At 39.9% G+C, this 72,089-nt stretch overlaps 4 protein-coding genes across 6 annotated transcripts; 1 reads left to right on the plus strand and 3 right to left on the minus strand.

Annotated features, from left to right (window-relative positions):
- Positions 1-10,463: 10,463 nt before the first annotated feature.
- vstm4b (V-set and transmembrane domain containing 4b) lies at positions 10,464-27,900 on the minus strand. The gene is made up of 8 exons (XM_071463015.1): positions 27,767-27,900; positions 25,049-25,456; positions 13,958-14,011; positions 13,595-13,702; positions 13,467-13,500; positions 13,194-13,318; positions 11,835-11,899; positions 10,464-11,133 (listed from the first exon to the last, which is right to left on the minus strand). Exons 1-8 carry the CDS (start codon positions 27,816-27,818, stop codon positions 11,008-11,010), a joined length of 972 nt encoding a protein of 323 aa, XP_071319116.1. The 5' UTR covers positions 27,819-27,900; the 3' UTR covers positions 10,464-11,007.
- A 3,159-nt stretch (positions 27,901-31,059) lies between these two features.
- On the minus strand, positions 31,060-37,249 carry LOC139609274 (transmembrane protein 273-like). Of its 2 annotated transcripts, XM_071463614.1 has the most exons (6): positions 36,133-37,249; positions 34,920-34,984; positions 33,076-33,129; positions 31,805-31,912; positions 31,546-31,571; positions 31,060-31,352 (listed from the first exon to the last, which is right to left on the minus strand). In XM_071463614.1, exons 1-6 carry the CDS (start codon positions 36,264-36,266, stop codon positions 31,275-31,277), a joined length of 465 nt encoding a protein of 154 aa, XP_071319715.1. In that variant the 5' UTR covers positions 36,267-37,249; the 3' UTR covers positions 31,060-31,274. The 2 variants fall into 2 exon arrangements, with proteins under 2 accessions (XP_071319715.1, XP_071319717.1); XM_071463616.1 differs by lacking the exon at positions 34,920-34,984 and having other exon boundaries at positions 36,133-36,233.
- Positions 37,250-40,957: 3,708 nt separating this feature from the next.
- LOC139608927 (myosin-2 heavy chain) lies at positions 40,958-50,540 on the plus strand. Of its 2 annotated transcripts, none has more exons than XM_071463072.1 (3): positions 40,958-41,114; positions 41,220-41,316; positions 42,763-50,540. In XM_071463072.1, the coding sequence occupies exon 3, from the start codon at positions 42,897-42,899 to the stop codon at positions 49,263-49,265; it is 6,369 nt and encodes a 2,122-aa protein (XP_071319173.1). In that variant the 5' UTR covers positions 40,958-41,114; positions 41,220-41,316; positions 42,763-42,896; the 3' UTR covers positions 49,266-50,540. The 2 variants fall into 2 exon arrangements, with proteins under 2 accessions (XP_071319173.1, XP_071319174.1); XM_071463073.1 differs by having other exon boundaries at positions 40,986-41,114; positions 41,223-41,316.
- Positions 50,541-52,079: 1,539 nt separating this feature from the next.
- Positions 52,080-54,578, minus strand: LOC139608897 (bone morphogenetic protein 2-like). Its single transcript, XM_071463027.1, has 5 exons — positions 54,138-54,578; positions 53,705-53,844; positions 53,271-53,387; positions 52,985-53,174; positions 52,080-52,628 (listed from the first exon to the last, which is right to left on the minus strand). Exons 1-5 carry the CDS (start codon positions 54,448-54,450, stop codon positions 52,213-52,215), a joined length of 1,176 nt encoding a protein of 391 aa, XP_071319128.1. The 5' UTR covers positions 54,451-54,578; the 3' UTR covers positions 52,080-52,212.
- Between the last annotated feature and the right edge of the window lie 17,511 nt (positions 54,579-72,089).

Consider the following 72,089-nt stretch of genomic DNA (forward strand, 5'->3'; position numbering starts at 1 on the left):
CAGTATGAAACCAAGATATCTTGTCCGGTTGACTTCATTTCATTTGTTAATATACATCCATTCCTGCATTTCAGGTCTGCAACACATTCCAAAAAGTTGGGACAAGGGCAATTCATGATTTGGTATAAAAGCAGTATCCACAAAAGGCTGAGTCTTTTAGGAGCAAAGATGGGCAGAGCATCTCCAGTTTGTCAACAAATGCAAGACAAAATTATTGAAATGTTTAAAAACAATGTTCCCCAAAGAAAGATTGCATATTTCTCTCTCTACAGTCAATATTTTATGAAACGATTTAAGGACTCTGCATGAATTTAATTGCGTAAAGGGCAAGGTTTCAAGCCTAAGCCGAACACCTGTGATCTCCGATCCCTCACATGGCACTGCATCAAGAACTGTCATTCATCAATAGCTAATATAACCACATGGGCAAGGGGTTGGCAAACCTTTGTCAAGCACTACAATATGGAGTTACATTCACAAATGCCACTTAAAACTTTACTGTGCAAAAAAGAGGCCTTATGTTAACCATGTCCAGAAGCAGCTCAACTTCTCTGGGCTCAGAGGCCTCTGGGATGGACCATTACACAGTGGAAACGTGTATTGTGGTCAGACGAATCAGTATTCCAGATCTTTTTTGGAAGAAATGGACGCCGTGTACTCTGGACCAAAGACGAAAAGGACCATCCAGACTGTTATCAGCAACAAGTCCAAAAGCCAGGGTCTGTCCTGGTATAGGGTTGTGTTAGTGGCCTTGGCAAAGGCAATTTACACTTCTGTGGTGGCAGCATTACTGATTTTAGAGCAACATATTCTGCCTTCAAGATGACATCTTTTCCAGGGACGTCTATGCATTTTTCAACGTGACAATGCAAAACCATGCTGCACACATTACACAGAAGAAAAGGGTATATGTACTGGACTGGCCTGCATGCAGTCCTGACCTGTCCCCAATACAGAATGGAGAAAAATGTGAGGACGACCCCATACTGTTGCATACCTTAAGACGTGTTTGCAGGAAAAATGGGACAAAATAACACCCGAAACACTTCATCACTTGGTATCCTCAGTGCCAAAACGTCTTATAAGTGTTGTGAGAAGGAATGGCAACACTACTAATGGTAAATGCTTTACCGTCCCAACTTTTTTTGTAATGTGTTGCAGGCCTGAAACGCAGGAATGGATGTATATTAACAAATGAAATGAAGTTCACCAGAGAAAACATGAAATATCTTGGGTTCATACTGTCTGCAATGAAAGAATAGTCAAAGTTTAAGAAATACTGCATTTTTTTTTTTATTTGCATTTTCCATACCTTCCCAACTTTTTCTGATTTTGGGTTGTATTAAGAAGGTGACAAAAAGTGTGTTAAAGAGAAAAAAGAAAAAAAAAAGTAAGTATTTCATTCATAAGATGTATGTTAGCACCAATGTTGTAACTATTTCTTATGTCCACAATATCAGAAATAGACAGTGAGAGACAGAAAATGAGAGACAGAATGATTCCATTAACCCATCAGCTAGTTTGGTGTGGTTTAGTTGTAAGATTTCCCTGCCACCAAACATGGTTTCTTGCCAGGACAAGAGCCCTGGGAGCAACGTGTACATCTTTATGGCAGATTGGAAGCTGAAGTGAGTCACTATTGGAAAGTGCCAAGATGGGCTGGGGCTAGCTGGTTAGCATGCTAACTTCGGCAGAAGAAAACATGTGGTGGGGACAAGTGTTAACATTGGCATTGGTTTCCACTGCTGGGGACAGCCCTTGGTGAGTAAAGGAATGAAGTTTGAACATTTCTCTCAGACTGGTCAGTGAACAGCTGTTAATGCTAATGCTGGCTATGTATCAATAGCAAAATGTACAAATGGCTCCTTTAAAGGCCTTTTTTAGGCCTTTTTTTTAGGCCTTTAAAGTCCATTTAAAAAACAGCCCACTTTGTGTGTTTTTGTCATTGTTTAAACTTTAACCACAGAATTGCATTACTAGTGTTTATGCCAAGTTGGTTAGAAAACTCTGCACGACACTACTTAAATGCCTGATTCTTAAAGTGAACGCCGAATAGTACTCGCCGTATTGGGAATAACAAGAGCTTCTCATAATCAGAGGGTGACAAATTATTCAAACTCAGGTCGTTTATGGAATCACATGAAATATTGTGTGCACGCAAACACTTTAACTTGAAACTTGAATCACTGCACTGAAAATAATCATGCTACAGAAAGGAGAAAATCTGCTTGGGTTAGGAGTTAGATTCCACAGTGGCTGTCAGAGCAAAAGCAGCCGTGGTAATGCAGAGTGTGGAAAAAGTGGCCACAGATGGCAAATTTTTTGTAATGTTAAACTACAGACAAACCCAAACCCCTCTCACTTCCTCTCTTATTGCCCAAGTCCTCCTGCCCTTTCTTGGTCATTTATTTCTCCTGAAACAGCAGGCGACAGTATAATATGGTCTGTTAGCCTGAGTCATTTCCCTCAGCAGTGTGATATACACGTCGGGAGAAATGCAGGTCACTCTGGAGGAAATGGTGCTGACCTAATTGAGTGAGGTACTGCATACAGCAGTTCAGATTACGTCTAATGATAAGAAATGTGAGCAGTGGGAGTGTGTGTGTGTGTGTGTGTGTGTGTGCCTGTGTTTATATGCATGGACAATCATTTGTGAGCTTGACAAAGACTGGGAGGGATAGAGAAGCAAAGAAAGAAAGAAAATAGGGAGAAAATGAGATTTATCTTGAAATGTATGTGAAAAAATGCTATTTCTTTAGCTCTGTTATTTTCTCTGCTTTCAACCACAGGTGTACTAGTAAACCAGATAGAAACTAGGGTTAGCAAGGATAAATTACAGTAGTTAAAAAGCTAGCTAAACAACAAATACAAGGTGAGCTAGGGTTTCCTACTGTAGCTATCGAGCTACACCATAAATAGTTCATACACTCACCACTCCCAATAAAATACACACTCAATAGTTCACTCAGTAAGTTAAGTAAGTTAAGTTTTTTTATATAGCACTTTTCACAGACACTAGTCACAAAGTGCTTCACAATTCAAGAAATAAAATCAAATGAATGAATTGAAATCAAAATACATCGAATAAAAGCAAAAATAAAAATGATATAGGCATGAGGAAAACAGATTGAAGACACCGAGCATAAAGAGCATAAAATACCACGTGCTACCTAAGAGCCTGTCTGAACGGAGGAGTTTCCCAATCACCAGGTCAGCAGTGAGCAGGAAATAGATATTTCGGACACTTACGGAGCCAGTTTGCGTTTGTCACTTGAAGGTAGTGAGCATGCTATTGCTGACTGCTTTTTTTGTTCCATTTTGAAGTTTTTCAGGGTGGAAACATTGACACACTAGGAATTCAGACCTTCAAGTGAAATAAACAAAATAGTGAATTATATAGAACAGTGGCTCCCAACTGATGGGCCAGGGCCCACTGGTGGGCCGTGACGCTTTTGCAAGTGGGCCATGAAACCATTTGCAAAACAGTTCAATGTTGGTGAAAAGAAAAGAAGAAGATATAAATAATGCTTTAAAATGTTTTAAGAGGAAATTATCTTTAAAAACACTGAAAACTCGTTTCATTGTTTTTTTGTTGTTTTTGTTTTTGTAGTATCAAGGCCGATCACTGTATTAGCATATTTGCACATGTGGGTTGCCAGTGTTTTTGAGATTTTCAGGCGAGCCACAAGTTGGAAAAGGCTGGGAACCACTGATATAGCATATAGAATGTGTTTTCAAACACAGCCTGATTAACAAGAGGTAGCTACTGTTGCTAACCAGCTAAAAAAAGAACTGCACCTATATAGGGGGTGGCATAGGACCCCTATCATGGCTGCCAAAGCATAGCACAGTGTACCCTCCAAAAAGTAAGGCCAATGATGGAGGATCAAACATACAAGGACAGGAATAGCAGCAGATAATACATACATACATATACATTATATATACAGTATATATATATATATATATATATATATAATTAATAATGACAGCCACAGAACTTATGTCATGTGTCTTGCCAGCAAGGATTTCCTTTCTTTCATCACTCATTTCCTTCATTCCTGTCGTCTTTCCCAACAGCATTTTTCAACACCGTCCTGCTGGTCATCAGCATGGTTTTGTACACAAACATATCAGCCAGTACTAATACTAATACTAACTTAAGTGTTGCTGTAAATTATATTTCCACAAAATATGGTTAAAATTAAATATGGAGATGCTTATGTGATTATTGATCATGATTGCCAGGTTTAACCTCATCACTTGATATATGTGTTCTATCGCCTGCAGTTGATTAAAACAACTTCAAAGACACCATCCACCATCATTACTATAAACTGAACATGTGGAAAATCATGGATTTCAGTGTATCTGGAGCACTGATGTTGCTAGTTGGTCCAAGTGAGTAATTCTCTTTCTTTTTTAACATCCAGTGCTAAAATACCCTTGAGCAAAGCATTTGCAACCACAGTTCACACCAGAATGCTTTAAACGTGTATTTCTATCTGTTAAGACTGCAGTCACGTTGCTTTTTTAGTTGTCTGTTTTATTCTGTCTTTTGGTTTGAAAGGCAGCATGAGGAGTGATTGATTGTGTGCATATGGAAATGATTGGTGGACTGCATCAGATCCTGCAGCTGATTAGCTCCTTTTGGAATCATTTGTCAAATATAAGGAGCCAAGATGGCGCGGACATGATGTGAAGGGAGCGCTCCTCTCCTCCCTGTCCCGATCAGCCACACAACTGTTTGCATCTTATACTATCCTTTATACAGCAGTTTGGAGCTGCCAGCATGGTATTTTGGAGGCTACTTGGGACTTTGGGAAGATGGGGTTACTCTCACATTGTGTCTTGGTCACCCGAAGACAGAACGTAACACTATCCAAACCACAAAAGGAATAGAACGATCACATGGCATACATGATGGTAAGTTGTCACTGAACGCACACCAGACATAAAAGACTGCGGAGGTCCCAGATGTTAAAGAATCACAAAAGTGGATAATCTTTTTCACGCTCAGTCAACCGTTACAGGATACAGACAGTTATAAAAGACACATAAATTCAGGGTGAAGGATGCGTCTTTATCCCTCTCAGATACAGACACATGGAATGAACCACAGTGCTGAGGCCAGGCTCCAGCGTTTGTCATGGGGGCTTTGTGATTCTTCCTCTCCAGCATGATTCTGCATACTTCGTCTTCTTTATGTGCTATGGTTGTATGTACAAGGCTAAAGCTTCTTTTGTGCAGGGATGAGTGATAGCATGTTGGATATGTTTAGGAAAGCTGGCACCATGGGAGCAGAGACATTCATGTGTTTATCTAAGCTTTGAATGGATGTGGCTTTCCTTTCCTCTAACTTATGTGACTGTTGTGTTGTCTCTGCTACAGGCCTGGAAGATCAAAGAGCTCCTTTTCTTTTTTTCCACGTTTCATTCAGGAAACCTGGACTTGACGAAATATTGGCTTGGCATTGGAGAAAGTGGTTAGTCACATGAGTAAGTCACTCATGTGGTATTTGTCTGCATCATGAATGTATTGACTAGGAAAGGATGAGTTTGTCGGTGCTGTTTACGCAAATGGCTGTTTCAGAGTCTAAATTATAAGGTGATCAGTCATTACCAGTCATTATTATCCTGACTTTCCATTATATTAGCTATTGGGTAGTGGATGCTTTGTGTTTCTCAGTATTTTACTGATCATCAAAGCTCTTTGTGTTTGTTGGTCAGTTCATTCATATAACTCTTTTTGCCTTAAGTACTGGTCAAAGTTTTACTGTTCCTCTACATAGCAAAAGATTGTTTGGCGGTTGACAACAGTCTTATACGTTCGTTGTATGTTTATATTAGATGAATCTTATAATAATAATATCATCAGATACAGTATATAGTTGTGTAGTCAAATGCATTTCAGTACAAACAACAACATGTCAATGCGTCAATCCATTTCAGTACTTGCAGTAGTAAGTGAATGCATCACTATTCACACGGCCGCAATGCACTGCGCTCATTCTGACTGTCCTCAGTTCAGTAGTATATTAAGGCTGTTGCTAGTCCAAGTTGTCATGTTTCATTCAGTACAAAACTATGCCGTACCACATGGGTGAGATGGCAAACTTCTAGATCATGCGCTGCAGTCGCAACCTGTGATCTAAAAGTTTGCCTATTTTTCACATGTGACGTACATCTTGCAGCAAAAATAGACAGAGAAAAGACCTGCTTATGTCATATTGACATCGCACCAGCAACTGACACCTTCCACTATAGTTTGCTATGTCTAGGCTGAATCTGAATATAACGCAGACATTAGAAATAGATATATATTTTTAACCATTTTAGCAGCTGCATGTGGAGACAGTGGCAATATGAGATATCTTCTGTCAAAAATAAATCAGAAATTAATTTATAATGAAGAGAAATCCAACATTCAAGTATCCTGCAACCTCTATGTAGACAGATAGAGCTGGCAGTATCAGCGATGCAACAATAGGCAGCTGGTGTGAACACAGCAGATCTGCAACGGCAGTCGCGACGCACACACCACACATCCTGTGTGCCCTCAGTGTCATTTCGCCACTGAGCAACCGGCCTTTGTTAAGAGATGAAATAGCTTAAAGAAATCAGGACTGCGGTATTTACTGAACTGTATTTTATGACATAGAATAAAACATGAAAATGTCTTGAGGCTCATGTTAACCACTAGAGGGGTGACAGGCAGGCAGCCGGTGAGCCCGAGACTGTTTCTCATTAGTCCTGCTTGGCCTAGAGCTCCATACAACAGCAGAGTGAATCATGGCAATGAGAGATGACAGTCATGCTGCAGACTAATAAATCCTGCAATGACATGCTTCGTCAGTTACTGCATGTCTGTCAAACACATCCAAGTGAGAAACAAGGATGAAAAAGCCGTTGGATTCAAAACAGGCAGGCAGTTAGAAAATTTCAATAAGCTGTGACGAGCTGCTTTGTTTTTATTTTTCACAGGGCTCTTTATGCATTTCACTTGCATTACGACATCTGCCAGTTTGTCTTTTTTTAAACATCAACGCCAACTGACATAATTACCTCCAATTTTCTAGAAACAAATGCCAGCTTTGAAAATAGCAGATTATTAACATTTAACAGACCTGCAAAGGAGTAAACCAGCTTCCCTTCCCATTTTCAGAGCTAGTTTGTCTATTAGCATGCAGCAACACAGTGAACTAAAAAAAAAACCCTCTGTTTCTCCTAATGTTTTCTTTCCTCGTCATCCTCTAGGAACTTGGAAAACAAGCAGTCTCCCTTCAAATTTATGACTAGACTAACAGAGCGTGTATTTTTAAACTGACTGGACAATGGGAAAAGTGGGATGACCAAAGTAAATAGTCGCACGGCCCAGTCGATTGCTTCTTTTGAGGCTGTTTCTCAACAGGGGTCCTCAGTACACTTGAGCTGGAAGCCCATTGGGTTTGGAGGCCAGTAGGAAGTGTCCCAACGGGCCTGGTTGAAGACATGACCTTAGAGTAGTACTGTATACTTACAGAGGGGATCACAGAGGACAATGTCAGCCTTTGAAAATGGACTGACCGGTCAACATTGGACAGTAGATACAAGTTGCTCAGAGGGCATCTAGTTTGGTGCCTTACTCTTAATTCCTACTTCTTGTGATTTCTGCTTGCCGAAGTCTTTCATTATGTTCTTTTCTGCCCTGAGGCCACTGTAGCTATGCATTACTGTAACCACACAGGATATGTTGTTTGTAGACTGTGTTTACTACGCATTGTATGTCTGTGGACTGACAGTGGCATGCATGGGACAGAACGAGCGCAGGCACACTCAATGGTTTCAGCTGTAACAATAGGTTTTGTTTGGCTGTTTTACTGGTGACATCAGTTGCTTCTTTTTAAGGGAGTGTCTGAAAACCCTGCTGTCGTTCCTTTTTTTAAGGGAGCGTCTGAAAAGCCTGCTGTCTGCTGAGACAGGCAACTTGCACTAACTTATGCCACACCTCGGATTCTATCTGCCTTTCTTTTCCCACCTTCAGCTTCCTTGTCAACAATTCCACCCACTAAAACACTTTTTCACAATTTTCTGTACCTTACTTATTATATTTTATTGCTATTGGACCATTTCCTTCTAAACCAAGTCAACTACTGACCTGTGTCTTTTCTATCAACTTCATGTGTTTTCTTTTTGGGTGAGACTGTTTTATGAAACCTCTGGGGTTCGTTTTGTCTTTCGCAGTGAGCTTCCTCTCTCTTTTCCTTTAGAAAATAATTTGGACGTTCCAAGTAAACTAAACCTCACGTTTAAATCTCCCCCTCTCTCATTACAGCGCCTCCACTGCCACAGGAGTAGCTGACACCCATCCAAGCTCCAGAATGCACCCTTCTCAAATCTACTCTTTATGTCTGGAGCTGGGAAATATGAGTTCAAACCCTGTGTAGATGTTGTTTTTTTTTTATTTCACTAATGGCTAACAGTCAATGTATATTATTTGCATGTGTTTATAGGATCTTTTGCTGATGGGTATAGGGCCATGAGAGCATGAAGTTAGAGCATAGCGCAAGCAGGGGCCCAGCGATATAACTATATACTGCCTTTCAGCCTGGACCGTTACTTCAGTCCTGGTTGAATTATTGTCGTCTAAAGAGCCACACTGCCAACATGACTAAAAACAACTCTCTGGCAGCGTACCGCTTACATCCACTTTTATATTTATTCACTTTATTGATACAAACTGCGCAGCTCAAATGTACAAAATGAACAACAGCAGAAATGCAGGGATGTCGACAGAGGCAGAGGTCAGTGGTGGGCAGAGAGAGAGAGAGAGAGGGGAACAGGGAGAGGGAGAGAGCAGAGAGGCACCATGCACACACATGGTTCGAGTTAGACTTCCATTAAGGACAATGTGGTCAGGAAGAAACTTTACATTTCACAGTTTAAGGGCATTTTTAAGACACTTCTACCCACCACTGAAAGGTCACTTTCAGACATTTTATATAGAGATAATACATACTGTGCAACTGGAATGACCAGAAGAGAACAACAATGGAAAACTGGAATGCTAACAAATGCAGAGGTCAACAGTGGTTTACATTGTAATGTAATATATAGTGAGTGGAACAAAAAATGTCAAGTACATAACTATAAAGCTTGCTGTAGGTTAAAAATTTGCAGTGGTAGATAGAAATCTTTGTCCTGTACTGCATTTGTCGGGCTTTTTCACGTGAGAGGCAGCCATATTGGAAGTCAGCTTTTGGGCTGACTGAAGCTAAAATTATACAACTTGACTTTCTCAACATTTTCAAACAGACATTGATAAAATATTGTGATTGAGGACAAGTCAGAAAAAGGCAGAATTTTATGTGCATATCAGCTGTTAACTAGCTAACAATAGTTACTATATAGTTTCTCAGAAGGTGGTTACGTAATTCTAAAGAAAATACCACATATGCATTCATCCGTAAATGTCTTACAGAGGAGTCAAGTCATTTTACTCAAGGTACTGCATACTCTCTCAAACTACAGGTTACCAGATTATTAGCTAACGCTTGACAACCGCACAATGCAAAACACCACTTGAAGATGGAGCTCAGAGGTACTTAAGCATCTTGAAGAAAGTGCAACTTCTTCTCTGGTAAGGCTCCATCTGCATGGATAACTCCACATAAGATAGTGGTGGTCTTGGGGGAAGGGAGGGATCCGGTGCCTTTGTGTCTGGGTTTCAAGTTCACTGTTTAAAAAACTCTCCTTTGCTTTTTTCCATGCCTGAATCCAGAGGATCATTAAATGGAAAAAGAGTCCTAAGCACTTTTACGCTCAGATTCGTGGAAAGTGAGAAAGCAAGGAGACCGTAGCAGAGGTACACTTTGTGGGATTACAGCTGATATGGCCTTTGGCTCTTATCTCAAACAGCAAAATCACCTTACAATTTTAAGTAAACTGTAAATTAATGTGAAATAGTCCAGACACAGGTCTTAATTCGTCCCTGTTTGAAGATCAGGTGTCACAATTGTTTGCAGGTTTTGGATTGACAGGCTGTTGATCTTATATGTAACTCCACCCTTGCATGTATGTATATGTGTGTTGCAAACAGACTGTTAAGTTGATGTTGGCACCAGATGAAAGGGCTTGCATGGTCTCACATACTTGCCTGTTGGGGGGTGGGGGGTGGGGGTGGGGGGGGCTAATCGCTACTTTAATATCAACTCTGTGAAGTTGTGGTCATTATAAACTGCAGCTTGACACACAAAACCAGACTGAACACATACGTTGTGGAGCAGATGATGCTGGGAACACACTAGAAGTAAATCACATTATGCATGAAGCTAAAGCTGGGAGGCAATTAGCATAGCTCGGGAAAGTCCCAGAGACTGAAGGCCTGGTTCAAAAAAGGTTAAAAAATACAGCTACCAAGAGCTCTAAACATACATAAATGTAAAAACAACAATTTGTGGTTTTGCAGGGAGTTACGTACGTACCTTTTTTTTTTTTTGAGCTGAACAACAACTAAGAGCTGTTTACACTCCTGTGAGCTAATTACCTCCTGCTAATCAGCTCCATGCTTAATTCACATATGTGAGAGCGGCATCAGCATCCTTATCACCTCACCCCAGAGTAAACCTGACGTAAGCACACACCGCTGGACAACATCGACTGAAGCATGTTCGATATGATCAGGGAGGCTCAAAATTCAAACATCCAACCTCCCTTCTGACTGTAATCATGGACTATATCAGCATCATAGTCTTCTATTGTGTTCCCAGTTAGAGCTACACAGGATTCAACAAGAAGAAAAATACGACCAGTATACAAAACATTTCCCTTTTGCATCTTGGTCTCACATAAAAGGAAGTTATATCAGTTCATATAAAATTATCTGTACAATTTTGTCATAATTTTTTTTTAATTTTGAGACGTTACACATTTTGCCCTTCACAATCCATTTGAATACAAAACAATACAGACCATAAATAGAAAATACTTTTTACATAAGGCACAGTTACTAGTGGTGTGTCTGTCCCTCTCATAGCTGCTGCTCCCCAAACAGGATCTGAGCGTACACGGTGCCGCTTCGCGATGCCTTGGCGTCTGGAATCGGCTTCACCAGATCCAACTCGGCGTACGTCAGGTTCTCTTCCACTATCCTCGGCTGGAGATGCGGAAATGGAGGAGAGGGAGGGAGGGAAGAGTAAAATAATGATGGATGAGAAGGGAAGAGGGAAGCGGCAAGGAAGGGAAGTGGTATTAGTGGTGAGAAAAGGACACGGAAGGCTGGGAAAGATTTTTTTTTTTTTTTTTTTTGGCAGAACTACATTAAGCTAATTACAGGGCTGAAGATGCTGTAGATTTACCCTGTTTGTTCAAATGACATTGCAGTGTCAGATATGAGCACTGGGAAGAAATCTGCTGATCTTCTAAACTGCCATTGGTTTTCTTTTGGTTTACAGCTTTGGTTTGGTAAATGTGCGCAGGTTGCGTGCAGAAGCTAGACCTTACAGGACTTTTGGGTTGAAGCTGCCAAAATTCAATTACCTCTTGCGGCATTTTGTTCCATTAAAATGCCAAGTCGCCACACGGTGACAATTATAAAATTAAACCTGGGTTATGTGGCACATTTTATGACATTTTCTGGTATTCTTGTTACATGTTGGGTGCTCACCATTATATTTGGGACAATAACAATGGCAAGCTCACGAATGCCTTGCTACATACGGTATGATGAGTTTTAAGCAAAAAGTACAAATGCATACCCTGCAAAATGATTAATGGGTAGATTCCTGATTGCTTGACAACAATGTTTTAATGACAATGAAAGCAAGCATCTTACAAAAAGGTATGAATGGTGCTTACCAACACTACTTTCCTTGGCTGTGGTTTTAAAAGTTTGGGTTTCCTTGTTTTGTCTCCAATGGGAGCTGCAGGGGCGAAACAAAAGTGAGTGGTTTTGCAGAAATCAGATATAGTGTATACAGTATATTTATGTGTACAACAAAAACCAGATCTCTCCATCACAACCACAAACTTCAACGACAGTTCCCCTTCACATCGGGTTTAGACACAGATGTAAATATATTAACAATCCCACTTCTAAAGTCACTGGTCTTCTGAACATGCGAACCACTCAACCCTTAAGCTTAAAGCTGCACTAGTCTGTATTTTCATATTAACCAGGATCAGAGAACTATGTGTAATATCAGAGGATTTTCCTCTAAAGATGAACCCACAAAGAATTATTACCCAACCCTGTAAGGTTCCTCTCAGCTTTTACAGCATTTTAGCAACTTTTGGCTCATTGTTTGGGTTTTATGGCCTGCAACTTAAAGGAATAGTTGGACACTTTGGGAAATATGTGTATTCACTTTCTTACAGCAAATTAGCTGTAAAGCTAACTAATTAACATATTTTACCCTGTTCATTTCATTCAGACAAAAAGTGCAGTGTTAAAAGGACACTTTGCTGTGTTATAAGAGTATGTATTAGTCTTTTTCTTTTACATGGGTACTGATAAAATAAAGAAGATTTAATATGTCATTTAGTGTGCTTTTAATGCTAGTGAATGCTAATGTTGCTCAGTGTCTGCTGGACTCGAAGGTGTACAGATTGAAAAACTAATACTGCTTTAAAAAGCAGAATTAGTTGCATAGAACAGTTAGAGGGTTCGTCCTAATTTGCTTCAAACCCCACCTCAAACAGCAGTATTTTCTTGTCAACACAGTTACTACTTAAATTTTAAAACATCAACAGTAACAGGGGATTTGGAATATCTTACACACCATGATGACTCTTAGGGCAGTATTTAACGCACTATAACTTAAAAAAAAAAAAGAAAATTCATTCAGGGAAAAAATGATAGATTGCATGCTAATTAAGAAGTAGACTTGGTGTGACAGAGCTGTGGTTTGTTAGGGTTGAGAATGTTTTCCCAGTCAACTTCAGGAAACAGGCCCATAACTCAAGAGGTTATATGTGGAGGGGGTGGATGTTGACCTCTACTGCCAGCATGGATTCATGTTTGGAAAGCAACAAAATGAACGGGTATTGGGTAAACCTCAACTGGGACTGGTGTTCATATTTAGCTATTTCTGCTGGTGTTGCTTATGGAAAATAACGAGCAAAATATTTGTAAATACAAATGGCAGGAATTATAATCTTATTTCTTTTGAGTGAACTTTTCCTAACACGTTCAGATCAGATCACAGAAAACCTTACCTTTGGCTGGTATCTCTGGTGGTATCTCCTCTTGGTAGTCTCTGCTCCTTTTCTTCCTATACCTCCTCTCCTTCTCAGGCAGAGCAGGAGACATACTGACCACACTGGTAACTGTCTCTCCTGAGCTAGAGTGAAAACAGATTACAAGAGGTTCAGTGCAGTTAAGACCATTTGATTCTTTTGATTCTGATTGATCATTTTCTTTGGTAACTCTTATATTTTTTTAATGAGAATTTTATTTAAATGTGAAGCTGTGTTGTCCTAAAATCTTACCTGTTCTGTGGGCTTTTGACCAAGTGATAATTATCTGCAAAGATATAACACATAGAAACATTAAAACTGGTGCCGAGACAAAGGTTATTGTACTTTCAGTGGGGAGTCATCTTGTTGTTGCTGCTGACCTTTTAACCTCTGCTTCCTCTGTATGTACTGGCAGGTTACCGTCACCGTGAACATGCACATGCACAGCAGGCCCACTGAGCAGATCAGCACTGCACACAGGTACACATCTGAAACACAAAAACGTGCAAACACACATTAGTCCACCAGCATAACAGCTTCCCTTCCCACAAAAATCTGAAGGAAGAAAAAGGAGTACATGATTTGCTGAGCTATTTAAGGCACTGTAGTATATCCTTTGGGTTGAGTTATTTTTGCCTGCCAAGGACGATACAGTGCCAGCCCACCACACACACACACACACATACACACACACACACACACGTGCTAACGCACTGAGACAAACTAAAAATAGGACAACTTACCTTCAAACAAGCTCCACAAACTGTCTTTGGCCTTGGTGGCTGGTAGGACGTGCACTACAGGGAGAAAGAAAGAGAGAAGAGAAACATGTGAAGTCCATCGTCATCACTGTGGCTTCCCTACCGCCTGATTACACACTGGCTAGAGTTTAAATAAAGCTAATTGTAGGAAGACAACGAGCCGAGGTGGGCCTCCTCCCTGCCTGCTCCTGTCTCTGGTTCACTATCTAGAGGGCTCAACCGTAACCTTTACTGGATGGAAAGGATAAATAGCTCATCATCTCCAAACACTTGGTTTACAGTTATGCATAAAATGTAAACTTTTACCTCACATCCACCCGTGCTCTGAGCCCAACCATCTCTTTCACCTTCATAACAAACTGCTGTGGTAAAACAAGGCAACCTATGCCCATTTTGGCTCTGTCCACACACTGGCCGAGAATGTCCCACTCCAGACATGTTTTTTCTTTCTGTGACATGAATATTAAAATGTTGCCAGTAACATTAAGATCCTGGTGCACTTGATTTACAGGCATTCAAAAATCTAGAATTCAGACTCCTTTTTTTACATGACTGTAAATAAAATTCAAACGCTAAAATTTTGGATTGTTTTTGTATTTAGGGTAACGGTAATTAGCCCTACAGCCTGAGCAAAACATGTCAAATCTGACTGTTTGACATGCCTGCCAACAACACTTTAAAATGCATTAAGTTATAAGCTTATTAAATTGAATGCGAGGTAAGATATGGCTTACTGTACACCCCAGCACAATTGTTACACCCCAAAAATCAAATAAGAGCACCAGTGGGGGATTAACGACCTTTGAATGGAGCCTGTATCTGTAATGAGAATCCCAGCTATGTGCTGCTTGTTTCCCATGCTCGACGTGAAATCTTGGCCCACACACTCACTCATTTCTCCACCCCATCTCACCACTGTCATCTTAACACCACCATACTCTTGCTGAGCTGGTGGCAGGAAGCTCGTGAAGTAACACCCACTAGGGCATCTTGAAATACCTCAAACCACCAGCAGCTGCCGACGAAACAGGCTTGCCACCACGCTGGCTGGAGACTTTCCCACAGGCAGACTGGCTGCGCTGCCTGGTGACTGACTAACTGGCAAACCAGCAAGCAATGTCTCAGACAATCCAAACACACACCTCATCTACGCACAAAAAGACCTTTTCAATAACTGTCTGTGAATGAAAAGATGAGGAGATATTTCCTGCTAGTTTTGGGGAAATTCATATAAGGAAGAGGATGCGCGCTCCAAAATAAGAACCTAACTGGACACTTGGGATGAGCTCCCTGTCACAGCTTTCATGAGGGAAAAAAGAGGTTAGGTTTAAAGCCCAGACCAGTAAGCTGTGTGAAACTGTCAAACATCACATAAAACAGTGGGATGTTTATCAAAGCCTGTAGTTCTGAGAAAACTAAGATTTAATCTCAGGAATCTGTTTCTGCAAAATGTTGCATCTTGCTTATACCTCTACTTTCAAACTACTCATTTTGTTATAGGATAACATTTATTAAAGTTAATTTTCACTCTGCAAGGCCAGAAATAACTGGGCATCCTTTAAGTGTTGCCAGTTTGAAAACGAATCGCACTAAGCAACTGTTAGCATTTAGCCCAAACCCTATGCAGTTTCACTCTTACATTCATGTTATCAACCACACATGGTTTAAATTTTCCCTGAAATAAGCTCCTTCGCTGCTGTTGGCTCTCAGCAGGTTTTTTTGATCAATCAAACTAATCGATTGACATGTATCTGTAAGTTAAACGATGTTTATGAGAAGCAAAGCTACATAGCCTACCTTTGGACTTGGTCCCATATGTGAAACCACTAACCCTTCACTGACCATATGTGACCTACATTCTGCTCTTTGAAACACTGGCCTCAAACATTTTTAAAGGGAGAATAGGCTCGAAGGTTAAACAGTTTCAAATGTGCTAGGCAGCACTTTTATTTTGAACATGTGTTTTATCAACCTAAATCATAATGGTAAAAATGTCAGAGCCACTTGACTTGTCCAACTTGATGCTGTAGAGCAGTGGGTCCCAACCTTTTCCAACTCGTGGCCCACTTGCAAATCTCAAAAATGTTGATGGTCCACATCTGACCCCATTACAATACAGAGGCCAAATGGCATCTCAGAGTGCTTTTTATTTGATAGTGGTCAAACATTCAGGATTGAACTGAAAGCAAGGAGAGCTCAATCTTTCTTTTTTGTCTGATGGGTTAGATCACTTGTGGATCCGTTATCTGTCTCTTGACTCTCTTTTCTTTTAATTCTTCCTGTCCCGATCCATTTTGATACCATGGATGTAATCTGTCAGCATGCAATCAGACTGAGATAGCAAACAAGTATATGATGTGATCTGTTGGCAACAACATAAAAGTTGTACATAAAGTGTACTGCAAATGATTTGACAACCCACTTGCAATACCTTCACAGCCCACAGGTTGGGAATCACTGGCGCAGGGTAAACACAGTTGTTGGACTTTGAAATGGCCACCAAGAACAGAAAAACAATGACAAGGTTGATTTAGCTAACTAGCTACTTTAACTACAAAATAACTACAAAAGCTTGTGACATACGCAGTTTGTAATTAGTATAGAAGGCCAAATAAGCTAACGCTTGTGTTGTGTCATGTGTTAATGTCTAACAGGTGTCTTAAATGAACTCATAACTGGTAAGTGGTCCACAGTGTGTAATTTGGCAGTTGAGTCATTTGCAAAGCACATTTTATGTCCACAACACTGATGTTGTAATTTTCTTGTTAATGAAAATACTAAATCAATGACAATATGACACGATATCTGTGTTAAGACTGTGGCAAATAAATCCAAACACTGTAGTCTCAGGCTATCATTTCAAACAGACGTTCTCCAGTTGTTTCAAATGACAGATGATTTGATTTAAAGCACTATCCTTCCTTCACAGTAAATTATTCACAGTGTAAATCTTGATAACATCTATGACGTTTATGTGGAGTTTTCTGTGCAGCTCTGCCAGAGGCAGCTGTACATGCTGGAACAATCAGATATTGGACACTTTGTGCCATAAAACTGCCTTTTATCCTCATCTACAAAATGTCTTCTTTTTAGAGCCACTTCTGAATGGCGGAAGGCTGCATAACCCTGGAAACATTCAACAAACTACTTTTTGTTCATCAGACCCACAGCGTTGCATTCAGTTGCTGACTGTATTTCAGATTTGTGGTTCTTTTTGTGCCCCAACAAACCCAACACTGTAAACATCAATATACAGACATGGACTGGAGTGAATAATGATCCTCTTTGACTTCATTATGCACTGAGTCAGTCAATGCTCTAATTTACTGTATTATAAATGACTGGAGATGAATGTAAGTACACAGCAGTGTTGTGCGTCTTGACAAAGCTTCAAATAATTCACCCTTTAACATCCTCTTGTATCTTGTCTTCTAAGAATTAGCATTTTTCCGTACAGTCATTCACTGTGTCTCTATTAAGGACACAAACACAGGACGATTTTGTTGGTTTCTTATGTCCACTTTTTTTAAAGTGGACATAAGAAACTCTTAAGCTTGACCTCACAATTGTGATGATTCTGAACCCAGAAGTCCACATTCTTACTATACTTAAACCCATGCCACATCCGTGTGCTGTGTACCTCTCGTTAACTCGTATAGTCGCCCACATGTGTTATAGAAATACGGAGAAGTTCGGTTTGTTTATGCCAAGAGGAGGCTGTATCCACACTGTGCTCTGCACTCAGTTTTTCTACCGAAGCCTCTGACCTCTCTGGATGTGTTTATTATAGCAGTAGTAAGTAGAGTAATGGGAGTTTTGTGTGTGAGACAGATTGTGGAAACACCTGGTCACCTAATGTTATCCGACCACAAGAATTCCATCAGTTTGACGTCTCACGCACACACACACACACACACACACACAAACACACACACACACACAAACACACACAAACGTGCACATGCAGTCTCAGTCATCCGCTGTCTCTCATCTGAAGTGGGGACCAGGACCAATGGTCCCACAGGGGCTTTAACTCCTCAGAAGTGTAGCTGATGTTTATCATAGCTGTCAACTGTTAGTGTGGAAAAAATGCCTCTACCTGCTGGTCCAATGGGCAGAAATAGCACCGTTTTCCTGTGTCGTTAGAGCTTTGGTCTAAAAAAATTTCCATCACCCAACCAAGATCCTGGACAGTGTATGTATTACTAATGTTAAATATTCACTAGTCTTAATTGAAATGGTGACAAAATTAAATAGTTTTCCTCGAAGTCACTGTTTTCCTTATAGGTGTGGTTTTGTTTTAAAGGAAAGATCAGTTTAAAGGGGCACTCCACAGATTTTACACATCCACATCATCATCATTTACTCATTAAAGAGTAAAAGTCAACCTATGAAAACAGCATTTTCTCTGGCCCTGGAGGAGCTTCCTGAAGTTTACAAATGATCATGATGATGTTAATAGGGTTATTGTATCTTGGAGTCTGAGTCTGAGTCTAAGTCTGAATTATGTTATGGGAAAAGGAGGATCCAGCATTTTTTACACTAAACTCAAAGTAGGAAAAAAAAATCAGGATATCTCTTCCCCTGCCGCATTGATTTTGACCATTTTTTTCCCCCTCGCATGTGCTTCAACTCTATGGAAGTACCATACTAAAAAGCTATGCTAGACTAAGCTAATCTAAACTGATTTTCATGTGTATTTTGTCCCTAGCTAACCAAATAATAAGTGTGGTTCCTTCTCCAAGATGACAATATTACTAATAATACTAAATACAAAAGTTTAGACAAACCAGGATCCTCTTTAGGCAATAATAGTTCATGAAATGGTTCAGGTAACAAAAATGAAGAGAAAATGTAAGGAAATTTAAATTGGACTAAATGCTTTTAACTAGATTGTTGCATCATTAATTTCTATTATGTTATTCCTTAGCTTTCAAACTCCTGAGATTTTTCTTTTTTCTTTTTAATAGAAATCTAAAAATAATTAGCCAAGGTTCATGGTTTTTCAAAACTTTTCCGATTAGATTACAATATTTCAATAAGATTGGATGAAACATGGAATTGGATTTTCCGAACCAGACTCATAAGAATCTGGTTCAGATTTTGAGTAAGAAAGATTTAACCTTAAGTCATTTGTAACATGCAGGTGGAGAAAATAATCAAATTTGATGGTATAGACAGGAAAGTAGGGTTGTAAATAGAAAATAAGTCAAAATCCATATATAACTCATTTCATATCCACATTGTATGAGGCTGCAAAATTGTGGTGGGGGTAGAGTCTCGACAGTCTGTTGAATGAGGGAGGTGTTCTGGTCTCATAGTGAATCTCTGGCTCAGCTTCTTGTCACATCGAATGAAAAATAAACAATGTTTGTATTTTCTACATCTATTGCCATTCATGTCATAATTGCAGTATTCATCCAAAACTGTCGCAGTAGGCTTTTTTATTATTATCATTGAAACCATAATGGGCCGGCACTTCCTTGGATGAAAATAGCTTTCCACATCCTTGACCACGAAACGCTAAGAGCCAGACACGAGCCAGCTGCCCACTCGACTGTCACTGCAGACAAACATTCAAACTTTACCTTCCTCAGCACAGCTATCTCTTGTTGCTGTTTTGCTGAGTCTCTCCTGACTCTCTGTCTGTTCTACTTTTGGGAGGGAAACTCCTCATTGGGGCCAATATCAACAGCTCTCAGTGGGGACTGTGTGTCTGGCCGAGCCTAGACTTGGCTGTGGACACCTCAAAAGTCACAGCCGGTAGAAATGCTTCCATGGAAAATGTGGTGAGCAACGTCTACTGTTGTTCAAAGTGGGGAGGAACACTAACGCGGTAATAAATTTGTTGATGAATTGTCTTCAGATTCTGATTTGCACTGTGATTCACTCAAGATCAAAAGCTGGAATTTGCAGACACAGGTTATAGCAACTGATCATTCACCAAACCCCTCACACAAACAGTGATGTCTTGTCATATCTTAACAACATTAATTTGGCATGGTAGGTCTGTCAAGCTTTGGATTTATCCACATGCTGTGATAAGAGTGATACTCGGAATGTTCAGAGCTCATAGGGCGGTATTATTTTTCTAGCCTCTCCAAAACTAAAAACACACCTGTTCATTCCATTTCTTACAAGCACCTGTTATATCCATTTTCAACCAAGCTACAGATGCATGCCTGACTGACTAGCTTAACCAAATAGTAACCAAGCATTATTTCCAAAGGCATCATTAAAGGGGCTATTTGTAAGTTTTCTCTGCTGCAGGATGTTTTCTCTTGCCAAGAGCAGGTGGTGGCTTAACAAGAGCTTCAGCCATTGTTGTCTTTATAATGAAAGAGTTTCTAATATGTCCTCTGAGCATTGCTTCTTCTTCAGGGCAGACTGGAGCCTGCAGTCAGTCGCTATTGGAGAGTGATGAGATTGACCAGGGGTAGCTGATTGGCATGCTAACTTCATTCGAAGGAAAGATGTGAGATAAAGCAATAAAGTTTAATGCTGACCTGAACAGCTGTTAACGCTAATGTTGACTATGTAGCAATAGCAAAACTTTCCAATAGCTCCTTTAATTAACTACATTAGTTTGTCAAGTTACAAGTTATGTTAAAAAAGAAAAAAAAAAAAAATCCCTGTTCACAACTAGCACATCCACTGTGGAGTATTCCCTCATTGTGTAAAAGATGGTCCTGGACATTTACACTCTAATAAACCCTGGCAGTGTTGCCCAAGATTGTGCTACATTTGACAAATTCATAGTCCCCATCCTAATAGCCTTAATTGCTTTAACATTGAAAATGAAAACATGCAGTTCGAAAGTATGAACAAATTAGCCAAGAAGCTAAACAGGGTTATGTTTTTAGGAAATAACAGTCTGATCTTACATTTTTCCATATAATACTTAGAATACTCTCGAACACCAAAACTAACAATACAATTAAAAAAAAAATGCTCTTGCTGCTGTTAGCTAGCTAGAATCTTTGGGGAAACTACTTTGAAAGCTACCAATTACTTAACACTGGTAGAAGTTGAACTACGGCAAAGCTTCTGTGGGTAGAAATCTAGTTTGGTCAACTAAAGCAATTTTAAAAAAGTAAAGTAGTTTGTTAAAAAAAAGGGTCAAATTGACAATGTACATATGATACAGAAGTATAACAAAATAATACAAAAAGGTCCCATGCCAGTTTATTGCAAAAACTGCCTACTTGCTCACGCCATAACACAAACCAAAAAGGTCAAGCACCCCATTATTCATGGGAAACATGGGAATGTCATCTCTTGTTAAGTATGGCCATGGCAATCCTTCCTCCCTGGCTGAGATTCAGGAGGCATATTTAATGATGATGTTGTTGCTGTGTGAGCACTTATGTTCTTAGCTTTTGCACATGCGCTACACAAAAGTCAAATGTGTGGTGTGGACTGCCTGACTGAATGCATTGCCTGGCCATGTCTTCACAGCGGTTATGGTGAAAAGGAGAGAAGCAATGGTAAAATAAAAGTTAAAAGATAATTTCTTTTTACTTGTATGTCCCAAAATTGTAGTGTCAGTATTAACAAAAAATGGTTAAAAAAGTAATTTAACCACTTGAATCACTATGCACATGTGAATTTTGCTGACCTACCAACAAGTTACTACAAAATGTGATCAAATCTCTGTCTATAATCAGGGAACCCATTGTTGAAAAAACTTCTCTGAATCTCAAAAGGTAAGTCTGCAACTGTTATCACTGCAAACTGCATGCACGGCCTGGCGTGACAGGTGTACTGAGGGGAGCGAGACTAAGACAAAGGTCTCAAAATATGATCTACAAATCTGATCTGCAAATGAGCAGCATGGAGGAAAAATTGACAAAGCTTTTAAAGTTTGCATCTGGTTTTATGAAAGTGAAGGGATTTCTGTGCAGGATCTAGTACCAGTGGATGTGTCATCCATTCCGTTGAGTGAACGTCTCTTATGCCAGCGGCGGCGCTGAAACCTCACACTCTCTCTGCTCTTTCTCCAAGATCATCCTCTCAGTCTAAGCCGCAACTTATTGCAGCGGAGGATTCTTTTATCTTCAGGCTTGTTCCTAACCAATGACATTTCCCCTCCAAAATCAAAAGCAGGACAGTGCTTTTGCTCAGTGAACCCACTTCACCAGCTCTTCAGACAGATGAATGACATCATCCAGTTGTGGTCAGAGAAACTGCTACTACTGGAGACTAAGAACTGCTCCCCTTTTTCTAGCATTTCACTGTTTGCAGATCTCAGTTTTACCTACAAACCCTTTGACTTAAACTGTGATGTATCTGGAGGTGATTAACAGAATTGCTAACAAATATGTGGTTACACAAAGGGTTGGTAAGCCTTAAGCCTTCAGGTTAAGTGCAGTCATTTTATGAGACCTTTCCAACTGACAGAAATCTAACAGGGCATCTATGATCTTTTTCAAACCTCCAGCAAAAACCTCAAACAGTCTGATGTGTCCACAGCTGGAAGCAGCTCAGTAACAGTCACAGTTTTCTGCTGCTGGCCATGGAATATCTCAGTAGACCAACCTGGCATCTGCTTAAAACTATCTGCGGTCTTACTATTATCAAACCAGCATTTGTCATTGCTTCTGTTGTGGTTGCAGAAATAGCTGTTAAGTCTCCACCCTGCACTATTATAAGTGAATGATGTCATTCTGTGAAAAACTAGTCTACAGCTACTGGTGTCTTCTACCAAGAACTAATGGCAGCAGCCTAATGCAGGCGTTCCCAACCTGTCTTGGCTCAAGAGCCCAGTATTAGTTCTGACAACTCTTAACCCCAGTTGTTTAAAACACAGGCATTTCTTTGCTACTGGATTCTTTTGAAATCTCATACAGCAATGGAGATTTATGACAAAACTGACACTGATAATCATTTGAACTCACCATGTCTAGTTGTGGTTAAGAGTGCAAGGGTGTCATTTTCACTTGGGATAGGGGGAACATGTGTCCTGCACTTTTCAAAATTCTCTTTGTCCTCCTCACTTTCATGGTTTGTGGTTAATTTTCTTACTAAAGCCTCTGTAAACAGTGTTCTCCTACTGCCCAGCCTCCTCAGTCCAGATGAAAGACGATGTGATTTGATATGTCCATATGAGTCACCTTCAGTTATCATCTTGTGTTTACTTTAGCTTAAAATCAAAATAAAATCTGTTTGCTTGATGAGCAGTTGCAAATGCTTTGCCAGCTTTTTCTGCCTTGAGCTTTGCCTCTTAGGCTAAATACAGGCTGCTCAACCTTAAAGGTTCCTTGTGGAGTTTTTGACCTCAAGTATGACTACAGAGCTGCTCTTCTATGTGTGGGTCTCCATTTTGTTAATCTCGAGCATGTGGACATGCGTGCACTTGGGTGACGTGATACATATCCCTACGAGTGAAGTAGAGGTTTCTGGCACAACTTCACCTACTTCCAAGGTGCATGGAGAAAGAAAGATGTCTGAAGATTTCAAAACTCCAGCAGTTTTCTGGCTGAAAAAGCCTTGTTGAAGCTGACCTCTGTCAGAGGAGAATGGCCAGACTGCTTCAAGCTGGCAAGAAGGCAACAGTAACTCAAATAACCACTCGTTAGAACCAAGGAAAAGCAGAAGAGCATCTCTGAACGGACAACATGTCGAACCTTGAAGCAGATGGGCTACAGCAGCAGACCACACCGGGTACGACTCCTGTCAGCTAAGAACAGGAAACTGAGGCTACAATTCACATGGACTCACCAAAATTGGACAACAGAAGACTGGAAAAGCATTGTCTGGTCTCATGAGTCTCGCTTTCTGCTGCTATGGTCAGAATTTAGCATCAACAACATGAAAGCATGAATCTATCCTGCCTTGTATCAACAGTTCAGGCTGGTGGTGGTGGTTTAATAGTGTGGGGATATTTTCTTGGCATACTTTGGGCCCCTTAGTACCAACTGAGCATCATTTAAATGCCACAGCCTACCTGAGTATTGTTGCTGACCATGTCCATCCCTTTATGACGACAGTGTACCCATCTTCTGATGGCTGCTCCCAGCAGGATAACACGACATGTCACAAGCTCAAATCATCTCAAACTGGTTTCTTGAACATAACAATGAGTTCACTTAACTCAAATGGCCTCCACAGTCACCAGATCTCAGTCCAGTGGAGCACCTTTGGGATGTGGTGGAACAGGAGATTTGTATCATGAATGTGCAGCCGACAAATCTGCAGCAGCTGCCTGATGCTATCATGTCAATATGGACCAAAATCTCTGAGGAATGTTTCCAGCACCGTGTTGAATATATGCCAAGGCAGTTCTGGAGGCAACAGAGGGTCCAACCCAGTACTAGCAATGTACCTTATAAAGTGGCCAGTGAGTGTATATTTTAATTTATTTAGGCAAAAAAGTAATATATATATATATATATATATATATATATATATATATATATATATATATATTATTTGTAGTACTCTTCTTAATGTTAGAATTAAACAATCAAAGATAGGAGAGTTAAACACAAAGCTCTTTGTTGTTGTTTGAGGTTTAAAGATTAACTTTTTAGAAATAAATTAGCAAGTTTCTTCCTACCTCTTTTGCAACAGGCAACTCTATGTAAAACTGAACAACAATAAAGAACTCAAGTTCAAAATTAGTCTAATGTTCAATTCAATTAATGTTGAACACCAGTTCAGACTGAGGCGGTAGTGGTTGGTTTGTGCACATTGGAGCGCCCATGTCATGCCCTCCATTGGTCTGACCTGCTCTAATCTGGCTTAGTCATTTGGCAAACTAGTTTCTGGAGCATACTGAGCATGGAGTAGAGTTTCTATAGAATCTTTCATATTTTTGTCTGACATAAAAATTCATCACTGTTGGACTCCATTGAATTATCTGCTTTCTAGAAAGACTTTGTGTGAAGCATTGACTTAAGACCCTATCAGCACTATATCCTTATAATTACAAAGGTGTGTACACTCTTTTTTTTTTTTTGCCTGGATTCAGTGTGGACATTACCTTGGCCTAAGCAACTTTTGTGCAACTTAGCAAATGTGCTTACTGAGTGTATGTGACCAGCAAAGCAGAATAATAAATCCAGCCCTCACCTCTGAGCTCAGTAGCAGCGGTGCAGTTGGATGAGGCCTTCCAGCGGTCCTGGTGCTTTTTAAACTCCTGCACCCGGCACATGTAGAGCCCCCGGTCCCCCTCGGACACGTTCAAGATCAGCAGGTCAAAGATCTTCCCCTGCTTCACCACCGTCAACTTCAGTTTCGGCCATGGGAAGCTTTTTGTGTAGTTACCATAGAAACGAGCCTTCCTCATGTTGACACGGGCTATTAGGAGTTCATCCTCCAGCCGGTCTGTCCCCGCTGGTAGGAAGGTCCATTTCACTACCGGTAAAGCGGAATTGCGGCGCCGCTGGGACACAACACAGGAGAGAGTGATATTTTGACCCTCCTGAGCCACTGTGAAGGGGGATGGGGTGATGGTGACGTTGATGGCCAAACACAAATCTGGAGAAGCAAGTTATAGACAAGTTATAGTAATAAGTGTACCTCCCCACACCTTGCAGTATCAAGACTTTTGGATTTGTTTGACTGATGTTATCACAATATGACACCAACATAAGCTGGAAAAGATGTCAGAGCATTGGTTGCAGTTTATTTCTTAACGAAATTCATGTGAAGCCATGTTTCTTTTGCTTTGACTGCAGGTTGGTTTCAGCAAGTTTAACAGAGGTGCGGCATCTCTATTAACACATTCAGCTGTTTTCCTGTCCAACAATTTTTGGTCCTTTGTTTGTATTGCTACTCAGATGTTCGGGTCTAAAACTCAACAAATTAACTGAGAAAGGTTTAACAACTGTTCAGTCATATTGACATTAAGAGTTACAAGTCCCTTCCAGCTATATTCTTTCAGTAGTGAGGGAGTTACACAGTCAGTTATTCACATGACGCACAGTCTAATCATTTCTGCTTTTGTTTTGCTAACAGCCGCATTCAGACTATACTAATCTAGTATTCACCAAGGTTTGCACTGAGACAAAAAAACAATGACATATCAGTGACAACAGCTAAATTACAAGTTCAACTATTTTGAAACACAGTTTAAGGGACAGTGGAGAGAAGCAGTAGACGATACGACCTTTAACCTCGACCTTTAACCCTAAGCAACCTACTGAGCAGAGTGTCTGTACTCCTCTCCCACTTGTTGCCATGTAGTGGCTATAACACACAAATTTGTTGTTTGTCAACCAAAACAGAAGAAAGAAACTGTTTCCCACTTCTTTTCAACGTTCAACGTTCATTCAACTTGAGTTGACCTGGCTAGACTTGAACTCGTAATGAAGAGTTGAGCTGAATTTCACCGGGATGAATTATAATTTTAAGGTGATTCTTTAAAACTAACAAACCTAATTTAATCTAATTACGTAGAGTTAAGAAAATATTGGTTAATTTCATTGAATTGTATGTAGAAACAGCAAGTGACAAAAAAAATCTCCACTCAAGGTTCAATTACTCACCCAGCTTTTGACAATCACCAACATCAAAAAGCATTATTATTGTACATTATTCTCCATTTTGTCAACTGCTATTTTCAAGTTGAAGAATAAATTCTTCTCTGCTGCTGCACAACTTTTCATTTGGGGAAAATGAGAAAGCTTATCTTATCGTGGGATTCAGTTTGGGATTCATCACGTATTCATGGAGTTTAGATCCATTTTCAAAAGTTTCTATATGGTGTCAAATTTGTGTGTAATGTGATGGAAAAACGTGACCATAAGGACAAATCTCATCTAAAAGTAGATTTGTATTAGCCCAGGGGATGGAAGCCCTTTTCATTCCACTTTCAATTGCCCCCTGAAAATCACAGTGTAATGGTTTAAAGATGGTTATGCAAAGAGAAGCAGCTAATGCCGACTTGAACTTGTCTCTTGATCACCAAAACAGTGTGAAAGAACAGTAATCAGTGTAAGAAATGTGCTGAAGGTTTGTTCTTCAAGTAGAAACTACTGTGTGAGTCATATCTGAAATCCATATAGTCGCAGTGAGGTGTTGTTGCCCAACAGTCTTCTTCCCTCTCACACTGACAGTCGTATTGTTTTTGGAATGTGACGAAGTACGTGGGGTGAATAATTGAGGAACAAACTTTATTGCCGAATGCGTTGCATGACAATATATCACTCATCTGTTTTTCCACCATTGGGCAATGTCATATTCCACACTTTCCACGACGCGCAAGCATTTTACTGTCACACAGGTCAGATGCTTTGAGCACGGCACATAATTAAAATCACTGCCCTTTTTCTCTTTCATTTGGTTTTGGACAATATAGTTGAGAGGTTGCAAAGTATTGTTTTGCTGTTGAAAGATGATTTGAAACTTTGAATTGCTATATTTAATAATCTGTTTTGACAGCAGATCACTGGTAATCACGGTAAATGAATGCACAGGTGAGACTGAAAGCTCTGTTTTACTTTCAAACACTCACGGGAAAACCACCAATTTTCACTTTGGAATCCCCTCTCATCTCTGCAAACGTATGCAACTTTGAAAAACTTGTTATTTTCTTGCCAACACACCCTGCAGTTTCGCGGGTGTGTATTTATTTTAGCCATGACTGGAGAGAACATATAGAAGTTTTAAAGCAGTCAAAACAGCATCTTATCTAACAATAATGTTTTTCCCCATCTCCTCGCCGATCACCATCAACATCCTCCCTGATTCTCAGATGTTTTCTGCAAAGCTTCTCTGAAAAATACTGGACAACGTTCAGTCTCCACCACATCCTCTCTGCTATGAAGCAAAATAAACTTTTCCTACCTCCAAACAGTGCTCGAGTAAGGAGAGCGAAGACCACAGAGGAGATCTTCATTTTCCACAGCTGCAGCCTCCATAAACTCCCAGTTAAATGCCTCTGAAGAAAAGAAGCCCTCGTCTTCACCCCCCCACGCCCCCCCCACCCTCCCTCCCCGCCTCAGCCGAGGAGTGTAATATGAAACATTGGCCACTCTGTTTCTACTCAGAACCTCCCTTCGCCCCTCCCCCCTCCTGTCACACACAGTGAAAACACATTTGGCACACTCACGTGCGCACAAACACATGCATGTGCACACAGAGCAGACAGAACCAGACAGGTGAGTATATGCAAGGACGCATGTGCATGCACACACACACACACACACACCTCTGGTTCTGGCGAGTGAGTGGGAAATGTAATTTCCTGTGCAGGATGGAGGCGAGGGAGGAGTGTGTTGTTGAGATTGACGCCGAGCAAATCACACTTCCAGCTGTGGAGGGCAGCAGGCGCAGACCTCAGTCAGGGCTTTTATTTTGGAACACACACACATGCTGACACAGGGGGGTGGGGGGTGGGGAGTGGGTTTCCAGTCTGTGTTTGTGTGTGGGCATATCTGTGGCCAATACAATGATGGGGAAGAACATTTTATGGAGATTAATTTTGTATTTAAAGTTAGTAATGGTTAGTCAATTACATTAGAGTTTCCTTAAGTGCTAAATTGATGCGGTTGCTCATACCGCTTTCAGAACTGGCCCTTGAAATTCATGGTTAATGTTGTGTCTGTGTATGTCGGTGTGTGTCTGCGTCTATCCCCCATCATCTCGTGTCTCATGTAACAGGATCCCACAGTGAATCTTTGTGCAGCAGTCTGTCAGCTGAGGGTTTCTGGGACACTTTTCTGGCTTTTATCAAACCCCAGAGAGCTGCACTGTGGAGATCTGGGACACTTTTGATTTACAGATAATAGCGGAGACGGACTGCAGAGTCTCATAAGTGCTCCTAGTCTGGCGACAGTCTGACAAACAAAGCCGATCCCTCCACAAAGAAGTCCCCACTTTACTAAAGCTTTATAACCTACTGCATTCTGTGAAAAATGTGGTGTGGGATTTACCAAATTAGGGCTGTAAACACAGTGCAGAAGTCCTTGCTTTTGTGCTTTCCCTGCTTATCATCAGTTCTGCATACAATTCTGTTTTATAATGTTGCACATCACAGAAAAATGCAATTTTGGAGCATAAGTTGTTATGGCTACACATGAGCAAACAGCTGCATATTTATACATCCAGCAGACACAGCATGTCATTAGCATTCATTCAGAGTTGAAGAGTTTCTGGTCACCTGATGAATGTAAGTCCAATATTCACACTTCTTTAGCTCTGTTTCAGTCTCCACAAACTAAAAAGAAAAACAACAAACGACAACAAAGCTTGCTACAGGTTTCGCTTTCTTTACGTGTCTTTTTGCTAGTGTTGTCTGTCTGTCTTTTGGTACCAGGTAGTACACAATCATTTAACAGAGCTTTTTGGCTGAAAACAGTTTATTAAAGCAGAGTTTGTGGCCTGCAAAACTGGAACAATGAGCTAAAACAGGCTAAAAGGTTTGATAAAGTTGAGGAGGACTGGGGAGTCGAAGTTCTTGTACCATGTGTTAACAATGTGTTGCCTTTACACAATTGGAGTCATGTTTCTGTCCACATGATGGATAAAAGTCAAACAAAGTAAAACCAAAATCACAGCTAAAATGAGAGTAAATATTTACTTAGCTCTGATTTTTTTTTTTTTACTCGCTCCTGAGGGACATATGCAACTCTTTAGTTGCTAAATGCTATTTATTTGCTATTCACCAACTAGTTTCCGTCTGTCTGCAGTTTGGTGCTGAGTATGTTGTGTGCAGAGGGTTTATCAGAGCGTTTTCTCTTATTGCAACTGTGTTATATGTCTGGGAATAAGGTAACGAGAGCTGTGAGAATGAAACAGAAAAGTGAGAGGCGGTAAAACCGGAACAATCAACTGAAAGATGTTAGAATGCCCAGTGGAGCTGAGAGAAACTGCAGGGTCGGGTGATAATTCTCTGTTGGATGAAGGATGGAGATGGCAAGCGGACAGTAAACGTGTAAACTGCGAACTTATCACCAAAAAAGATGTTTCTAAAGTTTTCATGAAGACGAAAGAACCAGAGTGCAGCAGCAGTTCAGTGACTATGCAATAAACACTTAGACTTCAGCAATGAGTACATCTGTTAGTTATTATTCTATGTTTGGATATAGAGTTACCAGTATATTAGCAACGGTTTTTATTGATTCTTCTTCATCTGGTGTGGAGGAGGCAGTCTCAGAAACTTGGCAGAGTACTCAGACTCCTTGTTAGGATGATGTAGATCATATGGTACGGAGGTGGAACAGTGCCAAAACACTGTATCCTGAGCCTGAACACTAAACTTGCTTGAAGTGAAACAGGACAATACATTTACATTTCTAGATCTCCACTATTACAACACAAGTCACCAACTAGCTTAATAACATGACAGACATTTGGACATTGAAAAAAAATGTGTTTGTAAAGATACAATTTACATTTATATAATATTAATACACATTCGTATTAAGATTATATCTATTCAGTTTGAAAGTTTCGTTTTCTAAAAAGTTTTTGTTTGGTTGAAGGGTTGAGGGGTTGAGCTCATAAAAAAATAATGAATAATTAAATAAATTTGAACAGCTAAAGCTCTGTGAAAACTGGGCAAACGCCATCTGCTGACGAAGGTCATGTGATATGATAAACAGCACCAGAACAGCTACTACATGGACCTTGTGGTCACTTTTGTTGGGAAAACAAACTTAAAATGAGGAACAGAAAATGTTTTGCATTCTCCTGTGTACTTCTTCTTTTTAAGTGTATTATGAACAAGTGACTAAAGCTGTTTCAATATAATGTTTTCTTACCATGTAATGATAAGTTTTGTACTTTTAGAACTTCTCTTGTACTTTAGGTATATCCATGAAATGCTCAGTGATTAGAAGCACAGCAATGTATAGAAACCCAGAGGTGGGAATGGTGTCACAAAAATAGCACATTGTCATTATTCAAATGAGATCAACTGTCAATCAGTATTATGTGTTTAATTTTTTGAAGTAATCAAATACAAATAACCATTTACAAAGCTCCTCCGGTGTCTTTTTCTTTGAGGTAAATGTTGCCCCCTTGTGGAAATGTTTGAAATTAGAGAAGTTTTCTGCTGAGTTGTGCCAAAGTGCAGTATGTGTGTCAGTAGAGCAGTAGAAAAAAAAAAAAAATTAAAAAAGCAAATAATCAAAATCTACATGTTCAGGCTCTACAAGAACTTCTTTTATTGAGCTTATTAAACAACACAATCAAAGAAAAATAAATTGTGGCGATTTCTCTTCCAACATAAATTATGAAAACCATAGTGATACATGTTATTTAGGAACAAGTACAAGATGTACAGCAGGTCTATGTTGATGTTTGCGTGACAAAGGGTGCACATTGTCCTGCAGATCATTCTGCCTGACCTTTAACACTGCATGTCAGGAAACTCCGCCGCCACGGGATTCTCTGATTGGCTGAGATGGCTCAAAGTGAGCAAGTGAGGCTGTGGTTGAGAGTAAATAAAGATTATTTACTGATTATTAATTCAATCTTTGTTTGTGTCGTGTCATCAATGATTGTCATGTATAAAAACAGGCAAAGGAACACAAAAGCAATTCATTCGTTTTGTGTTTGGTTTGATTGTATCATAATGATTATGTCACTGTAATAACAAGTTTTTAAGGTTAACATCTTACCTCTCTGGGTCTTCTCATACAATCATCTGTATAAAGACACAAAACCAATAAAACCATTTGACACATGATGACAAACCATGATGTTTACGCTGCATGAAAAGCTCAGTGTTTTCTCCTGCTCCCTAAATTTTCTGTCATTTAGACAGAAGTATTTAGACAGAAGATACATTTAAAAATGTATTATAAGATGTTGTATTATACAGCTCACAAATTACAATAGTAAATGACTTTAATGTGACCACTTGGTCCATCATCTCACCTGTGGTGTTCTCGTACACATGTTTCCTGATGATGTAGACCTTGATGATAATGAATCCAGCAGCTAAGAACAGGCCGATCCCAGCTCCGATCCAGGCGTACTTAGTTTCTGGAGGAAAAACAACCAGCGGACATGAAATGGACAGTAACAAACAAGATTCAGAACAACAACAACAACGGAGCAGACCATCGGTTTTGAGTAATGCCAGCTCATGTTTAGCCCTCCTGACACTCTGAACAGCACGTGTGTGTATGTTTGTGTGGCCAGAGGAGGAGGAGGAGAAGATGTTTGATTTCACAACTTGTTTACTCTGTGTAACATAAAGGTCTCAGTCATGGTCTCATGCTCCTTTACAAATATTGGATTGCAGCATTCGTGTTTGCAATTTGAATCCTGAACATCTACGAATCATTGAGGGGGGTGGGGGTAGTGCTGGTCAACGGGCCAACACTCTCATGGGAGTTTGACCTCCTCAACAAAACATACATATCATCATCAGGCGTCCTGTTTGCAAAGCAGTCATTCCAGTTGTTTGAAAGCTGTCAGGACTCCAGCAAGAATTTTCAAACAATGAAACTCTTGGAGCTAGTTCCTCTACATGAATGGAACCACCAGACTGAGGGTGGAAGACCCAGTATTACACTTGATACTTCAGTGGTGAAAACTTATACCAAACTTTGATAAATTAATTTAGGTAGGTCGACATTATATGGAGCCAACCTGAAACTTAAGTGTCCCCGTGTTGTGACCCATTAAAATAAATCAGTCACCATTTACGACCACTGAATATCGATTTTTTTTTTCCCCACCATGTTTTATTTGAATGATTATTAGATTCATAAAAAAGAAAAATGACAATGTCATTTACTGAAAAGGAACAAAGATTAGAGAGAAAATAATTGCATAACATGTTTGTTCTGCTTGCTTTCCTCTCCTGCCACTTATCTCATGAACCCATCTGTTGGTCCCGCCCCTCTAATCAACCACTAATCTTCTCAGCATCAATATTCCTGTCAGAATATATTCATCAGATACCAAGATAACAATAAAATGGCAATAGGGTTCAGTAATTATATGTCTTTTTGTCATTTAACCCTTTAATGATTTGCTCTAAAACATAAAACCTTTACAAAGACTTTACTGTGCAACTATTGTTGCTCAATGACTGTTTACAGGAAGCCACCCCTCTAGTATGCAGGTTATGAAATTACCTCTAATCTACCTTAGAATCAGCAGTATGTTCAGTATGTTATGTTCCTCTGTTGACCCACCCAGTTTTTCTTCAGAATCTGCTCCATCTCCTCTCACACCCATCAGCAGACACTCTGAAACACACAATTAATGATTCAATTCAGGTCACAAAAACAGGCTGTTCAGACAGACAGGAAGGAGGCAACACCACTATGTTGTCCCTTACATCAGATAAGACTCAGCTCATTGACATCTTACTGCACAATTCAGTGCAGTAACTGTTGCACAATGCTCAGTCATGCACTTGCTTTAGTATCTAGTTTTAAAGCATTACCGGGGCAGCAGAAAAGTAAAAATCTTGCTCAAAGGCACATTAGCAGTAGTTGCCTGCCTTAGATTTTGACCACTGGAGACAGAGTGTTTTACAGGGGTTGACCTCTGACCTCTGGCCCCTGCCTCAAATAACATACAGTAAAGATCACGTGCGCTGTTAGAGGCTCTATACCTGAACATAGATTTGAGACTCTCAGTGTGAAGTACTTAAAAAAAAAAATCTAGGAATCTGAAATCTATTCACAAAATTTATAGTAATACATTAAGTCATAAATAACAAGGCTTTTAGGAGTGACACACAAGCCATGCACTAACAAGTAAACACAAACAGTTCACATTATTTTAGACACAGCTTGACATGTGCCAGCTGCTAGTTAGATCGACAGTTTACCTGAACCACACTTTTAACAATGATTATCTAGTAACATGTGCCCCATTGTGGTGACCGAGGAGCCCCCGTGTTGATTTATGTCTTAACCAAACACATGCATTTTTAAATTGAGGTTCATGTGTTTAGATATTCCTTTGTATTCCTTTGCGAGACAGGCACCTCTTAGAGAGAGAAATGAATATATTATGGTTTAAAATAAAGAGCAAAATATATTAGGACAAATAAATTGAATTTATTGGAAATTAGTTTAGATAATACAGACTACTACACATAAGCTACAACCCATACGGTAGATTTTAGATTAAACCAAACACATTGGTTTTGAATCTGGATTCAGTGTCAGTTTTATGATGGTAGAAAACATAGTAAACGACAAAAGAATATTTTGCAGGTCCTGGAAGGTTCTAGAGAAGACTGTACATACATAAGATTACCGTGAGGAAGAGTGATAATTTTGTCTTTAGATTTAAGCTTGTGAAATGCCAAGGTCCAAACAAAAATACACATGCTCAGTGTTTTTTAGGTGATCCCTGGTTCGCATTTTCTCTTCGGCTTTGCGCACACAAGTTCCATAGTTTCATAATTAGAGCTCGGTAGTCATTCTTGTTGAACATTTATTGCTATTGTGTAGCTGAAATTTTAAAGGTGTAAATAAAGCTGCTGTAACTTGTGTTAGATTCTCTTGCACATATTAGGTCTTTTTCAGAAAACAACATCAACTATGTATGTCTTTGCAGCAAGAGTGGGATTTTAAGTTTATGACATGCAAGGGAAAGTATAGGGAGGAAACGCACAATTATATGAATTATTGCCAAGAGACCCTTGAGCAAGGCACTCAGCTGCTCCTGTTCAGAGGTCAAAAGACAGTGGAGTGGTGCTGTGGGAGGTGAAGTATGACTGTAACTGAGAATGGAGCAGGGTGTTGCTGAGACAGAGCATACATGCTCAGCAAGTGGCTATCTCACATTTTTAAAACCACCAGTGGCATTCCTCTGGCAGCCCCGGCACCTGCTCTGTTGCTGCTGTAAGTGGGATCCTAAATAAGAACTAAAGTAAATGCAGCTTTAGGGGAAATCAGCCAATCAATAAACAAGGAAAGTGACTATCCTGTGACCTTTTCAGCAGTCATTTGTCAGCATGTTATAGGATTACACTTTATTTACCTTGTCTCTTAGTAGTAGAAACATGCAGGTTAAGTACCTTGCTGAAGGACACAAGCGGGAGTTTGATCGCTGCAGCTGTGTTGGCTGTTGCAGGTGCCGAACCTGTGACAGTTCATGGAATGATTTGTGTATCAGTCTATGGTAATTTCAGCTTAACGCGTCCTGAGTGTTTGGAGATAAAGTTTCCAGTGACCAGCGTGTGACCTCTTACATAATGTGTCATGTCCAGCAAGCAGAGCATTGACAGTCTAACAGCTCACAGTACGCAAGACTTATAGGCTGACAATAAAAACAACTACTTCTACAATTAATACTGCATTAACATTCTGTGACAAAAAAAAATATTAATTCAGTGTATGACTTTCATTAAACTGGCAAACTACATAATTACAAAAAGGATGTAATGCCTTCATATGATATCTTTTTAAGCTGATTATTCTACCACAAAAATCACTACATATAGCATCTATGTAATACCTACAAATGCAGAAACTGCACTATGCTTTCAGCTCGTCACTGAATGCAAAGAAAATGTTTTCTTTCAGGTTTCCCTCTCTATTTAACAAGATTGTTCAAGAAATAAATTATTATCATTTTAAGTTCATAATGTCTCATTGTTTAATTGTGTGTCTGTCTGATCGTCTACTATTAATGTTTATCTTGAAATTAATATGTGAGTTAAGAGTAGCATAACTGTGATTTCCAGTCTGAGACAGGCTAAGCTGGGTAGCTTTAACAGGAATTTAGCTTTTTTTTTTTCATTGTGGTTTGTTTTAGCTAATATTTCATTTAGTTATGTGAAATAACTAACTATACAATAGTTGAATGGCTATTTAACTATAGCTACTTAACTCTATAACAGCTTTTTTTTTTTTTTTTTGGCAGAGAGTTAGTTTTAGCTTTAGCTAAGGTTAGTTTTGACTCACTGACCAGATGGTGTTGCTGTCTAGATGACTGTATCTGTGTGGCAACTGCAGCGTCTAGACACCACAGATTACACAACCAGTGTGCAGTTATTAAAATTTCTCTTGCAGACTATAAATTTTATATCCAGTTCAAACAGAAATCACATATTTCTATTGAATAATATTATTAATTTGGTAAAACAGATGTTACAAAGTCTTAAAGTTGGCTTATGTAACTACATTTCGGCTTTATCATTTTACTTTCTAGCCTAAAACTGTCATCACTGTATAAGGTTCAGGACCATTACTATTTAACAACAACATATGGATGTCCATTGTACTCACCAGTGATGAGGACAGTCCTGACGACAGCTGACAGACAGCCACACGTCTGAAATGCTCTCATGTCGCTCTGTGTTTCTAGGGCAGTGTACTGATTTCTTGAGCTGCTGTGAGTCTTTACTCAGATGGTATATCATGACGAGCGATTTCCTGAGGTTTCAAAGCTGTATTGATTAAAAGATTAGGCATCTACTTGACAGTTGTTGAATGCCCATTAAGTTTAATGAGGCTTATTTTTGACCCTAGCATTAACCATTAAATAGTGAAAAAAGTCTCATTAAAGTATTAGTCTGGAATTTTTTTTTTTTTTTTTCATATTACAAAATTTCTGCTTTGATATAATTTACTGTTGACTAAATGGTGTGATTCTTAAACCTACCTAAACATCTTTGAAAGTTTAAGGTGTTTCAATAAGTTTTATGTGTCTGGTGTTTGTATCCATAACTTTTAGCCTCTCCTATATTTCATATGCACAGACTGTTTACTGCAGCATTAAATGGCTGGCACTGATTCTGGGTAACTGGTGGAAAGATTTGTGGGCCAGATGTTGCCACAGCAGACATGATACTCTTATTACTGCCAATAAAATATCATAGGTCAAGGTCGCCATGCAAACTAGACTGGATCCAACCCAGTGGGTTTGGACTTGAGATGATAGTGTGTTTGGCAGCTGATTTTCGTGACTTCTTCATGTGGTGATGATGTATCTGTTCTGATTTGTCAGCCGACTGCCGTTTCAGCCCCGAGCATATCAGTTATTGTCTTGTCATCGCGCCCCTGACGTAAGGCAAATAATGGTTGTGTATGCAGTGACGTTCCGTCATACAAGAGTTGGTGGTTTCATTCTAGGATATGTTTTGTTTTTATATCTATGAAATCAGATGTCCTAGATGTCTTTGATGAATACCGATTTACTTACATTACTGAAAATGAAATCTGTTGGGAAACACCCATCATCTTTAAAAACAACATATTATATGAGTGACATGAGTGAAGATATTTGCTTCAAAGGGTTTCATTTCTGCAGCGGCCTACTTAACACTTTCATTTCACCTCACACAGGAAATGATGATTCAATGTGAGATTTGATGTTAGGAGTTTTTGATGTCATGTTAAAAAGTAATAGAGATGCTCTTTTAACACAGAAGACTAAAACTAAACTGCCCACTCACTCATTACCAGTACCAAATTGAATTGCGTGTTGTGTCTCATATGTGATATTCTAAATCGTCATATCTTCTACTATATATGATTTGCCCCAGCAGTGCTAGAGCTCCCATACCAGAGTTTACTAGCCTGTCAGTCCTTACTACCCTCCTGTCCCTGCCTGTCCCAATTCTCAGTGGGCATGAAGGAGCATGAGCCAGGCTGCTGGCTTACTCCTCATGGTCACACAGCCAACCAAAACACATGTGGGTGTCAGTCATAATGGCACAAACAAAAGTCAGATCCTGTGTCTGCCAGACTGGCCTTCATTCTTGGATGTCTGTTGTCCAACATAACAGTCCAGCTTGTCTGCTTTCTGCTTTTTTCTTTCTCTTTGTACGAGTATTTGCAGGGAAAAGCAATCAAAAGTCCATATATTTCAGTTATGTTTTGTATATTATGATTTGGCGCTATACAAATAAAATTGAATTGAATTGAATTGAACTAAACTATAGCTAAATACAACAGCTGTCTCCCTATCTTTATGTCTAATTTCTTACTGTTTACTAACTGGCTCAGGGCATCAAGCAGTGCATTTACTTGTTCGAAAAAAAGCACAGTAAATGTATCTGCATCAACCTACTCTTACATATTTCCAGCAGCTCAGATTTTATGGCTTGGCTGATGTGGAAAAGCTGATGCATCGATACAAACTAAATGCAGCAAAGTGCAATGGAAACTCTGGAAATAAATCATGGTGTACATGAAGCATTTCGATTTCTTTCTGTTCCTCTGAAGAGACAGAAAATAGCAGCAGTTGAAAATATCAGATCTGTGCGGAGCAATGAGGAGATGAACTGAATGAATTGATGAAATAAACATAAATGTCACATTTCCATCATGTTTTTTACCTGATTATCTTTAAGGGTATGACTGGTGCTTTTTTAATTACATTGTGAACTCAAGGAATAGTCTAATGGTACCTGAAGAATTAGTGCCACCAGCTGTTTATCTAAACATGCTCAACCTCTAACATTCACATAACAGGAATGTATGCATGTTTCCTGGAAATTTGGTTAAGAATAGTGAACAAGACGTGGTGTAAAGGGGCTTTTAGTACGTTTCGTCTGCCGCCGGACGGTGGCAGTGGTTGCCGATTGAAAAGAGCCTTAGCCATCTTTGCGTTTAGAAGACAAGGTTATAATACAGTTATTGCTAATTCTAGGTCAAAGGTTATAATACGGCCTCTGAGGGCTAAAGTGACTTGCTATCTTAAAGTGATGAGACAGGCTGGGGCCAGCAAGTTAGCGTACTACCTTGAGTAGAAGAAAAGGCACACAAGTTAGGAGTTAGGAGTTAACATTGATGTTGCACCACTGGAAACAGCCCTTATTGAGTGAAGAAATGAAGTTTGATGCTGGACCCACAACCAGTTTCCTCTAGACTGGTAAGTGAACAACTAATTGTTGATGCAAACATTGGCTATGCAGCAATAGAAAAGCTTACAAATGATTCCGATTCTGATTCTGATTCAGAAATAGCTCTTTTAACAAGGCAGCCAGCCAAGAGACGATCAAGAACAGCTAGCTATGTATTAGCCTCCTCAGAAGTCACATGCTCACAGTGAAGCCCTCCAAACTCTGAAGAAACCCTGGTCATTTCCTACTGTAGATGTAAACTTACCAGTTTGTAGCTAGATAGAGAAGAAGACACAACATAAATGAAACAACTTGAGTCTAGCCACCTACGCCCAGCTTCCAGCTGTTGCACCAAGCTAAAAGTTTCTTGGATAAGTCTCTTCACATTGAACACACAGTCAAAATATCCTTTGGTCCAACACCTGATGAGGCTTGAAGGAAGCAAATCCCTCAAACCAGTTCCAGTAAGAACTGCGAGCAGAATTTTTCGTTTAATAATGTAATCCTAACTTGTAATCTCTTAAGATAAAAAGTGATCATTACTCTCCACATGATGGAACAACCAGCTTTCAAGTTTATGGTTTTACAGTTTGCAGTGTTTCATCGTTAAAAGTCTTTGGTCTGAATTTCACTTTAACTGTCATTATAGCATGCATTAGCTTTTTGGCTAGGATATATGGAATAAGTAGCTGGCAACACACTGGGTCAAATTTGCTGTTGGAAGGTTGGAGACAGACAGAGAAAGGTGAGTTATAGGCTAGAGGTGGAAGTTTAGTGTGAGAGGGGAAGGAGAGGGCAGGCACACGTGAGGCCTTATTCTGGGAAAGACATGAGTGCAGACAGTAAAAAAGAAAAAATGCTCTCACACACAGTGTCTCTGCTCACAACATGATATTCCCACACTGCTCAGCAAGTAAGTCCATCCCCCCAAAACAATGCTGGGACTTTTCCCTGGTAGAAACACCATGTTACCCTAGATCTACAGTGCAATAATCATATGATTTGTCAGACAAGAGACTAATTTAACATGATTTGTGGAAATGTTTCCATCCATTGGTGATCAAAGAAGAACAGTTTTAAGTGACCTTTTTAACCTGATTCACACACTTTGACTGAGGCATAGTACAAATGTACAGTATCTGTCCATTCAGCGGAAAATTGTCGAATGTGAAGACCATTTTTGCAGAAAATAGCACATACTGCTGCCTAAAGTTAGTCAGCTAACATGTGCAGCGTGTGCGTTTGACTGATTAGCCGAAGTGTGGGAGGTGCAGTCAGCAGAAAAGCAGGTTGTTACCTTATGAAATACAACATGACAGAAATAGACTGGCTTAAATATGGCACCTTGATGGAGCACAGCTCTGTGGATGCTGGTGCTGCTGGAGCCATGGAGTCATGGAGTTGTTGTAGGGGCCAGAGAGGTCTCGACAGAAACGTTGATTTAGTGTGTTTTTGGACTACTTCCTGTTGAAGTTTATTAATTATACTACTGTAGGTACAATTCAAAAACAATTTCACTTACAGACTAATAACTAATGTCATGAAAAAGGTAACATACTGCAGGATATCTAACAGGGAGTTTGTGCTCTCATAACATATAAAAATAAGTTAAACTGCACAGTATTTCTCAAACACTCCACTTTCTCCATTTTTGGAATGCATGGGGTCATCCTGCGCATTTGACTTCATCCATTTGACTTTCTATGACTCATGTAGGGTACCAAGTCAACAAAATGCCCCCTCCATTTCAGCTCAATCTCATGGCAACAACAGCTGCCTTGGTCCTAAAACTAGACTACTCAGTCACACATCTTCATGTCCACAACATGGCCTTGTAAACAGAGCTTAAACAACAATGATTAGGCCAGCCCTGCCAAACTCATATCCGTCAGCAGACATCTGCCTCCAGCTACCAAACGGCCCTTCAGGGACTGTCACACTAATTTGGAGATATATGACGCAATGGGCTATATCAGAGAGCCTGTTTCCCTGGGTGACAAAGGCGGAATGAGTCAGCAGCTAAGTGTTAGCCAATGGTCTTGGCAACCCGGACCCCACCCCTGTTCATTGTCTCCACCAAGATTCATCTGATCAATGCCTCGTCGTCACTGACATGAAGGCCCTCTGTCATCAAAGGTGCCTTACACTAAAGCAAGGGTCCATGTGGGAACCTATCAGCCTTCACTGCTTAGATACAAAAATAACCAATGACAGTGTCCATTTCATCCTGCTGGTCTGCCTTGCCCTGCCACTCGACACCCACTGGTTATTCCAATGTGAGCTTGCTAGCTGCGTACTGTGTTGCTGCTCAGTTTGGCCACACCAATTTGTGCGTCTATTTTGGTATCTTCTGAGCTCGCTATTAGGAGCCTGGCCACACCAGTGCATTTGAACATGGAACTGAGGACTTGACTCACTTTGGTGAGTTTTTTTTTTCTTTTTGGAGTTTTCTTTGTTTTTTCAACATCTATAGAAAAAAAGTTTGTTTACCATGAATGACAACTGCTAACTGGAATTTATTCTCAGCAGGTGGTACTGCACTGGATTCTGCAATGAGGATTTGTGTTTGATACCAGACTCAAGATTAGACCCTTACACTCAGCATGAAAGACTCATCACCAAGGTGAGGCACAAGTGTGATTTTACAAATGTTTTTTAGGACATGAAAAGTAATGAAATGCACCCAATATAAGATAGTTAAAGTTTGATTTGTGGCATAAACATCAACGGCCAAACAGACCTAAAGCACAAGGGCCACAGGACCTGTTGGCATTTTATTGCTATGAAATCATTACACATATCTACTGTTATATTATTTACATTATAAGTACACATGTATCAGGAAAAAACAAAATTACATTCTAGTGGTTGTGCCTTTATACAGTATAACTGGGGTACTTCATTCCTTGAGTATAAATACATGAGCAGATGCGGGGAAAGTACCGCGGTTGCTAACTGATCTGTGGTTATGATAGCAGGAAGATAGTTGGCGACCAAAGTCTATTGGAAAGGCATAGCATACTGTAAGTTAGGCTCAAGATACAGTAAAGCCTCTAGGTTCTAGCAATTCTAACAGGGTTGTTTTGCTTTAATAGTGATAAACATAATAATGATAAATATTTTGGCTGCAGTTTTTTTTCCTACAAGAGTTTTTCTTAAAATCATCCTTGACCATGAATGAAGGCAGAGGGCAAGAGGAGGGCTTCTCTACTATTAAACTCTATTTAAAATTTTATCATTTTAATCCACATATACAACAAAATACACTGCTGAATCATGGAATGTCTATATTTATATTAGTCTCAGTTGATTTCATCTGCTTATAAGGAGAGTCATGGTTGTGTGGATAGATGAAGAGTTGAGTTATATGCCAGTGGCTGTGCTCCCAGGTCAGGGCATATAAATGGGTTAATGAGCTATTCTAAGACCTCACCCAGATACCTAAAGTAAGCTACAGTAGAGCAGCTGCTAAGGTGCACTGTGAATGGTGTGATGATTTACTTGCATTTCCTGTGCTCTGTGGTGTAAACCTCTATGAATATGGCATGAATATGGTTCTAGAGATTTGCAGAGGAGCTGTCTGTTAATTAACCCAACAAATTCATTAAATGTGAAAAAGTTATGATTGCATATAAAGGGGATCAATGTGAAATGTTGGCCTTCATTTTGAACTGCAGAGCAAATGCACAATGGAAATGTTTATCTTTTCTAATACTGTTGCTATATATGGAGTAGGGGTTGTTCTCATAGCTACAAACAGTGTGCTTAGTGCTCACAACTTACAGTGTTAAAAATAACCAAGTGCATGGTATGAAGTGTTTGTCTGCTGCTTGCATAGCGACAGCACGGCTGAAGCCGGCACGTGATGTGTACATAAAGGTCAACAGTAGAACTATAGAGTTCAAAACCATTTATAGTAATCATGTCAATCAAACAAGCTTTTCACAATGTTTTTGAAATCCTAAGATGTTAATATAATCATTGCTTACAATTTGCAGCTAAGTAGATTAGTTTAAAACTACAGCCTTTAAATGCTGACATTGATTTTACTGTCTTTTTTTTTTTTTAGAAAGTTTACATATTCCATCTCTTCATATCTTATCAACTTGAGCTGGAAGAATACCAAAGGACCTAGAGAGCTGCAGCTGCTGTAGAGGAGGCAAGACAGGTGATGCCCAGGACAGAAAGAGACTTGTTGACATCATGAGCTGTGTGGAAAAGCGACACATGAGCCATCGGATGGGAAGCATGCTTCACCATCGCTTCCCCAATGGCTTCACTGACTTGTTCATGGATGAAACTGATCGGGAGGTCAGCATTCTCACAGATCGAGCCTTCCGCAGTCTCTGCGTTGGAGATGATGCAGTTTATAATGACGACTTCTTGTATGGATACTCACCTTTCAGCTGCCACAAACCCTTAGTGGGGGAGCCTCTTAAAAAGACTCATCATAAGGAAACTAAAAAGCAAGGGCAAAACAAAAATGACAAAAATGGTGCCCAGCCATGGAAACAGCAGCAACAGAAGAATATATCCCACATGTCATCTTTCCTCAAGGCATTAAGTGCCACAGAAGGAAGCTGTGAGGGGATGTTAATCAAAAATGGAGACTCTAATGGGGAATCATGGGATAAGTCGGCACTTCGCAGCATCCAAAGAGAGCTATCAGAATTCTCCTCGGATTATCACACTAATCTCACAGATAGACGTTACAAGAACCATCACTCTAGAGATGGTTCCTCAAGCAAAACAGGCAAAGATGCTGGGAAATCCTCAAAGATAAAAAATGGGAAATCCACTGTCAAACTAAGGAAACTTAACATCAAGAACTTTTTCCTCCACAGTGAGTTTAGCCCTTTCCAAACATGGAGAGATTTTAAGCGGTTTCCTTTTGGCCAGGAGGAGACAGCCACATCTGTTCGTCCCGCAGATAATATCCCTAAGTGGTATGATTTGCCGTTTTACAAGGAGCTAACAGAGGCGCACAGAAAAGAGACTCTGCACACAGAGGACGCACAGTCATGCCAGAAAGCAGCAGTGGAGTCCCCTCCTCCCACTGCTCCTAAACCCATCCATCCCCCTCCTCCACCAAAGGTGCTGCCAAAGCCCTCAGACACTCCATCTGAAAAGAGGTGTTCATCAGAAGGAGGGGATGGGGTTGCTGCCCCCTGGAGGCGCAACAGGTCCCAGGCAAAAAGTGCTATTCCAGCCAGTCAGCCTGGAATACCAAGTCAGGACAATAATTCAAAGGCAGTGGATGAAAGTCTTTTGTTGGTCAAAAAGGAAGCTAGATCTGTGGAGGTGAAAGCAATTGAGGAAGTCAGCTCTTTGGCCTCTACTCCATTCAGTATCTGCCAGCTGATGACTCCCCTCATTCCCTCCAGACAACCAACAGAAACATCAGAAATCCTTCAAGGAGTCCTCTCGCCCTCTGTCCTTGACCTTCCACTTAGGCCACACTCTGAGGCCAAAGTGACCCCTGAACCACCAGTCAAACGGGACAACTACAAATCACTTGCCTCAAGCATCCTCTTCAACCTCAAAGACAACAGGAAAAGGGTTAAAAGCCGTTACAGCCCACCTAAATTCAAAACTTTAGAATTGCCTGAGGGTGGCATCCAATCCCCACAATCAGATCATTTGAAACATCCACAAGCTGGCTCTGAGGGCAATGCATCTGGCTTAAGCACCCCTGCCATTTTAAAAGATGGACAAACAGTTTGCAGTCCTAACTTGGAACCTGTCAGCACCCCAATTGCTGGTCTTACAAAGCAAGATACCGACAGGCCTCTGTCGGATGATTATTTGTTATCAAATCTACTGCAAACCAAAAGGGAGGCTGCAGGTAGCAGTGGTATTGGTGAGGAGAATCTCATCTCCCCCTTTATACACTCAAAAAAGAATAAGAGTCCCATGGCTAAAAAGCAAAACTATCCCTCTCTGAATTTGTACAAGAAAGCCAGCCCTGCTGACAGTGACATGAAATATCTTCTAGTCCCTTTGAGCAACAGTGCTCCTGTGCATGTAGACCAACCAACTGAGACAAATGAACTTTCACCACTCATGCTAAACAAAGAACTCTCCCCAAAAGCACTGCCAACAAACACAGAGCTTTCACCAAATACTTTAAATGTCAACAAAGATCGTTCACCCATAATTTCACCCCATGCAATTGAGAGTGAGAGGTTGTCATCAAATATATTTGTAGGGGAAAGACCTTTAAATGTGCCAGACAAAGCAAAACAGCCAGTGAAAGACACGAAAGAAAAAGACTTTGGAGTGCAGCCTGCTTCGAAGCAAAAAGATATAAGTGGCCAAACTGTGAGTACAATGGATGTCATCAGAGCAGCTAGGGAAGCAATTAATGCAGCAAAAAATAAAGCTCTATTTGAGGGTCAGTCAGAAAGCATCAAGAAGCCAATTGCAGACATAGAAGTAATGAAGGAGAAAGACATAGATAAGAAGGTTTCCCATTCAATGGAAAGGTTTAGTAGCACAAGAGGGAGTTCAGTACCAGAAAACAACGTTTCATCTCAAATTAGAACTGACTCAACTGGTGCAACACTGGTTGGCACCAATGGCACTGTCAAGAAAGAGCCTCCACCAGTTCCCAAGAGAAATTTTGCAAAATCTGACATTGAATTTGCTCTTGACAAACAGCAAACACATAACATTGACAAACACACAAATGGTGAGTCTGGGGATGCAAAACTAGATTTGCCACCAAAAGAAAATGAACATGTCTCAAAACAAGGGAAAATCAAAAGTATATTCTCAGCCCGACAGAACAATTATATAAAACATCAGAGATATGCAATGACGGGTGATGAACAAATAGAGGAATGTGAGGAAGGTGATCTGAATGTGAACGCAAGAACAGAGGCAGATGAGGAGATAATGTCACCAAGAGAAATAAGAGATAGTGAGCATATCATTAATGATTTACATGCTTTGAAAGAGCTGGAGAGAGCAAGGCTTGGTGATCATATTCTTGAGAATGCAAAGAACAAATTGGGGGTTATTAACCTAGATGAGGAGGCCAGGGCTAAGAATGATTTGATCTCACGGGAGCTTCGGAATATAAAGAAGGGCATGCTGTCCATGAGAGGAAACACATCGGCTAAGAGAGAACTATTTGCAAAGAAAGAGAAGGAGCAGAAAAAGCAGGAGGCTTTCACAAAGACAGACAGTAATGTCAGAGTAAACAAAGCACTTATAAATGACAATTATGACAGAGCCAAAATGGCTCTTGAAGAGGTCATCTCAGAGAGGCAGAAGAGAAGGAATAAATCCACAGAAAAAGATAAGAATCCAATATTTGATGAGAACACTAGTGATGAATGTTATGTAACAAAGGCACAGCAACGTGAAAAAACTATGAAAGATTCTATGATGGAGGGCAAAGAAAAACCAAATGGAAGCTTTTCCACACTAAAACAGAAAGAACTAAAAGAGAGGTTGGGCGATCTGAGAGACCACAATCACATGAGGCAGATTTTGTCCCAAACTGAACCTAGACTTGGTGAGACTCACAGATCAAGTGGTAGGATAGCTCTACCAGGCATGGACAAGATTGGAAATGAGCTAGACACACTACTTAAAACTAAAGCTAAACATGATGATAAACTAAGTGATAATCTTAGCTATGAATCAGATGAGGTGAATTTCAGACATTTAGCAAGACAGATGTCTGAAGACAGTGGAGAAAATGTGTCTACTGAAATTATAAGTAAAACCTTAGATGCTCCTCCTGTTCCTCCTAGGAGCAAAAAAGGAAGCAACAGAAGAGATGGAAGCATCACTAAGGAAATAGATAGTCTGAAAGATGCAACAGATGAGGATGCCTTTCACAAAAATGGGAAATACGAGAATGGTGATATACACATACATGAGATGAGGAGCATCTCAGGAAAACAAGAAGTAGACATTGATCTGTTCACAAAAGAAGCTATTCCCAGTCAAAGTGAAACCATGTCTGACAAAGAGATGTGGAATGTGGTAAATGATGCAAATTCAAAATCCATTACTGCAAATGATGCAGTTACATGTGAGCCCATCTTACCATCAAATTACCCACAATCTGGAAATAGACTGTACTTATCACCAAAGTTCAGGGGAGATAGAAATGAGGCAAACAACCTGCAAGTAGATATGAGGCCCACAAGGGAAGACACATTTGAAAACAGCGATGCCAAGGCACAAGAAGCACGCAAGATAAAGCGAAAGGCCCCTTTAAAAACAGACAATGTAATCACAACAGATAACAATGTAACTAAAAATCTAGTAGCAGAAGATGATCCCAACAAAATAAATAGACTTACTGAGGAAATAAATGTGGATACAGCGGCTCTCAGTGAAAAGCCCAGAAACATAATATCACCCTTACTACTGGTAAATGGTATTAATGTCAATCAGAGCCCGCCCGATCAAGCCAGCTTGTCCTCAAAATCATCCTATTTCTCTGTGGAGAGTGCACTGCACAGAAATACTGAGACTGAGTCAAATGTTTACCACTCACTGGAGAACTTGATTGGAGAGGTGGAGGAGGTTGATGAGGAAATGTGGAATGTCTCACGAAACATGAAACAGGATGCGGACAGGACTGAAATGGAATATTATTCTTTAAGTGAGCATGAAAGTGAGCCAGAGGTTGTAAAGCGACTGATAACATCTCCTCAAAAAGAGACAGAAGTACCATCCAATGACAGCAAAGAAAGAGAAAATACCACTACAGACCACAATGTAACTCATGCTGAAAGCAATCAGACACCTTTGTCACCCTCTAACACCTTTTCACCAACTTTGGAAATCCCTGCCTTATTTAAAGTCAAAGACAACACTTTCAGTGTTAAGTTGAAGAAGACTGTACAACCTTGGTCACCAAGAGGGAGTCTAAGTGGCTCAGAGAGGGGAGAGGAGGAGTTACATCCAGTAAAGGAAGAGCTCACATCGGCTAATGAAACTACCACCAGTGGTAGCACCTTTATTCCAGCAGAAATCTTGAAACCTAAAGAGATTTTATCAAACCATTCACCTTCCCTGCTGTTCTCGCCTTCAAATCTACGAAATGAAAATCCAAAGAAACCTCAATCTCAACAGTTCCTCACTGTCCCACAGGAGGAAGACAGATATTCTGGAGTGAGTCCATCATCTGAAGGCGTGGAGAGCTTAACAACCAGCACAGCTGACACAGCTGATGAGATGGGAATGAATGCAGGGCGTGAAGTGTCAAAGGTTCCCAGCGAACACTCTGAATCCAACTGCAGTGCTAATGAAAGCCAGACAGGGTTACCCAAACCACCAGCTGTCTTACCCAAATCTGAAAAGGCTGTTCTCAAAGCCAAAAAGCTGACAAATAGAAGAATCAAGAAGGAAGAGACCCACAATTCATCTCAAAGCAGCAGCAAACACAGAACAGATAGACACAAAGGTGACAAATCTGAGCAAAAAAGTAGCAGCAGCAGTAGGAATAGCAAGAGTGGCGAGAGAAAACACAGAGAAAGAATGGAAGACAGTCACCATCAGAGAGAAAACCATCATGGTAAAACCAGCACTGACAGAAATGAGCAACTATTCCATGGAAGAAGAAGCCACAACAGTGAAAACCGGCATCATGATAGAGCAGAAATGAACCACAACACTCGGAGACAAAGCCATGAGTCAGTGGATAGCAATAACCGGATCAAAGAAGCACTACCCACTGTTGCAATAGAAAGGCAAGGCCGCAGCAGTGACAGACATATTAGAGATAAGCCAGATAAAAGACATTACAGCACTGATAGGGTCATCAGTAATGTTCCTGTGTACAAAGCTCATGTCGGCGAGAGACCCATGTCAGACAGGCCATTCCACCGATCGCAAAGCACTGATAGATACTTAGGAGATAAAGAGGAACGCAGGCTTAGTGCTGATATGTCAGTCAATGAGAAGTTTGATCCAAGGACCCAGCGCATTGAGAAATCCATTATGGATGAGTTTCAGCAGAGAGGCCGAGCCAGAGACAAGGCAAGCAGAGACAACCCACTGAGAAGGAGTCACAGTATTGATGCGTACAGTGCCGAAGTACCTCACGCTTCGACCCTGTCTCGTCAGTCAAGCCACACCAGCCAGCTTTCACGCCAGTCCAGCATTGAGCATGCTATTGTTACGCAGTCCTTCCCTATGACCCAACGTAAGCTCCTCCAGGATCCAGACTCAGGGCAGTACTTCTTTGTAGATATGCCTGTACAAGTCAAGACAAAAACCTTCTTTGATCCAGAAACAGGAAACTATGTGCAGTTGCCAGTCAAGCCGCCAGAGGGGGCTATTCCTCAGGCATCTCCCATGGAGGTCTTGACCCCACCTCTGGTTGTTTACCATGGTTTTGTCCCAGTGCCTCTATCCCCTATGGCTCAGAAAGCTACCACCCAAGCTCCTCACAAGGAACCGGAAGAGTTTGAGCAGAGACACCTTGAAAGGTCAAGACAAATGCACTGTAAGGAGGGACACCCATATTTAGAGCCTGTCTATGGTCAACAGGACCATATGTTAGGGGAGTTCCTGGGCACTGAGGAGCTGGACTGTCCAAGCTGATAAGCCATGAAGTTTGAAAGGAAAAATCCACCCTCCTCATATGCTGTATCATCAAATTGTGATGTTCATTGCATACCAGGAATTATTTTGTGATCAAGTGTTATCTACTTTTACTCCAGTTAGTTATTTCCTACATTTGCCACAAGGATTTCAAGCAAGTGAAAGTATTTCTTTGATGAATTTTTCCCTATGTGACTGCTGATGTTGGTCCAAGATGGCAACTCCAGAAAGAACCACTCGGTTTTCTAAAAATCTCACGCTGTTTAACATCATTTTGGCTGTGATGGAGTATCTCAATTTGATTTTTCACTGTTATATACACAATAAGAAAAATACACCATAAGCAACAAAATGGGCCCCGTAATGCAAAGTACATCGCCTATAACTGTTTAATTTTTAACAGTGTTAAAGTGTTTAAGGGTGGATTTTTTCTTCAAGGTTACGTGTTTTCTCAGTACTGATATTTGATCCTTGTTTTGCTTTACTGGCCTTAAACTTTCATGAGACACAGAAGCACTGTGTGCTTTGTGAAAGCTTATGAGGTCACTACTGTGTTTATGAAAGGGAATGAGTTTGACTTGAGCGTGAACTGACAGGAGATAATGAATTTGTGGATGAATGATAGTTGCTGTTGAGTGCTGTTGTTTGAATGTGGGTTGGAGTATTTGTGTAAGATAATGTGCAATTTTTGAGACAGATAAGGGACATGGACAATCCATGTACATAATGTATTTAAGTGTAAACAGAGACGGGAAGGCTTGAATGTAAATGTGAAATATTTATTGTAAATGCTGAGTTTGTTGTATTCAACTAAAGTGGTATTCAGGTCTGTACTACTTTTCAGGTATTGTGGCGTTTTATTACCTGCAAATTTTGTTGCCTTAAGATTCTTTTTCCACCAGACAGTTTCCAGTCACTGAAGTTATAATTAGAGATACCTGAAACAAATAGAATTCTTTGAAATAATTATATTTGATTTACTTATTAGTGATTTCAACTGATTGTGTCCACACAATTAAATATCAAAATATTTTGCATGCTAAAGTTGAAATTGCAGTTATACCTGTTGAATATGTTTGATACAACACGAAATTCATTTATATTGTCTAAAAGCTTGAATTGGCATTATTGTAGTTAATGTTTTTAATAAGCAGAGGACATAAAGGAGAATTGGTTTTGCAAGTTTGTTGCATTGGCATTTTTCTAAACTAGAGTAAAGCAGGGCTGTATTGTGTCTGTGATCCATTCCAATAAAAATCAACTGTTTTTACAGACTTATGTTGCACTACTGATATTGATTTTACTCCACTCATTTTTCAATTAAAGCACGTCTAAACAACGGATAAACAAAGTTTTTTTAAGAATTGTTATGATTGATTATTCAAATATTGTTCAATAACATAACAGTGAAATTAATTTTTGGATAAGGTTCTTGGTGGGCAACGGAACCTAAAATGTACACAATACTATTGGGTAATTAACTCTTTGACTAATGGAAAATAATAAATAAATTTATGAGTGAACAATTACTCTGTGCAGAGTTGCAGTTGTAGATTAGGTTTATAGACTTCAGTTAGACCTCTCTCCTGCCATCTGTTGGTCAAATAATATAAAGTCCGGAATGAACAAGAGGATAAGTGACAACCTGTATGTTACTTTATTTTACTTATCTGCACTACTCTACAATGAATAAGAGCATAGATACAAATTCCCCAGTTTACTGTTCTTGAAGGTTGACAAGATCATCTCTTATTGACCGTGCAGCTGTTCCATCTGAGGTTTTAAGTGTTCCTTTAATAAAATACACACATTCAATACAGTTTCTAATCTATGTTGAGACCGCTAAGGTTGTAAAATTAATTTACATCTTCAATATTTATGTTACATGTTCATCCTCCCAGTGAGATCAAGATTCTGACTGTTGATATTACACTTCCCTAATCTCTGCATCTGTTTTTTGAAAACAGTGAAAACAATGTTGATTAAAAGAGTGACTGATTACGAAATCAAAATACCTGTGTGCATCGACACAAAAACAAAATACTGACATTTAAAGCTAGTCAATTAAAAGCAAGGGTCTCCTACTTGTAAATTGAATATTTCTGGGTTTCAGGATTTTGGTTTGAGAAAACAGGACATATCCCACAACTTTGTTGTAAATATTTTATCTTAATTTTATTTTAATTTTTAACTTGTAGTTCTACCTTTGATTTTACTCTAAGTCTATTTATGTTACTGTTTGCACCAAACACCAGCACAAATTCCTTGTATGTGGAAACATACTTGGCAATAAAACTGATTCTGATTCTGATTAAAGACTTTACCTTAGGCATGGGGGAATGGAGATGGGTATTATTCACCCTTTTATTATACTTTAAATAACAAATAATTAATCTGTCAATATATATATAATAATCGACAAATTCATAAATAATGAAAATGTTCTTTTGTTGCAGCCCTATTGAGATATAATCAAAAACAAACACTGACACCCTGGCAAGTCAAAAAGCTTAATCCCAGATAAAAAGTACATTAATATTTTATGGATACTAACATGGGATGGCTCAGTGTTACTGAACTGAGAGGCATCCAAATCAAGTTCCAGGGGTCTTTGGAAGACCCTCAAGTGGGTACATGGGGCCCCAACTTTGCACTTAAATAACTCCCCCTCTCAACCTGTAGCAACTAGTACTAACCCAAGATTAAGCACAAAAACTAATCTCAACTGAGGATCGTAGTAGGTTTGTCATGAATGTATTTGTTCATTCTGTCCTTAAAAACCTTAGACTAAACAGGACAAAGACTCACTGATTAATAGTTGAGGAATAGCTGTTTTATTTCTCAAAATAATACAATATTTAAACATATGCACAAAAATACAGTGTTTTAATCAACTCAATCATCTCCCCATCCCTCATTGTCCCAGTGTGAAACAGTGCACAGCCAGTCAGTGACAGCCGCAGCTTAATGCCACCATGTCGTCATACTGCTTCAAAACCACGTTCTCCTCATCATCAAAGTATAACAAGCTGATGGACTGGAGTCTGTCAGGCACACAGCAGGGTGCTCCCACTTCATTGCTAGAGAGCTTGAGTGCGTGCATGATGGAGCGCACCGTGGCGTGGTTGGTTGCTCTGAGGCTGCCCCCGAGCGGGAACGGACAGGAGCCTTTGCAGTGGTAGGCGTTGTATCCCCTGGGAGAGATGATCCAGCCTGACCAGCCGATCTCTTCAAAGTCAACAAAGAGGGGAACCCGCTGGCATGACTGGGAGTGGCCTTGGGGTAAGAAACCTGGAGAAGCACGTCGCCTCCTGCTGCGGTGGTCATGGCGCTCAGGTGCTGCTGCTGCAGGTTGAGCTTGCCCTATGGAAAGAGGAAGATAATCACATTGGGTTAGAATAGTATCATAAATAAGAAATATTTCTTTTTGGGCATCTTAAATATTCATAGCACAGATTAATTTGCTGAATTGAACACTATGTCAACTTTAAAAACCACTCCACAGCTATCGAAACATCCAAGTTATAGGTTGACTGCTCTACAAGAGAAACATGAAACATGTAAGTGACATGGTGTCATAATGTTCACATTTCATTTACATACTACTGTTGTACTGCTGCTACTGAAATGCAAAGTAAACACAGATAAAGACCCTCTCGTGCCCATACTTTGTGTTATCCACTCTTACAAACACGCCCACACCATGACCACCACCTTACCGAGGTATGACTGGTTTGATGCTCCTGTCCTCCCGTCATCGGAGAATATGACCAGGTACGAGTTTGTGTCTGTCAGCTCTGCATTCTGTTTCAATGAGGACACCACTGACTCCATCCAGTTACCAGACGGAAGTGTGGTCACCACCAAGATGCCGTTATTCTCCTGGCTGTTATGGATCCACTTAGACACCTGACATTCAAAGCAGGATTCAACAGGTTATTTTAGAAATACTTTTTGTACCATACTTTTTGGTTTCAAATTAAACAAAACTATTGAGGCTGTTACCGTTTGAGTTACATTGAAGATTTCCCATCCCTGTGTGTAAAGAGGCACCAGTCTGGATGTGATGAGGTTTCCTCTCCAAGGCTTCACTCGGCTGTCCAGCACCTCATACAGATCCACCTGGACAGTCAAGACATACATCTGTCACTTCACTGAACTGTGTCCATCTCATCACCACTTCCAAAAATCAGCTAAAGACTTATATCTACAAATAACTATAACATTTAAGCAGGTTAACTGTTCTTATTTGTGGTAAATCAGTCACCAAACTACTGCTCAGAAAGAACTGTCTGTCAGATAGATCTTTGGTCATTGGTGATGTTTACTTTTTTGCTCTGGGGGATCAAATTTGGACTAAATATAAAGACATGACACATGAAGATTTCATTTATCTACCTAAGCACAAATTAAATAATGTCGAGCAGTAAGATTTGTACCTTATAGAAATGAGGCCCATGTGACTTTCCGAGGTAAAACTTCTGTTTATTTCTGAACCAACGAAACTCCGCTTTGATCATTCTCTCCTCTCTGCCGAAAGACGACAGGTTGAAGAAGTGAAACCTCTCTCCAGCATGACCTGCAGGCGGGGAAATACCAAACACATCTTTAGTGACACGATTAAATACTCTGCTCTTAAAGAAAAGTTTCAATGTCTGTACAACTGTATGTTAAACAGACGCATGGCTGTGCGTTTTTGCGCTCTTGGATAACATTTACGCACTCTAATCCACACATTTCCAGTATTTGCTGCTGCTAGATGGCAAAAGGTTTGACTACAGATTAGTAAATTAAATATATTTTCCAAAATACATCCTCATAAAACAGTCGTATCTCACGCGTAAAGGTCAGTTTTTACAGGCTTTTGCTCACCTTTATCCTCGAAGCTCCGCACTATGTTTCCTTCCAGAATCTCCTTCTGGCTTTTCGGGGCCCCATCCGAGACTGACACCGCGTTAAAGAGATCCAACATGAACTGAGGCGCCTTCTTGTGAGGAGCCACCGCCGGACCTCGGGGCAAATCCCTCAGGTGGAACAACGCGTCCAGCTTCTCGCCCACCGTCTTCGTGGCATCCAAACCGTCCCGCCGCTCTGCCGCGCCCCTGTCCCGCGGGATGGCGAGCAGAGTGACGCATCTCAGCTGGAGAGCGAGGACGAGCCAGAGGCGCAGAGCTCCTGCTGTCATTTTAGTGAGAGTGGACTGAGCTCTGCACCTGAGGGACGGTGGGTGATAAGGGCGACCCCGCTGCCTTTGATGACAGTCTGTCCCTGTATTCAGCTAACACCGGGAGATGATTGGGCCGTGATTGATGATGGTGGAAAGAAAAACACAAAGCAGAGGTGAAAATGACCCGAGAGTCAGCTATAAAGATAAAAATAAATAAATGACTAATTCCCCTTCATTTGTATGAGCATGCCACAGTAGGTTAGAGGCTATTTGTCTCAGATTTGTCCCCTTCAACAGACTTTTAGCAGAAAGCAGACATATTTGTAGAGCTATGAAAGCTTTTCTAAGCTTTTATTGCAGCTACAAGATCATTTTTAGTATAAAACCTTCTGACTGGAGTTAACCATGGAAACTACTATTAATTATTGTTTTCTGATAACCCCTTTGACCACATATTACATCTGCATTGTTGAACAAATTAAAAAAAAGGTAATAGAAAGTGAAATAAATACATAATTGAAATGCTGTGTATAGAAATGTGGTAGTAATAAATGTTTAGATACATTAAATAAAGGTTACATAATGAGGATATATCTTTATTTGTGTTTAATTATTTAATCATTGGTGTTTTTTTCGGAGGCACTGCTGCACCACAGTCGTGCTCTAACAGGGGCCAATCAGCCGGCCAACCAAACAAAGTTCTCCCATTATGATGCCGCTCCACATCACGTGTTTCCCGGCCCAGTTGTGTGTTATCAGTGTGAGGCCAGTTGCGAGAGAGCAAACGAAAACAGCCGAGCCGTGACGCACATGAAGCGCGTTTTCTAAAGCGGCTGTTAATGCGCGCATTTCCACAAAACGCAGCCCGGTCATCTTGAACCCCCCCCCCCCAATTCACCCAACACATACACACACACGCACACACACACACACACACACTGTTTGGAGAGTGACTCAGAGTTAACACCGAAATCAACACGGCGTGTTTATTCCTCCGTTAAGATGAATCCGGGATGATCTCCAATCAATCAGGTCGAACAAAAGGGATCAAATTCCCAAGATCATCAAGCTGATCAATGGCCCAGTCTCTCCCCTATTATTAATCAAATTCATGGCGATTACACAGGAATGATGATCCCCTCATTTAGGGGCCATTACTCACGGTTTTAGGGGCCCTTTTTCTGATCTCTTGTATCACTTAGTAGCCACGCTGTCAGATAAGCCACAGGATGGATTATAGCTATAAACACTGTAAACAACAGGATACCAGGAGATCAAATGATGATTGGATTTAATGAAACAGAAGGGGAATTTTTAAAGGACAAAGTTAAGGATATTCAGTGTATCAGGAAACAGTTGCAGTGTTATGTGTGTATGTGTGATTGGGGTATGTTGTCTCATGTTTTTGGGCAGTGAACATTTCTTTCAATTTTCCTGCTGAACTCAAGAAAGGAGGTGCTGTGGAAGCCACCAATGGAGGATCCACGATTCTCTCTGTGATTATATTTTTGTTCCTCTGCAGATGTGTAATGTTCACGTGTGACATCTTGGCACGTGAAGGTGTACTACACAGCTGGATGGTGTGGGATGTCCTCAAATGTTTACACTGGCCATGTGCTGATCACAGATAAACGTGCAGGGAAGCCCTGTGACGTAGATGTGTGAAGAGCTTCTCCCAACAGCTAAGCATAGAGTACAGCGTGCCACGTAGAGTAACCTCGCTGGAGATCATAAATTGGAGCTTTTATTGTGAAAAAATTGAAACCTTTTTTGTTTTACAGCTTTTCTGACTGCCACTCAGCTGTCAGATATGAATAAGCAAACAAAAGTGCTGTAACCACACTAATAGTCTGCAGCCACACCAGCAGCTCTGTGGTGATGTTTAACTGGTATCATGTTTGCCATTGTCTTGGCTCCACAAATTGAAGCACAAACAGAATCAGACACCAAATAGAGTTTGATTATTTGCGTTTGATTACTTCATCATATTTTGATTCGCATTCTCCAACTGCAGAGTTGATTTACTCCTCATTTATTTTCCTTGCAGTAAGATTACTGGCTGGCTTACATCAATGTGCACATCATCAGTAGTCCTTTCTATAATATTTGTATTTCCAGATTGTTTTCATGTGTGTGAATGAGTCTGTGTGTACTTTTGTGCATGGTATTGCGTGTATTAGCAACCTCAACTGACTGAACTGTTTGGAAGCGGAACAATATTGTAAATTCATATATATTTTACCAGCTTTGCTTTTTTTATCATATGAACCGTGACATTTAAGAAAATTACATTCTCACGTTACAAAACAGGTAAGTAGCAGCATCTCATTTATCCAGATATGTCAAAAAGAGGCTCATGGCAGATATCTTGACTTGTCTTAGTGGTAAAAGCAGGAATTCAGCAGCTTTTCTTTCTGTGACATGTCAAAATGTCAAAAAGGCCTGTTCCACTCTATGTTCTTTCTGCTTCTCACTAACTGCTCATCGCTAACTGTTTTCATGAGCATCTGGATGGATGCAGTGCTCTCAGCTGAACAGCAGATGGGGCTATTGGCTTAGCTTAGGAATGGTTTCCCACTTTTATTGATGATGATGATGATAAGTGTGATTACAGTATACAGTTTTCTATAGTATATTACATTTCAGTCTTGTGATTTTTAAATTTTCTTGTGAAACCCTAATGACGACAGTCTCCGTGGCCATCTCTTTTTGATCTCAGTCGAAGGATTTCATATTTTCAAGACCTCATTGGGTCTTAAATAATTATTAATTAATAATTATATTATATATAAAGTAACATAATTTAAAAGAAATACTGAATTGTGAATAGAAAGTTACTTGTCAATTTATTCATGTTTATTGTATAATTGAATATTTGTACTCTAAATCTATGAAAAACCACTAGTTGTTGAACTGTGAAGACTTTTACAAACTGGTTTCTCTATATTTTCTATGTTGCATTTTTTTAAACGTTGAACTTCAGGTATTTTGAGGATTAATTTGATGCTCAGCATGTTGGCCAGGAGCCCTTCAGACTTCTTCGAGTGCAGTGGATGTTGCTTGAGCTTTAGTCTGCTGTTGTGTGCTCTTTCGCCCACGGCCGCCTGGCTCCACATCTGACAAGTGTGTCCATGTGTTAATGACTTCACCTTGTGTTAAATACTTCTACTGAGGCAATTAGAGACAGATGGAAGGCATTTGCTACAAGTGCTGCCCACTGCTGCGGCTCTGTTTGAATGAATAATGAAGAGGAATAAAATCACAGCAAAAGTGGAAACATATGACAAGGGTGTCGAGTGGAGTCAGCCACAATGTAATGTGATTTTTAAAAGAATGTATCTCTATTGCATTTGACCACAAACAAGCAGGGTCAGTTGTCCTTTAAATGTGTGAAATGTTCAGTTTAGCCGAGAGGGTCTGCCTCTCTCTCTGTGTTGTTACAGGGGCACCACTATGACCAATATTGTCATTTACTGATGAATGGTAATGAGTCAGAACTACAATAACACACTGTCATCTGCCATATTACATACTGTATATGCTTAAAGGAACTACACTTATTTGTTGTTTTGGATGAGAGTTGAATGAGAAGATAAACATCACTGCTATGTCTGTGTGCTGATTATGCAGTTAGAGCTGAGCTTCACAAAAAGACTGAAAACACAGGGAAATAGCCAGACTCTGTCCTAAAGGTTAAAAAAAAAGCACTCACCTTGAAAGCTCACTAATGAACGGGAAGTAACTGCTCCCAGTCAAGAAATGGTTCCAGATTAAACTCTCAAAAATTTGCTAAAAATTTAAATCACAGCCAGGCTACTGGGGCAGAATTAGCTTATTATGGCAAGGTAACAGTTCAAAGGTGACACATTCACTGAACCCTATTGGCAAAAAGGCCAGCTGCATCTGTTTTCTGTGACATATTTATATTTACATTTATTCATTTCGACGCTTCTGTCCAAAGAGACCTACAAATGAGGTAAAACCCAAGCCACAGTAGCGCCTCAGTACAAGATAGAGCCACAAGGCTTGCGGGTGCATGGAGTAGCCTAATACATAAGTGCCGAGCAAGTGATGTGTTCTGGAGCTGGAGAAGGTTTCAGAGCTAGATAGAGAGAAAGAGCATATCAGATGACACAGTGCTCTGGGAAGATGACAGGGATTCCAAGGGATCCTGCTGATGGAACAGAGTTCGGTAAGTAATTCCACCACTGAAGGATGATACAGAAGAGAACTCTTTGGAATGAGGATTCCTGCCTCGCAGTGATGGTAGTTATTCATTTGCAGATCACAGTGAACAAGAAGGGAGTTCAGGTACCTGGGTGCTGTGCTAGTGGCCACTCCATAGGTGAGAATTAGTGACTTAAACTTAATGTAAGCAGCAGCAGGGAGTCAGTTGGCAGTTATTAAAATAATGGAGTCACGTGAGCTGCCTTTTTGGCCATTTACAGAGGTTACACTGGGCACTCTGGGTACCAGTGCCTGTACAAGAAGTTCAGTAGCATACTCAGTCAGATAGGGCCTTGGCTTTCTCATGCGTTATGAATAATCAGCCGACTACACAGCAACTCAAACAAAAAGTTGTGAAAAAATCTGCTTCTAAACTATGAAATTGTACCGTAGGTTTAAAAAAGACAGAACAACAGAAAATCACTTGAATCATTTTTATTTCAACTGTCCACATGCTAAAAAAGTAAACATGTTTATACCTTGATAATTTAAAGCAAAGAAAACTCTTTGAAACATTACCAACAAAAGTGAAAGATGAAACATACGCCCATTGTAAAATGATGGTACAGAAAATAAAATGAAGATAAAAACTTGAAATGAATGAAATGACATGGAGGCAATAGAGCAAGTTTGTTTATTTTGTCAATGTCTCTTTGGTGAACCAGCTCTCTGGCAGCCTGTCAGCTGCTGTCAATCAAACACACTGACACACCCCTCCAACTCATGAGAGGTAAAGGAGCATTTCTGACATTTCCATTTCTTTCTTCCCTATATTAATAAAAACAACTTCACTTTACAGGGGAAGGTTAAGACCTTACAATATTATAAAGCCATATATAGACATTTATATTGACATTATTCTTGATTACGTGAAGCGTTACTGAGTGAACATTTAAGTCTTTTGGGGCTGGATGTGTCAAACCAACAAACTCTACTAATATACACATAAGTACTTCAATTCACGACTGAATGTTGCACAGTTTTATTCTGTTTACATTTCGTCAAAGTCCTTGAACATCTCCCTCATCTTTGCAAACTCGTTAACAGTGTTTTGACAATGCAAGGCAATATCTGCGATACAGTTTATGAAGTTTTTCTGTTCATTAGCAGTTGGAATGATTTGCTGCTGAAGCTGTTCAATGCTCAACAGAATATTTTTTGCCTGTGCTTTCGTTTTTGTCATTAATGCAGAGGATTTCTCCTCCAGTTCCTCAGACACCTCCTTAATTCTCTCCAGGTCATACGTTTGTAGCTCAATTATTGTCATGAATTCATTTCCCAACTTTTCCACTTTTTTTCTAATTATTTTCTCTGTCCTTACCTTCATTACATGAGTTGCAATAACAGTGGCAACACCCCCACCAAGTGCTAGAGTTCCTCCAAATGTTAAAATTCTTCCACCGCTGAACAAAGCTGCAGCTGCCCCCACGACTCCAACTCCACCAACAACAGCTCCGAGGGTTCTGGTTGCATGTGGGAATTGCTGCATATCTGTTACATCTTCAGATATCTCCCCAAGGTTGCTTGCAATGGCACGCATTCTTTCTTCTTTGTCTTCATACAGATCAATAAATGATCTCCCAGATTCATGGAGTCTATTCAGTAGATCAGACAAATGAGGTGGTAGATCTCTGGGCATTTTCAGAAGGTCTTTGGTTTATTAAATCTGAGGAAATATGTTCAAATGCAAAATCTATTACAAAGCTGAACTCAGTGACCTTCTGTTGAACAAGGCTGGTGCTTCAGTCCACTGGGTGTTGTGTGCTGATTGTTTTCCAGAGCTTTCACAGTCCCTGCCTGAAATGTGTAAAAAGATTTATTAGTTACACTTTCACCAAGGTGCAGTACAACAACTATTGGTTTTACAACCTGGTTTCCAAAAAAGTTGGGACACTGTGTACAATGTAAATAAAAAAAGAATCCAATGATGTGCAAATCATGTAAACTCATATCTAAGTGACAACAGAACAAAGACAATATATCAAATGATCAAATGTTGAAATGCTGAAATTTTATTGTTTTATGAAAAATATATGCTCAATTTGAATTTAATGCCAGCAACACGTTTCAGAAAAGTTGGGACAGGGGCATGTTTACCACCGTGTTGCATCACCTCTTCTTTTAACAACACTCTTTAACCTCTGGGAGCTGAGGGGGATCAGTTGCTGGAGTTTTGAAAGTGAATTGTTGTCCCATTCTTGCCTGATGTAGGATTTCAACTGCTCAACAGTTTGGGGTCTTCTTTGTCGTATTTTGCCAAATGTTTTCAATGGGTGACGGGTCTGGACTGCAGGCAGGTCAGTTTAGCATCTGGACTCTTCTACTGCGGAGCCATGCTGTTTTGATGTGCGCAGAATGTGGTGTCTCATTGTCTTGCTGAAATATGCAAGGGCTTCTCTGAAAACGACGCTGTGTGGATGGCAGCATATGTTGCTCCAAAACTTGCATATACTGTTCAACATTAATGGTACTTTCCCAGATGTGCAAGCTACCTAAGCCATGGGCACTAACACACCCCCATACTGTCATGGATGCTGGCTTTTGAGCTGTGCGCTGATAACAAGTTGGATGGTCCCTCTCCTCTGTATCCCGGAGGACGCAGTGTCCATGATTTCCAAAAAGAATCTGAAATTTTGATTTGTCAGACCACAGGACAGTTTTCCATTTCACCTCAGACCATCTTAAATGAGCTTGGGCCCAGAGAAGTCAATGACGTTTCTGGATCATGTTTCGATATGGCTTCTTCTTTGCATGAGAGAGTTTCAACCTGCATTTGTGGATGCAGCAAAGAAGTGTGTTCACAGACTATGGTTTTCAGAAGTGTTCCCGAGCCCATGCAATGATTTTCGCCATAGAATCATGTCTGTTTTTAATGCAGCTGCCTGAGGACCTGAAGATCACAGCCATCCAATATTGGTTTTCGGCCTTGTCCCTTGCACACAGAGATTTCTCTGTGGATTCTCTGGACCTTTTAATGATATTATGAATCGTAGACACTGAAATTCCCAAATTCTTTGTAATTTTACGCTGAGGAACATTATTCTGAAACTGCACTATTTGCTCATGCAGTCTTTCACAGAGTGGGGAACCTCTCCCCATCCTCACTGCACAGAGACACTGCCTCTCTGGAAGGCTCCTTTTATAACCAATCATCGACTGACCTGGTGCCAATTAACCTAATTAGTTGTGAGATATTCAACCAGGTGTTTTTTTTTAGTATTACATAACTTTTCCAGTCATTTGTTGCCCCTGTCCCAACTTTTTTGAACCATGTTGCTGGGATCAAATTGTAATTGAGCATATATTTTTAATTTCAGCATTTCAATATTTGATATGTTGACTTTGTTCTATTTCCAATGAAATACGGGTTTATGTTAGGTTATCCGTTTTAATTTACATTTTACACAGTGTCCCAACTTTTTTGGAAACTGGGTGGTTGACTGACTTGCCATGATTCCTGTTCAAGTGATAACTAACACCCTGTCCATATGCAGTGGGGTTCAAAAGTTTATTCAAATTTGATGTTCAGAGCAGTCTATTGATTGGTTGATCTGTACGAGATAATGGATGAACAACTTGTTACTCCAGAACATTTATACTAAAAATACTAGCATGATCTTTGTGGAAAAAAAAGGTGTTTTAGAACAAGAACAAAGTGGTTACCTCCTTCTGACAACTAAGTAGTCCTTTGCCGAAGCATACTGTCATAAAGAGACTTATATTCCCACTTTTATATGTGTTGATTCATCATCTGACAAAAAGCAAAACAAACAAATAAGTAAAAGCAACCACTTGTAGGTTTTGAATTTTTAAACTGTGGTACCCCCAGTGGTGGTACCAAAAATGAGAATGAGATGAATTGACTATATCAACTTTCACCTGGATTGTCCAGTTTATCTTTTTTTTACAAACAAAAACAAATACCAACAGAAAGATTCTATAATTACATGAAAATAAATTGACTCATTGTGGTTTTAAAGGGGATATTTCCTGCTAAACATGGCTTCTTGTTGAGATTCACGGGGCAATCAGCATAATAATAATAATTATTGTATTTTGCAATACTAATGGTTATAATATGGCTGGTGAGCAGTACTACTTCTTCAGGGCAGCCTGGATGCTACCGTCACAATGACAGTCTGAAAGTGGCAAGACAGGCCAACTGGGCTGGAGCTAGCAAGTTAGCATGCTAATTTCAGTAGATGAAAAGAGGAACTGATAGAAATTAAAGCCAAAAATGTTAACACTGACACGACTGGAATAGCTATTGGTGAGTAAGAGGAATTAAGTCTGATACTGAACTTGCAGCTTTTCTTCAAGGCTGGTATGTTAGCAATAGCAAAAACTTACATACAGTATATCCCTAGTTGGGAAAAGCACTGAGAGTTTATAATTCAACTGGTTCCTTTAACTTCTCAAAATGTCTTAATTGTGTTGTGATGTCCCAAAAAGATGACAGTATGAACTTGCCATCTAAAAATACACTATAGTCTTTGGAAAGCTGACTTTCCAATTTGCATTAGAAAATAAAAAAATCTGATAAATCTTAATATTAATGCATCTATGCATTAACAAGCAACATTTTAAACATTAAATACACACTATGTCAAGTTAGTCAATAATTGAGTTAAGGATGTAAAGATAATACTGTTAAGTTAAATTAGAATTACTGACCTGATGGTTCGTCCTTTCAGTTGTCTGTGCATTTTCACAAAATGCTTTTATTTGCATTTGCAAGACTCTTGGCAGTTCACAGCTTGTTCAGTAACATGTTACTGTCACACCTGCCAGTATTCATATGCCAAACCCTTTTTGTCTTTGACAGCTTAGAAATCTGGTACGTAGGCTTACCCACTTGACCTGAATTGTTTGTTTCACAGCAGCCAGCTGCCTTCCTAAAATCACTTTCAATATGAAACAGAAAGTAAAAAGATCAGTGTCATCAAGCAGCCAGGATGGAGTCACTGAAAGGTTAAAGTTTGTCAAATCACATCACTAATTTTTCTGATTTTATGAGGGTTATGAATCAGCCACTAAATTGTTAATTATTTACCAAAGCATCAAGGCCAGTAAATAACAGAGGCAACTGTTCAATGACAGCTTTTACATAATCTTTCAGTATTAAAAAGAATGGGACTTCAATGTTCACATGTTCATTGGCTCATTAACAACACACAAAAACACACATAATAGCTCATTTTGCTGAACCAGGACTATTGATATATTGATTTGTATTTAAAAATGATTTAAAATTAAAAACTGAATGAAATAAGGAATGGTCAGTAGTTCAAGCTGAAAATGAAGAGAAAGGAAAACTTAAATGTGTGATGATAAACAACACATAATACAAATCTAGCTTTGCCTTGTTAAGTCATAAACTTTAATTTCTAGAGATGTAAGACTACTATAAATCAAACTGTGTTCCGGTCTATACTCTAGTCTTAATATAGACCTTTAAAAGTTAGAAGTTTGTTGGGTATAGATAGTAAATATCTTCCTCTGTGTTGTTTGCTCTACTTAAAGCTACATATCTACATTTGGCCAATGGGTGTTTGGCCTCCCTGAAAGGCACAGCATCTGTGCTGCTTTGGTTCGGATTATGGATTAAGCTTCTCTTATTTTTGGGATCACTGTGTCTTCCTCTACATTTACATCAGGTATAGGTCACATGGGAACTTGATACTGATCATGTAAATAATGGTTCCTCTTACTTTGATTTGGATACCAAATGAGTATAATTACATAAGAGCCACAACGAAATGTTTGTGAAGGGAGGGTCCAGAAAGAACTGGCCGCTTTACTCATCAATGCATGTTTTAAAATATGTGATGTAAACTTCCTAAAACCAGAAAAGCCAGTGCTTCAACTATGACTCGATCTCACCTTTCTGTACAAACCCTCAAGTGCAGTGGGAGCGGTTGTTGTGGCAAACAGCCTCAGGTGCATTACTACACTGTACTTGAAGGGACGTTACACAGCTTTTATTGTGGATGTTGTTAGTCTTGAATGCAGCTATATTAACAAACAGTATACTCAATCTGACCACCGAGTTTTGACATCCTGTCATAATCCTTTAGAAGACAGAATTAACTGCTTCCAAATACTAAAGCTATATTTAGCATCAACTTCACGCGTCCAGAATTTGAGATTAGAGGCATTTACTTGACAATCTATCAAAATGAGTAGAGGGAGACACAAAACCTGTGAGTCAGATAAAATAAAAATACATGGTTTTTCTCACTGTTGACATACTATGAATAGCAATCTACTGACAGACATGTATCATTTCTTTGTCTGCTCTTTTATCCTACACATTTTCCCTTTCCCCTTTGTCTCTGTTTACTCCCTTTCAGGCCAATCTAGACATAATACTTTCTCCTAAATCTCTGCTTAATAAAAACCTCAAAATGCACATTTTACGGTAAGGCGATCTGAAAATAAGAGGGTTTAAAGACAGACATGCTAAATGAAAGAAATGAGAGGCATCGATTAGGGATGACAGAAAAGTTAGACTGGGACAGAGAGAAAACAGAGCGAGACATAGAAAACTGAAGACATGCACTGACGCAGCCAGGTTTCTGTAAGCCTCCATCGCCATACTTCAGACAGGAGCATTAGATTAATACTCACCAGAGCCATTATGTTGACTGGAGGATATCCTCCTCAGCTCCAATACAGCTGACCAGACTAGGAGTTTATGTGCTGGTCAGGATGGGGAGACTAGAGGACTTCAACTTGCCATGATTGAAGAATTGATTTGAATTTCAATATATCATTTCCATGTTGGAAGTGGAAAAACTACACTAAGAGAAAAAACATTACATTTTCTCTATTTTCAACCAAACAAAAACAAGTACATCACAGAAGAATGGACAAATATATATGAAACTATATGTATGTGTAAATACCACTGAGGGTAAGTAGAAAAATGATGCATATTTTCTGTGATTTGAGTGAACCGACCGTTTAAAGCCATAGTCTCTAAATAAGCTCGTTCAGTTTCTGAGTTCTGTGTCTGAGACTGTAGCAACAATACGCTCCAATGTTATCCGTTCTGCTATCTGTACTGGAGAAATTAAGAAAATAGATTTCCTAGTTGTTATTTCAACATAAAAGTTCTCTCACACATTCACCAACTCTGTTTCTGATAAAGACTTTCATCTGTGATGCATCTTTGCTGTTCACAATGCAGAAGTTCATCTGCATCTCTCTCAGCGACTACGCTCTTAGTGACTTTTCCCAGCGGAAGACATGGAGTCTGACAGTGAAAACAGAGGCTCGCCTGGTGTAGCACAATGCCCCTCATCCTGCCAGTGGAGCCTCCTGTGCCTGTTCCCAATGAGATGCTGGGTGACGCCTTCTGCAGCCAACAAGAGACCAAACAACTCCCTGTGTGGCTGCGTTTTCCGGCTCTTTATCCTCACCTGATGGAGGCCGTGTCGCATTGGTCCAGGGTGTCCAGCACTTCCTTAACAGCGAGGCTAGATTGCTTTTCCTAGCTGCCCTTTTGGAGTGCCGCAAAGGCATCTGTTAGCTGCTGCTGCTACGCCAAACGTTCACAGTGAGGGCACATGGCTCGGAGAGTGAGGGCAGGAAGGGAAGAGACACACACCACCAGCAGAACGCTGAGAACAGTGCCAGGCACAAGAGAAAGTCTTCTACATCTAACTACAAGATGCGCGGACAATGTTGTTATTGCACATGAAATAAAAAAAAAATGTATTTACTTTTTTTTTTTTTGCCGGTTTTAGCTTTCCATTCTCAGTTTCTGCAGTGTTTGGTTTGCTTATCCAGTATCTGAATTCAATCTTTCATCTCATTCAAATCGCAGCTTTAATTTTGAGAAACACAGAGGACATTTAGTCCTGGCTCAAACTCAAACTCCCGAGGCAGTGGTATTGTATATGGCTGTGGGCCAGTTATTTATTTATTTATTTTACCATTACATTTCCCCCGTGCTCACTGAGGCGACCTCACCTTTCTGTCATTAAGTCAGCCAGACGCTACTTCATCTGGCAAATGGCTGTGGTTTAGATGATATTCCTGATCGCTGAAACCTCCACGCTCTGCGTTCATTTATCTGATATGTGAAATAGAAAGTGCCTTCTAACATTTTCCTAATTATGCTGTTTGTTATCATGGTAAGCCACCTGCGTGGTCTGTGCATGTGTGTGTGAGAGTTTTCGTTTAGGAACACATTCATATTTGATTGCATGATTGATTGGTTGCCTCTGTGAATGTGTAGCTATCAATGCATGTGTGCAGTCCCAGCGTTCTTTGTTTTGTATTCAGTCTACAGTTTTGTTGCTAGGCTCTCATCGCTGTAGGCTTTTCTTTTTGTTAATTCCTTTTTAGTCAAACATTGCAGGTGGAACCATGTTCACTACCCAGCTTCCCCTCTGGAAATAAAATACTTCCTGTTTATCAGAGGACCCCCTCAGAGCAAAAACAATATACCAGAGAGTTGACAAAAGCACATGTTTCAGTGCCAGTGTGTTCAGCCAGCCTGGTGCCAGCGATGGACGAGGGATGGAGGCCAACGGTGAGTAAATCAGTGGCAGGAGGATGAAAGCTTTGATAAACTCACTGTACGTTACCTGCCCAGCACCAGATGGCAGACAGACAAAGTAAGTGACTAGCTGGTGGAGCATTTAGCAGCTAGAGAGACAAAACAGACCAAAACAGAGCCTACAGTTATAAAATGTAACTTTTCCACATTAAAATGTCTAAAAATGATGAAATCTATGTTATACGTATTTTTGGTCTGTTTGTTATGTAGAGGGGGACCACCTTGCGAATGTCTGGAAACAAAAGTTAGCAGCAATCTCACTTATACTTTATTCAGTGCCTTTAGCGGTTAAAATCTCCTCAGTGACTGACACTGAAGGAATCCAAACCGGGAGAAGCAATGGTGCTGGTATACAATTCCCATGAGCCCACGGCATTTCAGACATCACCCAACACCGTCTTTTGTTTTGGTTTTGATTGAAATGAGTTATTGTTAGACTTGTGTTTGTTAGGTGGCCATAAACACAACCGCACCATGTCTGCTCAAAGTGGAAACAGGCAAATGTATGCATTCACCTTACTAAGGTGACAATATGGCTGGGCTAGTTTTTATCTTCTTCTGCATGTGCCAAAAAAAAAAAAAAAAAAAAAATCATACAGCTTTAAATGTGAAGTTCTCTTTTTTCACAGTGAGAGAGATGAAGGAGTTTCATGTTAAATGGAGAACTAGAGGAAGGAATGGGATGTGTTGAGGGTACGGTGAGCGGGAGGGAAATTTCTGCACTTCTCTTTTGCTGTTTTTCATTGTGTGCCAACATCCTGTGGCTCCTGTAGCTCGACTGATGTAGATTAAGGTGGACTGGCCAAATAGACTGAAGTAGCCCAGTTGTTGTAGCTATGGCTCCAATGGCTCCAGGGAGTCAGGCACGTGGAGTAGCAAAGGGTAATGTTTGTTTGTTAATGCCATATGTTCTGGACCACTGTATGTGCATATATATATATATATATATATATATATATATATATATATATATATATATGTGTGTGTGTGTGTGTGTGTGTGTGTGTGTGTGTGTAAGCATGCATGTGTGTCAAGTTTCCATATGAAGCGAAGGTTTATGTTATTTAAATTGGCTCATACATCATACCAGCCCATTATGACTGCGCTCTGCTATCTAAACCACACATCTCCTGCTTTCTTTTCATTCTTTCCTTTTCTTTCTTGTCTTCTTTATTTGAATAAACTGGTCACTGTTTTGAACAAGACGAGGTCAAAACCTCGCATATGGCTGGACCGCCTTTGGTGAAATCCTGATTTTATAACCACAACTGCCTCCTGTTTGCTGTAGTATCAATTAATCTCTTCTTGTGTGTGTGTGCTTTTGTATAAGGTTTAATTTTATTAACATTGTTGGGACTCAGATCATTCAGGGTGGGGGAGACCACATGCTTTTCATAATTCATAATTGATAACTACTGACGCACAACAACATGTTCTAACTAAAACCTTAATTTGTAAAGTAACCAGTAACTAGAGCTGTCAGATACATGTGGTGGAGTGAAACGTACAACATTTCCCCCTGAAAAGTGGTGAAATAGAAGCTTAAAGAAACATGACGTAGAAATACTGAAGTCAAGAGGTAAAACAGTCTCTGAGCTGCAGTGTACTGCAGGTTTGGACTCCAGTCTTTCATTTGGTGAGAGTCTCAGCTGGGTTGAGATCTGGTGACTCTGGAAGCCACAGTGCACAGTATGATTCTCATAGTTTTCAAACTCATCAAAGCATTCATTCATCAGCCCTCGTGTCCTGCATTGAGGCATCCCTATTGATTATTATTCAATCAGGTTTTTCCTTTAATTTGTCTGCATGCATGAATTTGAAAGATTCATGTGCAGCTAATAATTTAAGACAGTATCTTATTTATAAAAAAAATAATCAATGCAGTGAAACAATAATCTTGTTTGTGTTTTTTAAATTATTGCTTCAACCTTGTCATGAAGCAAAGAGAATAAGTATTACATATAAAGACTGCAGGTCTGCTGGAGGCCGGAGATTTGGATGACCAGATGCTGGTCTGAGCCGATCACCATGGTGAGCCTGCAGACTTGATCACAGTACTGGAATACCTACTTTTCCAAAGTTCTGAGACAAAGTTAGCTTGCTTAAAGGAAAAAAAACACATTTCCATAAAGACATCATATATAGAACAACACGTTCAACACGTTGAGTTTTGTCAAGTCAATTCATAATAAACCATAGACAAATTTGTCAGACCTCAGTTCAACAGATACGGATGGGAATAGCCTGCTTGATCTACAGCAGAAGGGAAGGTTGTTGTGTTATCAGCAGGTTGGAGGTACTGCAACTTCTGTGGATGTAGGAGCAGTTGTTGCTCAAGTACGATACAAAGAGCAAAGATAAACAATTGGATGACTGAGATGTGCGAAGTTTTGCTTGGTCAGCATGGAGCAGAACTACTGACCCAAAATGTAGATGTCATGAAGAAAGAATGGTGTCTAATGAGAAAGTAGATAATTTAAGGAATGGCCTGCTTGATGCAGAAGACAGTTCATTGACATTTCTAGGACGTTAACGTCAGATTCACTAAACTGTCAGAGGTTGCTGGGCCTGGAGTGAGGGAATTTTCCACTGGAAAGACACAGTTATAACCAGGTTAATAAACACATTTTGATCACTAAGACCTGGGAAGCAGCACTTTTTCAGCCAGGTGTCAGTAGGGGAAGAGAACTACTAACCCTGACCTGTTGAAACAAGAGGAGGCATTTTAGGAGGCTAACATTAATTTAAAGGCACAAAATAAGAGGGTACAAGACCCTGAGTCAGGGAATTTTCCAGGTTGATGTTTGCAGCACTGAAGAGACACAGTTATAAAAATGTTATTACAATTTGTTTGATGACTAAGACCTGGGAGGCAGGACTTTTTCAGCCAGGTGTCAGTAGGGGAGGAGAAGTGCTGACCCTGAGTTTTTGAAATGGAAATGTTTGAGGAGGCTAACATTAATTTAAAAGCACAATATCATAAGGTATAAGATACTGAGTAAGAACATTTTCCAGGCTGGTTTTAGTAGTGTGGTGGCAATTTCTGTTAAATAAAGAACAGAATCAACTCTTGTCTTTCTGTAAATTTAATCCAGGCATTTGCAAGCGCTACCAAGCATGAGATGCCAAATGAGCAATGAACATGAGATCATGTAGGTTTTTATACAGCTTGTGTGAATCACTTAATCTGTCATAGTTACACTCTGTCCTGCCTATGTAGACAGAAACAGCATCTTAAAAGGGTAACATACAGTGGTTTGGGCCCTCTTATCAGTTTAGGGGCCCACACATGTCAGCAGACAGGGATTGCGGTTCCCATAATCTGCTTGTTTGCTGAAGTAGTGTTCCATAATACACAATACAATATGATCTTAGAGAACAGCGTTACTTATAAGAATTTCCCATACAGTAGCACTGGAGACCCAGTTTTAAGGTTAGTTCATTAAAAGACATTTTGATAACTAAGACTTGGGAGGCAGGACTTTTTCAGACAGGTGTCAGTAGGAGAAGAGAACTACTGACCCAGATCTGTTGAAATGAGAGGAGGCATCAGAGGAGGCTAAAATTAATTTAAAGGCACAATATCAGAAGGTATAAGACCCTGAGTCAGGGCATTTTCAGGCTGATGTGAGCAGCACTGGAGACACATACCTATAAACACCTATAAACATGTTCTTACTGACAGGTTGGCTTATTCCAGCAACTGAACATCCACACAAATACCTGTTTTTACTTTGCTATACTACTTGCTTTACAATGCTGAATACTCTTGTTTTCAAGGCCATTAAATGAATGACACTGACATTACCACTAATGAAGAGACAGAAGTTTTTTTGTTTTGTTTTGTTTTTTTTCAAATTAAACTTCCCACAGTTCCAGTTTTACAGCACAAAACAAACTGACCATGTTTCTTATTACAAGAACACAGAAGAATAAAAACTCATATTGCATCACAGTATGACAGCATATTAGGGCCACTGAACGAAAAAAAAAAAAAAAGGAAGTAAGCGTTTTGTCTTATTTCAGGTTTCTGATGATAAATAACAATCACACAATATTATTTTTTTATTATTTTTTCTCGCAGACCTTCTCCACTCCCCCTTTCCTCTTTTTGGAGCCTCTGTCATCCATAATTTATTTTCTCATTATTCTTCACTCCAATACTCTATCACCGTAAATTTTTCCCATACACATAGCGGCTGCATGGGCCGATCCACTTAAGGGGTGGGGGTAGGGGGCGCGATCGTAACACGCTCCTGCTTCTAAACCTGACCAGAAGAGGCAAATAAGGTATATTGGCCTGTGCAACCCCCTAAGCCAAATGGATGCAACTGAATTTGACGGGCCGCGGGGCCATTCATGGGCCGCTGAACATAGCCTATGTAGCCTACAGAAATAAATAACTTAAAAATTTTGCATTTGCATAAAAAAAATCAGAGGCTACCGGCCCAAATGTGGACCGGCCCACCGGGCATTTTACCGGTTGCGCAGATTATCAGTCCGAGCCTGGACAAATGAACAAATACTGAGGTGTCAAATGTTTGCACACTGAATGTGAATGCTGGGTTTTCCCTAATTGTTTGGGGGATGTTGAGGTTGAGGTTGTAGCAGTGAAACAGTGGATGTTCTCCCATCAGGTGTATCTTATCTCATCAATACAGTACAGATTATCTGGTTCTTTATTAATACTCATATTGGTTATTATTAAAAAAAAAAATAGAACAGGATTAGTTGAAACAAAATTAGTCTTTAGAGTAGCAGCAATAATGTTTACAGGAGCAGAGTCACTGTATATAAACTCAGTAATGTCTCTTTGGAAGTAATGTTAATAAACTAAATAATATTCCTGACACTGAGTGAA

This window comes from Trachinotus anak, unplaced genomic scaffold (assembly GCF_046630095.1).
Source record: "Trachinotus anak isolate AG129_WGS33_773 ecotype Australia unplaced genomic scaffold, CSIRO_AGI_Tana_v1 ptg000025l, whole genome shotgun sequence".
Taxonomy (NCBI): domain Eukaryota; kingdom Metazoa; phylum Chordata; class Actinopteri; order Carangiformes; family Carangidae; genus Trachinotus; species Trachinotus anak.

Coding starts and splice junctions, on each gene's coding strand:
- vstm4b (XM_071463015.1), bottom strand. CDS start 27,818: ATGAAGATCTCCTCTGTGGTCTTCGCTCTCCTTACTCGAGCACTGTTT. Junction 13,319..13,466: donor GTCAAAAGCCCACAGAACAG/GTAAGATTTTAG, acceptor TTTTCACTCTAG/CTCAGGAGAGACAGTTACCA. Junction 11,134..11,834: donor AGCCAAGGAAAGTAGTGTTG/GTAAGCACCATT, acceptor CCGCATCTCCAG/CCGAGGATAGTGGAAGAGAA.
- LOC139609274 (XM_071463614.1), bottom strand. CDS start 36,266: ATGATATACCATCTGAGTAAAGACTCACAGCAGCTCAAGAAATCAGTA. Junction 33,130..34,919: donor CGCTTGTGTCCTTCAGCAAG/GTACTTAACCTG, acceptor TGTGTGTTTCAG/AGTGTCTGCTGATGGGTGTG. Junction 31,353..31,545: donor GTATGAGAAGACCCAGAGAG/GTAAGATGTTAA, acceptor TCTCAACCACAG/CCTCACTTGCTCACTTTGAG.
- LOC139608927 (XM_071463072.1), top strand. CDS start 42,897: ATGAGCTGTGTGGAAAAGCGACACATGAGCCATCGGATGGGAAGCATG.
- LOC139608897 (XM_071463027.1), bottom strand. CDS start 54,450: ATGACAGCAGGAGCTCTGCGCCTCTGGCTCGTCCTCGCTCTCCAGCTG. Junction 53,845..54,137: donor GCGGAGCTTCGAGGATAAAG/GTGAGCAAAAGC, acceptor CCCCGCCTGCAG/GTCATGCTGGAGAGAGGTTT. Junction 53,175..53,270: donor TCTTCAATGTAACTCAAACG/GTAACAGCCTCA, acceptor TTTGAATGTCAG/GTGTCTAAGTGGATCCATAA.